The sequence below is a fragment of the Sminthopsis crassicaudata genome, chromosome 4, assembly GCF_048593235.1.
Source record: "Sminthopsis crassicaudata isolate SCR6 chromosome 4, ASM4859323v1, whole genome shotgun sequence".
NCBI lineage: Eukaryota > Metazoa > Chordata > Mammalia > Dasyuromorphia > Dasyuridae > Sminthopsis > Sminthopsis crassicaudata.
Window position 1 is genome coordinate 23,348,725 of NC_133620.1, and position 72,089 is coordinate 23,420,813.

Genomic DNA, 72,089 nt, shown 5'->3' on the forward strand with positions numbered 1-72,089 from the left:
CTGAGAAAGGAAAGAAAGACAGAAGGAGACAGTTTAAGGACATGATAGGGTCTAATGAGGGTTTTTCCAATGATGGAAGGTGCTTGGGCAGCAGGGAAGGAGCTGGCAGTTGAGGAAAGTAAAGGAACAAGTGTTTATTAAGATCTCCTACATGCTAAGTACTGTGGTAAATGCTTTACAAATATTATCTCATTTAATCCTTAGGAGAACTCTTCAAGGCAAGTACTATTCTTCTTCTTCTCTTTTTCTAGTTAAGGAAACTGAGGCAAGGCCAAAGTCACACAGCTAGTAAGTGTTTGGAGTTGGATTTGAAAAGCAGAACTTCTTGACTCCAAGACATTGATTCTATTCACTGTGCCTAATCAGCAAAGATTAGGGTTGGGATTAATGGGAAGCCAGTAAAATGTCACAGTGGGTGAATTGCCAAGACTGGAATCAGGAAAATTCATCTTCATGAGTTCAAATCTAGCCTCAACTATTTATTAGTGGTGTGACCATGGGCAAATCCCTTCACCTTGTTAGCCTCAGTTTCTGAATTTGTAAAATGAGCTGAAGAAGGACGTAACAAAGAACTCTGCCAAGAAAACCCCAAATGGGACCAGGAAGAGTTGAAAATGGTGAGAGAGAAGAGTGATCTGTGGGAGCATATGGGAGGGAGAGGGTCAAAGACCTGAGGGAAGAGTTGCCTGGTCAGCAGAGGTGGGAAAGAAGGAGGAGAGGATAGAGGATGATTGTAAGATAAAGAGAAAGGGAGAGGAGAAAAGACATAACAAATGGCTTCTATTTGTTCCACCCGGCAAGAGGTGAGGGCTTCAGCTGGGAGGGGGTGGTGTGGGGGAGGAGGTTTAAGTTGAGAAGAGAAGGTCAAAACAGCCACTCTATTGAATGGGGTAATCAATTAGGGAGAAATGAAAGGATGTTTTGTTTTACTGAGGACCCGGTGGAGATTAGATAACAAATTGGTGGTGGATGCACTCAGTTCAATTGAGGAGCTTTCTTTTCAGCAACATGTGAATTGAGGTGGAGATGGTGGATGATGGGAGTCATTCAGGGCTGGGGTTTAGCTGGGGATTAGTACATTAGCAAGGGATTCAAGAGCAGAGGAAAGCTGAGCCAGTTAACTAAAGGGTGAAGATTGAAAAGGGAGAAATGTGATGCTCCAGGAGGGATAATGAGCCCAGGACTTCCTCAGCTGTAAGATGAGGGCTTGTACCAACTGATCTCTGGGGCACTTTCAAGTTCTCCATACTAACAAAATGAATCTCATTCATTTGGGCAAGTCTCTTGCTGTAGTGGAAAGGGCCTTACAGGAGGAAGGGCTGAGTTCCCACTCTGAGGCTGTGTGAGCAGGGGCAGGTCACTTTTGGTCTCAGTTTCCCCCTTTATTAAGTGAGGAGGTTGGACTTTACAGCTCTCCATTGGCGAGGAGACAAACGTTTACCTGGCACCTTTGAGCCTCACCCAGCGGGTTACCTTTGCGCCCTGCTGAGGAGTCAGATGAGATGCTGTAAGTGACGTTCCTCTGCGAGCTCTCCATTTAGCCATCTGGGAACTATTGTGTAAGGACCATCCTATTCAGCCTCGGCAGATGCTGGCCGCTAACAGGAGATTTGCATTTCATTGTGAAACTGGAACATGATGTCCTTAGCTTCAGTCCCTGGCGGAGGGCCAGGTGAGGATGGAAGCCTAGCACAGGCCAGGCACTTGCAGCCACTGAGCAGATAGCAATAATAGAGATAATCCCTCACGTATGTACCGCTCTTTACAGGTTGGAAAAAGCTGAGCCACCAAAAGGCCATTTCTGAAAGGATTTTGACTAAAATAGAGCATCAACCCTAAAAAGGGCCCTTAGAATGCAAGATGGATAACATCAGAGCAGGGAGGGAACCTTGGGAGATAGAACAGCAGACCTAAAAGGACCCTTAGCATATGGGACATAAAATGGCAGAACTGAGAGGGTCCTCAGAACATTAAACACAGATTGTTAGATCTTGGAAAGACCCTAGGATGGAAAATGTCAATGCTAGGAAGAATTTCAGAGCCAGGATGGAGCTTAGAACATAGATATTTACAAAATATATTTTTAAACGTAGAAATAAAATAATATAACTTAAATATGATAAAATAAACTTTTTTATTACCTACATTTCTCACATAATTCTTCCTCTTATCCTATCTTAGAGAGCCTTCCTTTATAAGATTTAAAAAAAGAAGAAGAAAGAAAATATTTTCTTTCTTTTTTTTAATTTAAGCTTTTTTATTTTTCAAAATATATGCGTGGACAATTCAAGAAAATATTTTCTAAAAAATAAAAACAACTAAGCAATATATACAAGAAATCTAACTTCATATATAGTATTCCACACCATTTGTTTCTCTGTAAAGTATGAGGGGAGGTATCTTCTCCCATCTCTTGGAAACCAAGCTCAGCCATTATCATTTCGAGCATTCTTTTGGTCTTAAATTGTTTTTGTTCTTTCCATTTACCTTGTTGGAGTCATTGTGTATACTGTGTAATAGTACCAATAGTCTACAGTGTTTCCTCCTAGCAGGGCTTAGGCCCACCCCTCCTGTTTTCCCCCTATGACAGAGATCCTTTAAGTTTCCCCTAAAAGGAGATAAAATGGGCCAAACACCTGATTGGCCCTCGTTTCCCTGACACAATCTCTTGGTACCCAAAGGGCATCAAAAAATCCCAGCGGTCTGCGGGCAGAACCCCTCCACCTTGGTGGATTTCTGGAGAACACCATGTCCTGCAGCGTAGCCCTGCCCTGATGCCCACCTTCCCATGGGGAGATGAGAGAAGGTAGGTGCCCATGGGTCCTTGCTAGGTTAGGGCAAAGTGTATCTCCTTTTGTTAACTGTCCAGTGCCTTCCAAGTGTCTCATTTGGTCTCACTTTCAAGCCTGAACTAAGAGTGTTCTGGTGGTAGAGCTCTCTCCCCTTCTGTATTCATCATATTTGTCCTTTCTTCCAGCACTGTATAGTCCATTATATTCATGTACTACATTTGTCTAGTCATCCCCCAAACACTGAACTCTTACTTTGTTGTCGATTCTTTGCTAAAACAACTGCTGCTCTTCAATGTTTGTGTGACTGTGGGAACTTTTTGCCATCTGCATCCTTGGGGTTAGAATATTGGATGTTAAACTAGAAAAGATCCTAGAACCTAGAATGTCAGTGCTGGAGAGGATGTTAGAACCTAGAATGTCAGAGTTGAAAGGGACGATGGAACACAGAATGTCGGAGCTGGAAAACAGAGAATATCAGATCTGAGATGGGCTTTAGAACACTCAGAGATGGAACATCACTCAGGAAACAGCTCCCAGGCCAGTCTGACGAGAATGGAGAGTGTAGGAAGGTTGCAAAAGGAAATTCAGCTAGAGAGATGAGGGGGAAAGAGAGGGGCAGCTGAGCGTCCTGGGGGAAGAATTGTGAATGCCGGGTTTAGGAATGTGTTTCTTACTCTAGGGGAAAGAGGGGAAATGGGCAATTTTTGAGTCAGTAATGACGAATAGGATATGGGTTTAGGAATGTTACTTCGGAAGCTAGGAGGAGGCTATGTCTGAGAGGGGAGAACTCAAAGCGAGACCGTCAGGAGGCATTAGTGATGCCCCGGCAAGAAGCAAGGAGGTAGAGGCTGTGGGAGTGGACAGAGAGGGGCACGTCCAAGCCGTATTGTGCTGGTAAAAGCCACAAGATTTGGCAATTGTCGAATATATGGTGTGAGGGGGGAATGAGGAGTTAAAGATGATCCTGAAGTTGCAAAACAAGATGACTGGGTTTGGATACATGTCGACAGTGACCCTATGGCTTCCATCAATCTCCCCCTTCTCTGACACAGTTCAGCTTTCCTTTCTTTTCATCTATTACCTTTTTGCTGTGGCTCTTCTCCTCTCTTCTCTCCTTCTCTTCTCTCCCCTCCCCTTTCCTCTCCTCCTCTCTTCTTCTTTCATTTCCTCTTCCCTCCCCTCTTCTCTCCTGTCCTTTCTTACTTTCTCCTTCTTTCCCCCTTCTTCCCCCCTCTCTCTTTCTCTCTCTCCCTCCCTCCCTTCCTCTCTCTTTTTCTTTCCCCCTCTTTCTTTTTCCATCTCTCCTCTCTTCTCCTCTTCTCTCCTCTCCTCCTCCCTCCTTTTCTCCTCTCCTCTCCTCTCCTCTCCTCTCCTCTCCTCTTCCTTCCTCTTTTCCTCTCCTCTTCTCTCCTCTCCTCTCCTCCTCCCTCCTCTTCTCCTCTCCTCTCCTCCTCCTTCCTCTTCTCCTCTCCTCTCCTCCTCCTTCTTCTTTTCCTCTCCTCCCTCCTCTTCTCCTCTCCTCTCCTCTCCTCTCCTCCTCCCTCCTCTTCTCCTCTCCTCCTCCCTCCTCTCCTCCTCTCCTCTTCTCTCCTCTCCTTATCCCTCCTCTTCTCTTCTCTTTTCCCATTACCCTTATTCTGTGGCTTGTATTTCTGCTGCTCTTTAAGACATGTACCCTTCTTCTCAATATGCTCTCTCGCAAATTGTGTATGTCTTTTTCAAGACTCCTGGGTGCAATTCAATTTGCCTTCCTGCTCAAAGATCACCATAGTCTAAATTGCTCTCAGAGATGATAGAGAATGCTTGTCCTTCTGAACTTCAAATTTCCAAATGCTACTCAGTTCTCAAAATCCTTTTACAAGAGGATCATAGATTTAAATATATAAGTCAGCACAAAGATCATCTAGACCACCTCTCTCATCATATAGAGGAGGAAACTGAGACACATGGTGATAGATGATAGAGTTGGGATGAGAGGGAGACAGACAGACAGACAGAAAGAGATAGGCAGAGAGAAACAGGCAAAAAAGAGACAGGAAGACACACACAGACAAACAGAGACAGAAATAGAGACAGAGAACACAGACAGAGAGACATAGAGAGAAAAGACAAGAGAAGAGGGGAAGAGAGGGAAGGGGAGGAGAATGGAAGAGAAAGGGAAGAAAAGACACAATGGAGAAGGAGATGATGTTGATCTAGCACTAAAGACTGAAAAGGAATGGGCAGAGAAAAGGAAGAGCAAACTATTATAGAAGCAGGAGAAAAAGAGAATTTCTCAGAAGAGGGATTGACTAATAGTGTCCAAAGCTGCAGAAGTCAGGAAAATGAATATTGAGAAAAGGACACTGAATTTTGCAATTAAGAGATTATAGGTAACCTTACAGTACCCCAAGGATTGGGTTTGGGCCAAGTGGGATTGGCCAGAATTCATTTATCAGACCATAATCTTTTATCCTTCTGTCTTTCCCTGAATCTCATCCCTCCTAAGCCTTTGTCTCACCGTAGTCTCCTTCCTTCCATCCCTCAGTTCTGTCCACCCTAGATTCACTCTTTTCTCTTCCTCATTTTTACCCTTTGGTGAACCAATTCAACTCTATAATACCCTCTCTTCTCAAATCCCTTGCCCCCTTGCACTATCCCTTCTCATGCCTTGCCAACCCCAACTAGGGATTACATTCACATTTCCCTTCTTTGATACTATTCATTTGCTGCAGAATGGAGCTGGAGGGAATCGGGAAACCGTGCTGATGGAGTCCATTACAAATTTGTTATCTGATCTTCCCTGCATCCTCACAGTGGAAAGGCAGCTTTTCTACTCCTTCCAAATCAATTCCCTTTTCCCTCATCACCTCACACCTGGGCCGTTACAACAACAGACTGGTTTGCCTCCAGAGTCTCCTCGCTCCCGTTCATCTTCTTCTCAGCTGTCAAAGGGATCTTTCTAAAGCAGAGATCTGACCAGAATAAATTCCGATGACTGTCATCTACAGGATCAAAAGTAAAATCAACTCTGGCTTTGAAAGCCTTTCGTATCCTGGCCCCTTCCCACCTTTCTAGTCTTCCTCTACTTTTTCTTCCTCTGCATATTCTGCAATCCATCCAGCCTTGCAGTTCCTAGAATTTGATGGTTTTTCCCCGACTGTCCTCCCAAGCCAGATCATCTCCTAGAATGGTCCCCCTCCACCTCCTTCTTACAAGTTTCTTCAAGACTCAGTTGAAGTCCCAACAGCTGCTGAAGGACTTTCCCAGCCACCCCCAGGGCCTTCCTTCTGGGATTACTTCTTATCTACTCTCTATATTTTGTATGCACATATTTGTTTGCATATTGTCTCCTATTCAGCTGAAGCTCCTTGAGGCCATTTGGAGGGAGTTAAATTTAATTTTAGTTTTGCTAAAACTAAAGTCCAACCTTCTATCAGATGCCCTTTCTGATGATTCCCCCAACTCTCATGCCTTCCCTATTACTTAGCTCCGGTTTATCCTGTACATAACTTGTTTGTACATAGATGTTTCTGTGTTGTCTCCCCTATTTTAGACAGAGAGTTCCTGAAGAGCAGGAAATGTATTTGCAGTTCTTTATATCTCTAGTACTTAGCATAGAGCCTGGCACACAGTTGGCAATTAATAAATGTTTATTGGCTAACTAATTGAAGGCTTAGCCAGGGACATGGTGTCTCCTGGGGACAACCAGGTTCCTATCAGTACAAGAGGACAGAAAGGGTATGGAAGGAAACAGCTCAGCAAAATCCAGTTTCTCAGCAACAGAGCAGAACATGATGCAAAGGGAGGTCAGAGGAGGCCGTGACCGGGGTAAGGTAGGGCTGAGTTGGACAGGAACAGGAGAGCGGAGAGAAAGATGAGAAGGGTGGGTGGTTTTTACCTCAGCAGAGGTGATGTTGGCTTGGAAACATGCAGATGAGGACAGTGGGAGCTAAGGACTTCACTGTCACAAGATAATGACTAGCTGGTAGCATCTACATCCCCCCCTCCCTGGCCAATGTTCTTGTCACAATAGTGACCAGAGACCCCATGCTCAGATTCTCAGAGTTTCAGGAACTCTTACAAGCTGAGACCCCTGCAGCATGAGAAGAGTAAGATGGTGTCCAGGCCCAGCTCAGCTGGGTTACTTTCTGCTGATGAGGTATTCTACAATGGGGTAGCCAAGTGCTTAGACTGGATAAAAGACAAGAAATTCTGAGTTCAAATCCAGCCTCAAACACTTACCAGCCATGTAACCTTGGGCAAGTCACTTAAGAAGAAGAAGAAATCTCCAGCAAATGAATTCCATTCTGAGCCTCAGCCCCTATACTTGGTGGTTGTGTGACTTTGAACAAGTGCCTTTCTTTCTCAGAGTTTTGATTGCCTTATCTTTATGGGGATAATAATCCCTGCCTTCCTGACAGGGCCAAATGAAAAAGATTCTTTGAAAGCTATAAAGTCTAATGGAGATGCAAGTTTTGCTAAGGTTTACACAGTTCCTAAGGGCTCTTCTAGGTCATGTGGATCACACAGCTGGATGTGTGGAGGGATGGTGGAGGAGGGATGCTGGAACCCCAGTCTAAGAGCTAAGCACAGGTCACTGGACCCACAAGGTGCTTCATGGAGCATTTTTCTCCATCATCTCAATTGCACTTGAGGATCAACCCTTCCAGCAGGGATGGAGGCAAGCCTGGTAGCACTGGAGCTGAAGCTTGCATTCTGAACTGACTAGGGCTGGCGAGGCCATATCCAGTTTGTGCCTGACATGTGACCCTCTAGCTCTCCCTGGTAGACCCCAAGGAGAATCGACAAGCCAATCCATCCTCTGTGGGGGCAGCTCCAAGTACAAGAAGTTTTTCCTTTCATTTACCTAAAATCTGCCTCTTCCATTTCACCCCTATTGATACTGGTTCTTCTCTCTGGGGTAAAAAATTGAACTCCTTTCTCACAAACCAACCCTTCAGATCCTCAACAAAAACAACATTGTTCCCCTCCCAGACCCTAGAGTGCATCACCTCCCTTACCTGTCCTTATCTCTACACGACAATCTCTCTTCTATTCAGTCATCAAGGTGATTTTTCTGAAGTATAGATCTGACCGTGTCACCTCCTCATTCAATAAATTCTGGTGGCCCCATAATACCTTCAGGTCTTCTGTTTGATGTAAAGCTCTTCATGACATGGACCTTCCCCTCCACAAACTCTCCTTGCAGTTCTTCAGACAAGAAACTCTAACTCTCATGCTGTGCCTGTGTCCTGGCTGTTCCCCATGTTCCCTCCTCATTTCTATCCCTGAGTCTCCCAAGATTTTTTTCAAGGCTCAGCTCAAATCTCATCTTCTATAGGAAGCCTTTTCTTGTCCCTGCACCAGCCGATACCTTCCAGAAACTGTTTTTCCTTTATTCTGTCTACATGTATTTGGGGCTGGTGCTTGAAGTTACCTCTTCCCTATTAGACTGGAAGCTCCTTAGGGGTAGGGACAGTGCTTAACATAGTACACCTCATACATAGTAGATGCTTAAATACATGTTTGTTGATTGGTTGCTATGGAGGGTATTTGAAAAGCTGTCACATTGTGGTGTGTGTGTGTGTGTGTGTATGATTAAACTTGCTTTGCTTGACTCTAAAGGGTAAATGAGGATGAAGGGAGAATCACACACAAAAAAATAAATTTAAGCATTATGTCAGAAAGAATGTTGTAAATAATAAAAATGGTCTAAAAGTGGAATTGGCCATCTCTGGAATGGCTTCTCCCTCTCTGAAATTCTTCAGATAGAAGTTATTTCTTGGACATGTTAGAGTAGAGTTACCTTGGGGCTACATACATTGGTTAGTGACTTTCATTCTACACTTGTGTGAGCATGGACAAGTCAATCTACCTTTTAAGGTATTTAAAAAATTATTCAGTCAGGAGTCTCATGGAAGTCTTGACCCATAGTGTTCTGTGCCAGCATCCTACTGATCTGAGCAACATCCCTCTCTCTCCATCACCTCAACCCAATACATAACAAAACCTGAGAGGGGACCTCTAAAGCATTAGTGAATCATTTCCAGACTTGATGTGAGATTCATGCACCTCTTCCTGAGCCATATCAAGGGTCATTCCTCAAGGTGAAAATATTTCAGCTTGTCCCCAGGGTGAAGTGCTGTGAGAAATAATGGGACAGCACAGTCTTGTACCATACTAACGAAGTCTCCTTGCCTTGTTCACAAGGGCTTTGGCAGCAATCGGGGCTGTCCTCTGGCACAGTGGAACCTAGCCCTTCAGGGAAGGACTGGTAGGATTTCAATGGTTCTCACGCCACAAAAAGACTTGTTCCCCCACTCAGGCACCAATCAGACACCATAAAAATTAGGGAAGATTTCACAGAATGTCAGATCTAGATGGAACTTTAGAAATCATCTAGCTAATCCTCTTATTTAATCTCAGGCTACACAGGAAATTGGGAATAAAATCTCAAGATGCTTGGGAAAGAGACCACCAGAAAACCTTTAACTATGAAGAGAAGGGAATTTCAGGAGGGCATCTGGTGGGGAAAGCCAAGTAGGGGACGTGGGGGTGGCGGGAAGAAGGGCTATGGTTGGATAGCAGAAACCGAAAGGGGAGAGAGACAAAGGACAAACAGAAGGAAAATATGGGACTTTGCAGAAAGCATCACCTTGGCCAATTAGTTCCCAGGGTCATTCATTTACTGGAAGAGGAAGAAGAAAGACAGAAAAGAAGCATGATGTGGTAAAAAGAACATAACTTGAAGATCTATTCCCAAGTCTGCCAATAACATTCTACAGAAATCACATTACCTCGATATGCTTTGGTTTTCCCTGCTAGAATTGGACTCTATGTTCTAATATTTTGTTTTAAGTCTATTCTAAGGTCCCTCCCAGCTATCAAATTTTATATGCTAACATTCTGTGCTCAAGGTCCCTTCCAAGTCTAATATTTTAAAGTCATTTACAGCTCTAACAATTTATGGTATAATATCCATGTTTTAAAGTTCCGGTTCCTAAGCCTTATTACAGCTCTAAAATTCTGTGTTCTAACATTTTGTATATTATAAGGTTATTTCCAATCTTACCATCCTATGTTTTAATGTTACATGTTCTAATGATAATATTCTTTGTCAATATTCTAAGTTTACCTTCAGTTATAACATTTTATACTTATGTTCTAGTATTCTAGGTCCTGAAGTCATTTACAACACTAATGTTCTCTAACATTCTAGGTAATAAGGTTACCTCCAGTCCTAATTATTTTATGTTCTAACATTTTATATTTTAAGGTCATTTGCAACTGTAATATTCTATCTTCTAATACTACATACTTCCTCTAAAGTTACATTTTATGTTCAACATCCTATATTCTAATGCTCTAAGGTAATTCTCAATTCTCATATTCTGTGTTCTAACTTTTACATTCCCAATCCTAACATTTTGTGTCCTATTATTCTATGCTCTACAATCTAAGGTCATTCGAAGCACTGCCATTTGATGGGCTTATTTTTGGAAATCTCTAATAGTTCTGACACTTTTCACCTGGTGCCCTACCTCCCTTTGAAAGGCTGGGTTTGTGGTCAGTTTTTCTCCTTTGTATTTCCCAGAACTCAAGAGCTGTTGGCTGGTTTTGTTTTCCACAGGCCTTTATTATCAAAATGGATGTGTTTGCATACATGAGGTGAGTCATCATTGAGGGTAAAATCAGCACCAAGAAAGAGCTGGGCCCCACAGTCAGGAGGGGGGCCCTCTGCTCTGGACACAGTCAGTGTGACCATGGCTACGCACAGGTAGCATTTAGCTTATTGTTAAGGGATTAGGAAGGGCGGTGTGGGAGATTAGGAGTTGATAGACCTTTCTCTCCCTCCCTAACTCACTATGACCCGGCCCAAATCTCTTTTCACTCTCCCCCCCAGTTTCCTCCTGCTCTTTCTCCTCTAAAATGGCAACAAAGGAGATGCTAACATGCTAATGAATCAGCTTTGCTCCTCAGTAACTGAGCTGGTAAAAGGTGGTCAGGGTTAGGCCGGTGCCCAAACAGGAAGTCTGGGGGCTACTTCTGGCTCTATCTGATTTGCTGTGTGACTTTGGTCAAGGCATGAGAGGGGATTCATGTTCAGGTATAGTTTGGACCAGATCCAATGAGAGGGTGTAGGTAAAGTATATTTAAAAACCTACAGGAGCCCCTTTAGTGACTTTTATTCAGTTTCTGATGGTCTCTGAGGGTCCTTTGAATTCAGAAGGTCTGAGGAGATTCTGGGGGCTTGAACTACATGGTCTCCAGGGTCCCCCTTCCCTCCACTGTAACATGTTGTGACTAATAGGTGGAACATTGTGAATTGGATCCCAGTGGGGCAGACCAGCTCCTTACCCTACTTTCTAGACCCTGATATAAAGAGAGTTGTGATGAGCAAAGTCCTGGGGGGAAAGATTAGCTTCATAGTCACAATGGTCTCATAGCAGAGAATGGTAAGGAGAGACCATTAAGAACCCTTGGGATGTTAAGAGCAGAAGGAGCATCAGAGACCATCTAGTTCAACCAGGCCCCATGTACAAGTGGGGAAAATGAAATCCAGAGAAAGGAAGCAATTTATGCAAGATCAGAGAGGGAAGTTGTGTTGGTCCCATAATTGGGATTAGCACCAGGATTCCTTACTTCCACTTTGGTTTTCTAATAGTAAGAATCATCCTGGGGCTTCCATAGTTGTTATTTATCAGGGTCCTTCACCCCTCTTTTTCCCTCTCCTTTCTCCTCCCATAGGCACTAGGCTCTTTCATTATCTCTTCCCCACTTTCTCTGGCACTTACTCCCAGACCTGTTCATACAGACATTTTGAAGTTGATGGTAACTTCTTCTTGGCAGAGAATTCTGACTAGTTGGTTAGTTCCTTTTGATTGTGAATTTCTATTGACTACAATTTTTATTGGTTAGTGAGGTTTGATTGGTCAAAGAGTTCTTATTGGCTATATGTTCCTTTTGTTCATGAGTGAGTTATTATTGGCTACTGAGAGCTTATTATTTCTTGTTTCTGAGTCCTTATTGGCCTCCAGTTTTTATAGTTTACTGAGATTTCAATAGCTACAAGTTCTTATAGAATGATGAATCTTTATTGATCACTAATTTCTCAGAACTTAATAACTGCAAATTCTCATAGGCTAATGAGGAATTCTTATTGGCTCCAAGTAACTATTACCTCTTGTCTTCTGATTGACCAGATGTTTGTAAAGGCTTCTGAATCCTTATTAGTTACTAAGATCTCAGTAGCCACAACTTCTTATAGAGCGATAAAGAATTTTTATTGGTCACAAGTTCTTATTGGCTGCTGAAACCTTATTGGTTACAAGTTTCTTATAGGCTATTGAGCATTTATTGGTCCCACAGCATTACTTGGAAGAGATTCTGAGATATTAGTAGCCACAAATTCTTATAAGCTGCTGAGTTCTTATTGGTCTCAAGTTCTTATTGGCTCTGTCTAGATTAAAAGTAGAATATATCTCTAAAACCATGGGCTTAAAGAACAAGGAAGGAATAATCTATTCCTGAAAGGCACCTGTAAGAAAAAAAAAATCTGACATTCACATTTGGCATTCACATTTGACACTGTGAAGTCAAGAATGATTATAATTCTTCCTTCTTCCCCACGATGAGCTTCCCCACGAGCTCGTGGATCTTGGGTCGAATTTCTTCTACTGATACAGTTGAGTCCCAGGCTCCCACCACTTTTCCATTCGGGGCGACTAAGTACTTCCAGAAATTCCAAGTTGGCTCTTCCCCTGAGGATTCTGGGTAAAAAGGAAGATAAGAAAATACAAGAAATCAGGTAGATCTTCAGGTAGGGGAAGAGGGGACAGAAGGGTTTCCTATTTTCCATGGATAGGACCTTCTATCTCCTTACTTTGATTACTTCCTGTTTCCTCCACTCCTGAAATTTCCCCATTAGCATTCATCCCTCTAACTCTGAACCTGTGAAAAAGTATTCTATGTCCTGAGAAGAATAATACCATAAACCATTCTGTTTCCAGTCACTGACCCCTCAGTGTCTTTCTGATTCTTTCCTGAGAGCATTGCCTTAATAGTGAGAGTGGCCACATTCAAGGGATGCTTTAGAAAAGATTCCAAGTCAGATACCATTTGAATTATATGGCTTTTGAGGCTCCTTCCAAATATATGATTTGGGGTTTCCCCCTTTATTTTTAGCTGGTGAGAGTGGGGAGTAAGAGAGAGTGTTATGAGCTTCTATTTCTGAAATGTTCATGGTTTATAATGTGCTTTCCTCAATACAAGCCTTTGAGGTGGGCAGTTCAAGTGTTACCATTAAAGAAGTGACAGGATTGTCCATGATCACATAGTTGGGGATTTGAACTCAAGTCTCCTGATTCTAAGTCTGGTATTCTTTGTACTGGGACAGCAAGGTGGCACTGAGATTGTAGTCTGGAAGACTCTTCTTCATGAGTTCAAATCTGACCTTTTTTATTTACAGTATATTTACAGATAAACTCAATTTATTAATCCAACAAGCATTTATTAAGTACTTGTCTCCCTAGGTTGCCCAAAGCACTGAGGGGGACTTGCCAGAGTTATAGAGCCAGTATGTGGCAGAGGTTTTATAAACACTCTTGGGATTGCCTTGAATAAGAGGAACCAGAGAAATCTGAGACACCATTTGCTAGGATGGCTAGATGGGTCCTGAGCTCCTTAGGGACATAGCTTACCAATTAGATATTTGAAGGCAGCATTGGCCCCAGTACCACGGACAGCGATCTTGCTGAACATGGGGAAAGAAACTCCATAAGTCTTCCGTGCAAAGTTTTCAATCTCCTTGTTGGTGTCTGGCTCCTGCTGCCCAAACTGGTTGCAGGGAAAGGCAAGCACGTTGAAATGGTGTGGTCCCAGGTCCCGCTGCAGCTGCTGAAGGGCTCGGTAATGCTGGTCCGTGTAGCCACACTCACTGGCCACGTTAACAACCAGTGACACCTGAGGAAGGAGGACAAATTCTTGTTGATTGATTGACACACACCACAGAATTGAGTGACTAAGCAAACATGCAAAAAGAACTATAGTTTCACATGGAATCATAAGCACAGACACATGTATGAAAGCAATGACAAACAACATTTTCTAACTGGTCATCTTGTCACAGAGCCTTCTCCTGGGCATCAAGGGGGACACATAATTTAAGATTCAGGCCCTATTTTTATGGAATCTAGTAGATTAATAAGACACAGATACATCTAAGGCTGAGACAATATCAAATGATAATTTACTAATAAAAACATGTAGGTGTACACACAGATGTAGGTATGGTATTTATCCACACATATATACATGAACATATGTATAATAATTGTCACTTACATGAAGCTTTAAGTTTTATAAAATGCTTTATAAATGTGATCTCATTTTATGTATTATCTCATTAAATATATCACAGATCCAGTCATAAGTATATATTAATTAAGATTTAGGCCCTGTCTTTGTGGAACATTATAATCTAGGTGGTTAATAAGACAGATATATCTAAGAATGAGATATAATATCAAATGATAATTTACTAATAAAAATAGGTAGGTTGACCCGAAGATGTAGGTATGGTATTTATCCACACACATATACATGAAAATATGTATAATCATTGTTCCTTATATGGGGCTTTAAATTTTATAAAATGCTTTATAAATATGATCTCATTTTATGTATTATCTCATTATATTTATCACAGATCCAATCATAAGTATATATTAACTAAGATTCAAGCTCTACTTTTATAGAACATAATATCTAGGTGGCTAATAAGACACAAATGTATCTAAGTATGTGAAAATACAATATTAAATACAATATCAAAAGATAATTTACTAAAAAAACATGTAGGTGGACATAAATATGTAGGTATGGTATTTATCCATACACATGTACATGAAAATGATACATATTTTATACATTTATACCATTATGTCATAAATGCCATTATACATTGGCATTTATATAGAGTTTTAAATTTTATAAAGTGCTTTATAAATATCATCTCATTTTATATATTATCTCATTTTATATATATATTATAGATCCAGTTATAATTATATGTTAACTAAGATTTTAAAATGCTTTATAAATATGATCTCATTTTATGTTTTATCTCATTAAATATATCACAGATCCAGTCATAAGGATATATTAATTAAGATTCAGGCCCTGTCTTTATGGAACATTATATCTAAGTGATTAATAAGACAGATATATCTAAGAATGAGATACAATATCAAATAATAATTTACTAATAAAAACATATAGGTGGACACAAAGATGTAGGTATAGTATTAATCCACATACACACGCACACACACACACACACACACACACACACACATATATATATATATGAACATATGTATAATTGTTATTTATAGGAGGCTTTACGTTTTATAAAATGCTTTATACATATCTCATTTTATATATTATCTCATTATATGTATTATAGATCCAGTTATAAGTATATATTAACTAAGATTATAAAATGTTTTATAAATATGACCTCATTAAATATATATAAATATATTATATATAAATATTTCTCATTAAATATATCACAGATCCAGTCATAAGTATATATTAATTAAGATATATTAATTAAGATTCAGGCCCTATCTTTGTGGAACATCATATCTAGGTGGTTAATAAGACACAGATATATCTAAGACTGAGATATAATATCAATTGATAATTTACTAATAAAAACATGTAGGTGGACCTGCAGATGTAAGTATGGTATTTATCCATACACATGTACATGAAAATGATACATATTTTATACATTTATACCATTATGTCATAAATGCCATTATACATTGGCATTTATATAGGTTTTAAATTTTATAAAGTGCTTTATAAATATCATCTCATTTTATATATTATCTCATTATATATATATTATAGATCCAGTTATAAGTATATGTTAACGAAGATTATAAAATGCTTTATAAATATGATCTCATTTTATGTTTTATCTCATTAAATATATCACAGATCCAGTCATAAGTATATATTAATTAAGATTCAGGCCCTGTCTTTATGGAACATTATATCTAAGTGATTAATAAGACAGATATATCTAAGAATGAGATACAATATCAAATAATAATTTACTAATAAAAACATATAGGTGGACACAAAGATGTAGGTATGGTATTAATCCACACACAGATATATGAACATATGTATAATTGTTATTTATATGAGGCTTTAAGTTTTATAAAATGCTTTATACATATCTCATTTTATATATTATATCATTATATATATTATAGATCCAGTTATAAGTATATGTTAACTAAGATTATAAAATGCTTTATAAATATGATCTCATTTTATGTATTATCTCATATTTATCACAGATCAAGTCATAAGTATATATTAATTAAGATTCAGGCCCTCTATGGAACATTATATCTAAGTGGTTAATATAATATAGTATATAATATATATAATATAATAATATTATATAATATGTAATAATATTATATGTAATAGATAACATAATTATAAAATAATATATATGATATATATGATATAATACATCCAAGGATGAGATTCAATATGAAATGATAATTTACTAATTAAAAACATGTAGGTAGACACACAGATGTAGGTATGATATTTATCCATACACATGTACATGAAAATTATACATATTTTATACCATTTATCCCATTATATCATAAATGCCATTATACATTGGCATTTATATAGGGGTTTAAATTTTATAAAATGCTTTATAAATATCATCTCATTTTACGTATTATCTCATCACATATCACAGATCCAGTCATATGTGTGTATATCTATAAGGAATTTATCATCTCTATGCAAATAACCCTTAATCCTACTTTCTCTTCTGAACATTTATATCATTTCACAAGTTACCTAGTGGATATTTCCAATCAAATGTTTCATAGACACCTTAAATTCAATATGTCTAAAATAGGATTCACCTTTTACTCCAAATGCTCCCCTCATATCTGAATTTCCCATCACTATTAAGGATATTATGCTCCCAGTCTTTCAGACTCACAACCTGGGGTTATCCTTGACTCCTCATTTTCTCTCAAGCCCCCAATTATTACAAGTCCTGTTGATTCTAACTTTCTCAACATCTTTCCTACACCCCACCTTTGACATTGCCATCAACCTGGTGCAGTCCTTTATCATCTCATGCTTAGAATTTTTCAAAAGCCTTTTGACTGGCTTCCCTCCCTCCAGCTTCTTTCCATTCATCCCTATCCCTCTCACCCATCTGAGTGATCATCCTAAAGTACAGATCTTACTTGTAACTCCTTATTAAAATCCAGTGACTCATTGTCTCCAAGATCAAATCTTCTGATTGGGTTTCATAGACTTTTATAGCTCAGCCCTATCTTACCAGTTTTCTTATACCTTACTTTTTCTCTGTACTCTAAATTCCAGTGACATTGGTCCCTTTGCTGTTTCTCAAACAAGGTCCCATCTCTGTATTCTGAGTGTTTTTCCTGGCTGTCCCGAATGCCTGGAATACTCATTTCCACTTCCTGCCTTTCCTGACTTCCTTTAAGTTTCACCTAAAAAACAGAGTGGGGCAGCTAGGGGGCAAAGCGAATAGAGTTAGGAGGCTGAAAATTAGCCTCAGACACAAAGCTATGTGGTTTTGGATAAGTCACTTAACCCCAGATTGCCTTGAAAAAATCTTACTTTCTGCAAGAAGTCTTTCTTAATTCCTGGTTAAATGTGAGGGCCTTCCCTCTGAGATTATCTCCAATTTCTATATATGTTTCCTGTGTGGAAATAGTTTGCTTATCATCTCCCTGCATTAAATTGCATGTTCATTGAGGGCAGGAATTATTTTTACTTTCTTTGTATACCTATAGTTTAGCACAAAGTCTGATACATAATAAATGTTTGGTTACTATAAACAAAGCCTACATTTGAGAAATTGGAGATAATCTCCAAAGACAGCAATATCTAGGGAAATAAGAAAAGGCTTTCTGCAGGAGAGATTTTAGAAAAAAACTTGAGAAAGCTAGGAGTCAGTAAAGGGTAAAGAATTCAGACATGGTGGACAACCCATGAAAATGCAGAGTTGGGAAATGGAGCATCTTGTTTGAGAAGGCTATGAGCCTGGGCACCTGGAAGGGTGAGAGTGTCTTTGTCAGCAAGAGGGAAGTTAGAAAGAAGGGATGGTTTGGAGGTCTAGCAGAGGGACTGGAGCATAGTATGTGTTTGATAAATGCTTTTTGATTGACTGATATTGAACTAGATCTGTGCCAGTATACTGTCAGTTCAGTGGCACAATTGATGGGGTACAACTTCTAGGGAACTATCCCAATAATCCTGAGACCCCTGACCCTAGGACAAATATTAGTGATTGTCAGATAAATAATCTGTCAATAACCCTAAGGTCTCATAGCCTTGACAGTAATATATATATATTCCCCTAACTTTTAGGAAAGATGTAGTTATAATCTTGAGATCCTCTGACTTTACTATAGTCCTACAAACACTGCTGACTGTCAGATAAACACTCTATTAGCTCTCCAAGGAGAGCTCTGTCCACCATGTCACACTGCCACTCATGCCGTACACAGACACCTATAAACAGAGAACCATGTGTGGGAACATGACCACACCTACACAAGCACAGATGTCCACGTCCTTAGAACACACCTATTCAAGTACATAAACATGTTTCTGTGTATGGGACAAACATCTTGTGCAGAAGCACAAGTCTATCCACAAAATCTGCATGCTTTTGGACTTTCAGGCTATCTCCCGAATCAGCTTGGGAGGAACAAGTGAGAACCTCTAGTCCAGTCCAAGCCTCTAGACCAACCACGTTAGGATCTCTCTCTGTTTCTATGCTTCTTCCATTAAAAAAAATAAATTCTTCATTCTCAGGAACATCCTTCAGGGTTGGGAAGTCTTCTCCATGTGTTACTCTTCCAAGAAGGAAGAGAGAAAAAGGTCAGACCTCTGGGGCAGAGCCAAAATCTGACCTCCACCCAATCACAAAGATGGCTTGGGTGGTGCTTCCTTCTTTTTTTATGTTTGGCTTTGCTTTCCTTATCTGTCAGAAAGGAATAATAATAGCGCACATTCAGGCACAGTTGGTTTTAAATTGCTTCCCCTATCCTATGTCATGGGAACTTCTCGACTTTACCTTATAAGGAGAGAGCGTGTCCATAGAGCAGGACCTCGTGATTTTGTCCAACAGCTGCACATGGCGACCTGTCTATAACTTAGGAGGTAAGGCTTAGGGTATGTAAGTGGCCATTTGGATGCTAATATTATCCAACTACATGACCTTACATGGCTAAGCTGGTGAAGAGCCTTGAGTCCATTCCACGTGAGGGTCACCCCATATGAGGATCTGTGGAAAGACCTAGGCAAGTTTAGCTTGGAGAGCCAAGGGGATTGAGAGAACTCAGTTCAAAACCCAGAAGATCCATTGCCTGGTTTAATCGAGCTCCCAGGGCAGAATCAGGAATGGCTGGAAGGCGCCGAGATGCAAATTTAGACTAGGAGACGACAAAACCCTCCAAACCCTTTGAGAAATGGCTTGGGTGACCTCTGGAGGAAGGTCCTAGATTTCCCTTCCCGATCTTCAAGTATCACCTGGATGACCAGTTTTTAGAGGTTCAAATAGGTTGGACCAGACCAGGGATTCCTGTATGCCCTTGATGACTTGGCAAAGAAAGTGAACCATTTCACAGAATTGTGGGTTTGTTAAATAATAACATATATGCATATATAAATAAAAATATAGAGAAATATTCCTATCCAAGTCCATAGACCTCCCTGAAATTTCTCCATAAGTGTATACTAGATTAAAACCCCCTGTATTACATGAATGCTCTCCTTAGGTCTTTCCTAATTTTATTATTCTGGGATATTATAATAACATTATTGAAAAAAAGTATATTACTCTTCAGCCTTAATTAACCACCAATGAACAAACGTTTATTAAGGGTTTATATGATGGGGAACTACACTGGGAACTAAGGATATATGAGATGGTTCTCTCCTTTTATTCCCACCACTTTATTCCCGGAGGCTGGCAGCTTTCAGGTGTCCCATTTTGCAGAGGAAGAACCAGTGCCTCAGAGAGGAACCACCAGTAGCAGAAGAGGGGGCTTAGGGTGACTGGCCCTGCTGCACAAATCCCCAGGCTTGCACTGGGTCTGCAGTCAGATGGCCCAAGTTCCAGTTTTGCTTCTGCCTCTTGTTTTGAGGGGGCCGTAGCCTCCCTCTGGCCTGTGCTTCATCCCGTATAAAATGGACTGGCTTTTTATTTTTATTACATCCCCAGCTCCAGGGCTATGAGCACTAGGCCCTCCCTAGGCTCAGCCTCCCCCTTGCCTGAGACGGAGGCGGGAGGGGGGGGGGGGCTGAGCTGCCACTGCAGGGGTGACTGGTGGCTCTAGGCCTGCCCCGCTGCGGCTTTCTGCAGGCCTGCGTTCTTCCCATTTAGGGCCTGCCTGCTTGTCTAGCTCAGACAGCAGGTGTCAATGTAGCAAAGCTGCGTGCGCATCCGTCCTTGGCCTCGGCCTTGGCCGCAGAGTGACAGCAGCATCTGCACTGGGCCCGCCCCCCGCCCCCCGGAAGACAGCTTCCCCGGAAGTGGCCGCCGCCTACCCGCAGCAGCCGCCACCGTGGCAGCAGCTGCCACGCTGGCCCTGCCCAGGGCGCATGCGCAGGAGCCCTGGCCCGCTGGCCTTGGCGCCCGCCCCAGTCACATGGCTGGAGGGAGGCTCAAATGAAAGAATGCTGGCAAAAATAACGCTTGGGGCCGGGAAGCGCCAGGGGGTGGGGGAGGGCTGTTATTAATTATTAATAAAAGAGAGCCCCTGGGCTGCTGGGTCCCGCACTGACGTCAGGACGCCTGGAGCGCACCACCTGCGGTTGGCCGCAGCTGCCAATCAGGGCGTTGTGACGGAGCGGACCAGCTGGGCCCGCCCCAGGGGTCTTGGGGGTCTGCAGGCCCCAGTGGGGGGGAGACTAGGGTGACGAGCTAATTTGATAAACTCATTGCCGATACTTGGGCCAAGAAGGCTTTGCAGAGGGACTGGGCGGACCCCACCTGTGCGGCGGCGGTGAACCGCGGCTGAAGTGGTGGCGGACCCTAGCCCACGAACCCCGCCGCCTGCCCCCTAGCCCTGCGGACCCCATCGCCCACACCCTCCCCCCACCCCCAGCCCTTAGCCCGGCTGCTCAGGGGACCCCGAGGCAGCTGTTGCAGACCCGAGCCCGGCTGTTCTAGTCTCTGGCCCGGGAGGGGGATGATGCGTTTGGGCGTGGCGGACCCTGCCGGCAGCCGAGTAGCAACAGCAGCTGCAGTTGCCGCAGTGCCCCCCCCCCCCCCTCGGCCGTGCCCATGCCGCAGTGCCGCGGTGCCTTATGGGAGCGGCTGAGTCTGGCTCCCCGCCCAGCCATCTCAGGCGAGGGGCCGGGGTTTGGGGGCGGGGGCGGGGGCGGCGGCGGCCTTGGCGCTGGGCCTCTGCAAACGTCTGGCTGGGCCGGGCTGGCCGGGAGGGCCCCAGCCAGCGCCTCCCCGCCGGGGCCTCCCCAGCCTACGCGCTTGGGGAGCCTGGCAGGCTGCCCAGCCGCCCTCCCTCCCATCCCCGGGTGGAGACTGTCTTCCCGCCAGGGCGGGGCAGCCAGGCCGGGAGGCCCCAACAGCTGCGGCTTTCAGCTCTGAAGCCCTTTTCTGTGCTAGGGTCCGCGGCGGGCCCCATTCCCAGCCCTCGCTGGTGGCCTCCCCAGCCTTTATGGGCCTGGCACCCTCCGATGGCGGCAGGGGCCCAGCCTGGGAGCTGGAAGGGTCTCCTGGTTCCCGGGGTTTAGCGGGAAAGAGGGAGGGAGGGAGGGAGCTGCCCGCCGGGGGCCCTGGTCACTGTGGCGGGCAGGGTGGGTAGGGGCCTCCGCTTTCAAGCAGGGGGCTGACTTAGCCTAGCCCAGAGGGGGATGGATTTCCAGGGAAAGAATGTCAGGCACCACATCATAGGATGGGAGGCTGGAGGCCTGGCAGGGGCTGAAGAACAAAGGGCATTAGAACCAAGAAGATGGACTAGCACAGCTGGGAGGGAGCTCAAGCACGCAGGGTTGGGGTTGGGAGGGGCTTCTGCACCCAGAACCATTAGGGCCCCTGGGGTCTCCGGAGCCTTCAGACTGCAGAAGACCTCCGAAGCCCAGACTTTGGAGATGGTGGGGACTTTAGAACCCAGAAAGCCAGGACTGCAGGGACTATCACCAAGTGGCAATTGGGGACCGTTCGAATGGGAAAGGAGATGAATGCATGAATCATCAGAACTGGGAGGGACCTCAGAAAATATATTGTCAGAGTTGGAAAGGATCTTAGAACATAGATGTCAAGGTACAAGGAAGAGAGTGTTCAAGCCAAAAGGAGCTTTAGAACAGCAAGCTGGGAAGAATAAAGAATATTTGAACAGAATTTCAGAACTGGGAGGGCCCTTTTAGGCAAGAAACATTTATTAAGCATTGTGATAAGCACAGAAGCACCCAGGATACACTTGAGCACAAGAACCATCAGAGTTAGGTGAAATCTGAGCATATCTTATATCAAAGAAGGGGAGGACTTTAGAGTTCAATTCATTTTACATATTGGGGAAAATAAAGCTCATCGAGGGGCAAGAACTACCCTGTCTTACTTGGGGGAGTCCAGGTCCTCTGACTCCAAACCCCATGCTGCTCCTACATCATATTGTCTTTGTACATGGTGGTCCTGAGATAGATGGGTATTAAATTAAAAGCCAGACCCATAGGAGATAATTTTTTTTCACTCATTCAACCCTTACAAACTTTATTATGAACTCGATCTGGTGCTAGGTACTGGGAAAGAAGCAGAATCAAATAAAATCCTGTCCCTGTTTTCAAGGAGGTTCAAGATGACTCAGAAGACATGACATGTATATAAATGACCATAACTCAAAAGGAAAAATGAAAACTACATAGTGAGGGCATGAAGTGGTATAATCAGAAGAGAATCTTTCCAACTGGGGGAACCAGGAAAGATTTTTTTGGAGGAGGGAGACAGGGAACCAGCATTTATAATGAACCCAGAGGAAAGGGTGAAGAAGTATTTGACATTTGCAATGATCTTTCTTTGAAGTCTTTTCCCAAGGTTTCTTCAAGGCTAGAGCTCTCAAAGGCTCGATCAGTGGAGTTGGAGGGGTTAATGATGGGCTGCACTGACTCCCAGGAACCATGTAGCTAAGGCAGAAGGACTCAGCCTATGGCTGATTTCAGTCTCAGACATAGTAGTTCCTGAAGCACAGTAAGTCACACAGAGGGGCTACAATCTGGGCCACTGCAGGTTAGGATTGCTCTCTGACTAAATCACAGACTCTCAAAGCATGAAGTAGTTGTGCTTGACATTCTACGTGTAGCAATAGAACACAAATACTAATAGTCAATGGTTTACTTTACTTTTGCCTGCATGACTGGCCCCTTTTCTCTGATGACATCCTTTATGCCATTTCTTCTGTGCAAGTCTTCATTGTGAACATGTTTTATTATGCTGATGTCCCCCACAGTCCTCTCCATTGCGTCTTAGGTGACCCGCAATTTTAATTCTTTAGAGACTGTGGTATTCTATGATTCATGGCCATTTAGCATCATAGAAGAATATTAATGTAAAAAAGGTGGGCTTTTGTTTCATGAGAAAGCTTGAGGATATTAAAAGTATTGCACAATTTTCCAAAGTCAACCCAGCCCACTCTTCCTTTTATACATTTCTGGTCCCAGTTTATTGTCCATCTGAAATCTGTCCAAGATTTATGTATTGATGCACTATCTAGGTTGAATGGTTGATTGTCCATGTGATCTTATATCTTCTTTTAGACCAGTGGTCCTCATACTTTTTAAGTAGGGGGCCAGTTCCCTGTCCCTCAGACTGTGGGAGTGCTGGACTATAGTAAAAACAAAAGCTCACACTCTGTCTCTGCCCTTCAGCCCATTTGCCATAACCTGGTGGGCCGCATAAATGTCCTCAGCAGGCCGCATCTGGCTCACAGGCCATAGTTTGAGAACCCCTGTTTTAAACGATAGATATCCTACACCTCTTTTACTCCTTTGTGAATAGTTAGGCTAAGGTACTTTGTGCTATTATGAATATCTGCAAAAAAGCTCAGCAGTGTCCCAGAACTAGATGCAATCAGCATAATATCATTTGCAAACAAAGACATCTGGAGGAGCTCAGCATCCATCTTCTTCGGTGTCATATTTGCTCTGGATCAGCTCATTAAAATCTTCCCATGTTTTTCTGAATTCTTTGTACTCATAATTTTAAAAATACAATATTGCCTATGTTTATGTACCATAATCTATCATTCCCCAGTTGATGGGCATACAGTTTGTCTCCTTAAATTTGTTTTTCTCTCCTTACTATTTTATTAGGCAATAATACTCTATTTCTTCCATCATCTTCTTCTGTAGAATTGTACAAATATGTTTTAAGTCTTTGTTGTCCTTGACTATCAAACCTTTACCCTTAACAAGAAGATCAGGTATTTGCTGATGGAGATATGTTTCTAGGATCTTCTGGTATCCTCAATGTAATATTTAGTTTATATTCTAAGCATCCTTAAGAAATGGTAATAATCTGTATTAATGCCATTTCTTTTATCCATGTCTCATTTGGGGGTGGCTTATTTACACAGATTAGGTTGGTTTTTGCCTCAATATTTTCTTCCCCTTTTCTTCTATTTGTTGTTAATTTTTATTTTGGTGTGTTAATTTTACTATGATAAATCTATGGATTGAGCTACACATGCAGCTGATTTGGAAAAGGCTCTCACCTTGGTAACCAGTCATTTCCTGTCTATAAGCATTTAACACTTTCATTTTCCATGAGAAGCAGTGTAGTATGCTGAATAAATAATAATGAGAATAGCTTCCATTGATGCAGCACCTACTATGTACCAAGTACTGTGTTAAATGCTTTACAAATATAATTTCATTTGAGCCTCACAACAACACTGAGAGGTGAGTGCTATTTTTATCTTTGTCTTACAGATGAAAAAATAACTGAAGTAAACAGGAATTAAGCAACTTGCTAAGATTATATAGTTAATTACTCTATATAATTCAGGGTTCAGGTCTTTCCAGCTGGGGAAATCATGAAAGATTTTCTGAGACAAAGGAGACAAGGAACCAGCATTTAAAATGGATCCAGAAGAAAGAATAAAGGAAGATTTCTACTTTGCACAATTACTAGCTATATGACCTTGAGCAAGTCACTTAATATTTATTTCTCATTTTCAGGTTCCTCATATGTTAAATGAGACTCATGGCTTCTCAGGTCTCTTTTGGCTCAAAATCTGTGATTCCATATCCACCATATCCTACACCTTTCAATTCTCTTCTTGAGAAAATATTAATAATCAGTGATTGGCCCTTCTCATTTCTTGCTCCTGAACTTTGTCCTCCAACACTTTTTTTTGTACTGTCCCTTCTACTGTGACATTGAAATCTTCAAATATTAGAGCATATGTTCATTTAATTAGGAGGGTCCTACTGCATTCTTTGTAGAATTTATCTACCTCCTTATTCTCTGCAACAGATGTTGGAATGGAAACTATAAATACCTTCAAAGTGGTCTCATTGCAAACATCCATCATGAGCACTACAATATCTCATGAAATGATGGTTTTTGTTCTCTTTGGATATGGAATAGAACCAACCCTGCTAACTCTTTTCTTTGTCTCTTTGTGAAAAGCCTGTCTCCTTCCCTTAAGCTAGTTTTAGTTGCCTGTGTTTTCCTATTTGCAGAAAAAGGATCAAGGAGCATGTAATTTGGTTCCTTCCAATAGTATAATATGCAGGTCATTAGACATCATGTGTAGGGAATATTTAAGTCCTTATTTAGGGAATATCTAAGTTATTCATTATTGATGGTTTAAAAATTGTGGGATTCATATATCCTATGTCCCCTTTTCTACGTCTCTGACACCATTACTACAGAAATAGAAGAACCTACGCCATTTTGTATTTTTCTTTGGTCACAACTTGCTGGTTCCAGCTTACTGGACAAAAAGCTTTCTGTACTTAGCTGGACTGGTCCTTAGAAAGTAGATGCAGTCTATTGCTAGGATCATACTTGGGGCCTTTCCAACATGGTAGAACCTGACAGAGCTTGCACCTTGCTGGCATAACCTGTGAGAATTCTTAGTCACTTCCCATCCTTAATGAGGACTTGGTGAAGAAATGAAAGCCCAAGTAAAAAATAATAATGGTAATGATAATATACAATTAACATTTATGTAGCACCTACTGTGTGCCAGGCACTGTGCTAAGCACTTTACATATACATTATTTCATACTCACAATGACCCTGAGAGGTGCATGCAATTAGTATCCTCATTTTATGGGAAATTAAGTCATTTAAAATTGTAATTGTAATTAAGTAATTCCTAATTAAGAGATTAAGTAATTTATCCAGTTTACATGAAAAGGAAGCACCTCAGCCTGAATTTGGATTCCTCTTTCTGACTGCAGGCCCAGCACTCTGACATCTAACTTCCCCAAGTGTAGCCCAACTTTTTCACGAATATCTGAATAATGATGAAAACCTAAGAGAAGGCCTCCAGAACATTGGATGGATTCTGTATAGAGCATTTAATGGAAGACATTGAGACAAGAGTCCCAAAGCTTAGCATAGTACTTAAAACACAGCAATCACCTAGTAAATACCATTTGACAAGATCTGGATGGATTATAATATAGGAGGTTGAAAAGAGATACACTGATGAGATCACGGCTCCATGGAAGCATTATAAGAGGAGAACTATCCTTAGTATACCTCACCAGCCTCAAATCCTTCTGAGGAGCTGGAGAGATTGGAATATTCTTATAGGAGTGTCATGTACCTGCCTTCTGTTCTTACTTTCTTCTCCTGTATTCCCCCTTTATACATCCAAGTTGGTTAGTGAGCAGCCTGTGCATCCACATCAATCTCTTAGGTTCAACAACCCTCCAACTTTCCCATCATTTTCCTTCCTTCCCTCCCCAGCAATCAGTTTCTCCTTGTTGCTCACAATAAAATCCAAAACAGCAATTCCTCTAAGCATTTTCTCTACCTTTTGAAGGATGGATGATATTAGCATGAAGGCAAAGTAAATGTTCTTAGTTGTTCTGCCTTTGTGTGATAAAGAGAGACAACTGATAGACAAATAATCACAAGCCCCATCACTGCAATAGCATTCACATCAGGTGTATTCTTCTATACTCTCTTCTCTTTCCACCTTCTTTCTTTTTGGTCTGCAAAAAATGTAAATGATAGTATTCCCTCTGTTTATCCCTCCATTGATCTTGGCCCTAATGAACTTCACTATTCTCTACTTTGGATCCTGGAGAACCAAAATGAGCTTATCTTGTTAATAAACAATATTACTCCTCTCCCCTTTTATCTATTTCACTCCTTTTGGATAATTTATATCCTTCCAGAATGACATTCTAACTCAGGATGCTATCCCACCAAGTCTCAGTGAGACCTATGAAGTTGAATTTGCCTCTGGAGGTTAGTATCTTTTTTCCTTTTTAAAGTATTGAGATTCTTATTATAATCACTATTACTTTTCAATGACCTGAATTACATACACAATAATGCACTTGTTTGTGGAAGACAGATAGAATGAGCATTTATTAAATATATATTATATGTTAAGCATTGGGACAAACATTGGGATACAAATACAAATAAGCAGAATACTTCCTTCCTTCAGAGAGCTTACATTGTAGTGGAAGATAGTAGATAAATGGGGGCTGGAAGGAAGAGGAATCTGCAGAGTGGGATGATTTAGAGCTGGTGATAGTACAATCAAATAAACTAAATCAATTCATTTACCATGTCAGAAAATGTGTGCTTCATTTTGTACACATTCCTCATCATCTCTTTACTGGGAGGTAGGAAGGATATATCAAGACTGAGGGAAATCTGTTTATGGTTATAGTGGCAGGGAAGAAGACAATATAATGAGAGATGAGAGACTGAAGAGGGGAGAAGAGTATGATATGATTACTAGGACATACTCCTGGAGGATATAGTAGGGCATGAGATTGAGGACCCAAGTAAAATCCATCAAGTTTTCTCAAACCCACTCACAGTAGAGTCTTTTTTTTATTTTGTTGATTACTGATATTTTATTTATTTGTGTACAAAAATGTAAAGCCATTTAATGTGATTCAACCGGCCTTTTGGGGGGCATTACTGCATCTACCACAAATCTGTTGCTCCATGGCAATCTTGTTTTTCCTTTCTACCCATGTTCCCTTTCCTACAGTTATTCCAATACTTTTCTTGCAGATTCACTACATCACTCCCAAATCCTTCTCAAAGTATTTGACCTCATCTACTTTGCTGAGAAAATCAAAGGACCATCTGTTATGAGCCCCCTCATCTCCCCTTACTCTACACCTCAAAACTTTTCTACATGGACAATCTCCAATTACCACCTTTTTCATCAAGGTCAACCACTTTCCTTGGGCACTCAATCCCATCCTTTTTTGGTATTTTCCAGGACTTTGTTCCAAATAAATAACAAAATAATAACAAAATTAATAACAAAAACAATAGGTTTGTAAAGTGCTTTGCAAATATTATCTCAGTTGATCCTCACAAGAACTCTGAGGAGAGTTATTTTCTTAATTTTGCATTTGAGAAAACTGAAGCAGATAGTAATTAAGTAATTTGCCCAGGGTCACAAACTAGAAAAGCCAGATTTGAACTGGGTCTCTCTGATTCCAGGCCCAGTGCTCTAACCACTTCACCCAACCATTCTCTCCTTTTCCTTCTTCAGTCTCTCATTCTACAGACTTCTCTAAGCTTAGCAAAGTGCCTGGCCACAGACTAAGCACTTAATAAATACTTGTGATTGATTTCTCCTTCCCTGCTATGTACAAACATACCCAGACCTCTCCTTGACTCTTGAGGGAGATCACCTCAAACTGTTTTCTTCTGTAGTTTGTCCCCTCCTCAACAGAAGGCCCTAGTTGAAGGCATGGACTTAACTATTTTTGTTTGCATTTGTAACTTCACTGCTCAGCCCAGTGCCTCCCCTATAGTAAGTGCCTAATAAATGCTGGTTGCCTTATCTTGTCTTCATCAAGTTCCTCAAGTTCTTTCCTTTGCATCTGCTGCTTTCCTTTTTCCAACTCCACAGAGCAAGGTGCCTCTACCAGGATAAACTCATCACTTCTGATTTCACCATGCTGCTAACTCAAGCCTTGATGGATACTACTTCCCTCAGCCTCCTCTTCCCTCTTTCCGGAGGGCTGGCGCATATGGTAAGCACTTAATAATCACTTCATGGTAATTTTCCCCCATCATTTACAGTTCCTCTACATATCCCCTATAAACTTCCTTTCCCATCATCAAATCTTGCTACATTACAAAAGAAATACATTTAAATAAAAATAATCGACAAAGGCACAGCATCTGCCAGTAGATGCAACATTCCATACCTGTGTTACCCCACTTCCCTACCAAGAGGAAGAAAGTATTTTATCTTCTTTTCTCAAGGACCAATTCACCTGCTTTTTAGAATTGTGGTATTGTTGCATTTACTTTACTGGAGTCACTGGGTATATAATGTCCCCTTGAGCTACTTTCTTTGCTCTGTGCCACATCATACAAGTCTTCTCATCTTTCTAAGAATCCCCCAGATTCATCATTTCTTGTGGTATCATATTATTGCATTATCTTCAGTCATGAATTGAGAACCACTTATGATGTGCTTGCTATGCTCTATGTATGCTAAATGTAATGCCGCATCTCCAATAATGGACACCCACCTTGTTCCCAATTATTTGCTACCACAAAGAGTGCTGATATACGTACATATACATAGATAGATATAGATATAGATAGCCAGATAGATAGATATCTCACTTCCTAACCACCTAAGATCAGGCTTCCAACTTCTACTTTACTGAAACTAGACTGATAGGATCTCAGAATTAGAAGGGATCTGAGAGATCATCGATCTCCTCCAACTATGCTTCTGTGAGGTCTTCACCAGTGATCTCTCCCATGCCAAATTTAATGATTTTTTTTCTCAGTCTTCATCTTCCTTTTTGTGGTTCAGTTTTTTCCAAGCATTTCTGACTTTTCATGATTCCATTTAGGGTTTTCTGGGCAGAGGTGCTGGAATGGTTGGCCATTTCCTTCTCCATCTCATCTTACAGATGAGGAAACTGAGGCAAACAAAGTAAAATGACTTGTTCATAGTCACCCAGCTAGGAAGTGTTTAGATTTAAACTCACAGAGATGAATCTTCCTGACTCTACCCACTGTGCCACTTAGCCCATCCACCCTTACCTCTCTGCAACTTTTGCCACTATTTACTATCACCTGCTCTTGGATTCTGGGCCACTGCTTTCTACTCTTACCAATTTGGCTGATTCTTCAGTCTCCTTCCGTGCATCATCATCCCTTTGTCATTCTGATTGTGTGGATGTCCTTTCTACACCTTTGCTCATGTCATCTTTCATTCCTGGAGCACCCTCTTAGCCCATTCATTGATTCATATCCTAATTGATTCAGTTACCCACTCACTAATTTACCCAAAATTACACTTCTTTGCATCTGCTGTTTTCCCAATTCCAACTCCACAGAGCAAGGTGCCTTTACCAGGATAAACTCATCACTTCTGATTTTGCCATGCTGCTAACTCAAGCCTGGATGGATTCTACTTCCCTCAGTCTCCTCTTCCCTCTTTTTGGAGGTATGGTATATAATAAACTCCTCCCAATGCCTTCTTTTAAAGAGAGCATTAAATGGACTTTCAGCTCACTCCACTTTGCATCTGCTACTCAGCCTTGCTTCAGCTACACTGAAGATGTCCTGGTGTTGAGTACCTCCTGATGTCCCATCTCTCCCCCTACCTGCTTTTATGCCTTCTTTTATATGTTGTCCCCCCTTTAGATTGTAAGGTCCTTCAAGACAGGAACTGTATTTTTATTAAACATATCTCCCATGCTTAACTAGGTACTTAATAAATGTTTATTGGATTTATTGGATCGGATTGATTGAATGATTATGTGTTTAGTCCTGGGAGAGGTTCCTACCATCCTGGAGCTTACTGTCTAGTAGAGGAATGAGACATTTCCAGTCTTGGTTCACGTTCCATCCTCCTGTGTACTCTGGAGTGATTTCCTGCATCTCAATGGAGTTCTCTGATCCTTCCCAGTTAGACTAGCAGTTGAGGGCAGACAAACTGGATGGTCATGACCTCCAAGGGCCATGGTCTGTCTCACAGCCTTAGATCTGGATGGAGCTTTGGAAGTCAGCCTTTTTGTTTTCTAGGTGTGGACAATCTCTCCTTCCCAACCTGATTTCCCCGGCTCCCCTGTAATTAATCCTTCTTCTTAGTTTTTGTTCCAAACAAGTCTGTCTCTCCTTGCCTAGACCTTTCCTTACTTTATACATTTGCATGAATGGTTCTCTTCTCCCATCACTTTACTGTGAATTGAACGCTTGACCAACTTAACTGCTCTGAGGACTCACGGAGAGGAAGGACCACATCTTACCTAGATTTCCCTCATAGTATCCAGCATAGGGCTTACACACATAAAAGACTTGTTGAAAGAATGACCAAACCTGGTAGGGAATACAGAGATCTGAACTCTGTGCACTCTGCCACCCTGTACAAGCCATTTAACTTCCATGGGCTTCAGTTTCTTGCTCTTTAAAATGAGGCAGGCAAGGGGCTCACAGATCATCAAGGTCCTCCCACGGTTTCAGTGCTTTTCTAGCCACAACTTCGCGTTCCATGTCTTGTGTCCTAACAACATTCTATGCTTCGTGTTCATTTTTAGCTGTGATAGGATCTGCTCTGAAGTTTCTTTCGGCCCTGACCCCCTAGGTCCCGAGGGCCCTCCTGGCCCCAACATTCTATGTTCTATAGTCTAAGGTCCCATCCAGCTCTGGCGTGCTCTGATTTTTCCATCTCCTGTCTCACCCATAGCAACTCGCACAGAGCTGGGCTTGCGGCCAGGGCTCCATAAAGAATCGTTGACTTCTTATTGAGGAAATGGATGGAAATGATGCTTGGTCACCTCATTCCTGCTTCACCCGGCTCGCTTCTCTGTGAACGGGGTCATCCTGGGAGAAAGAAAACAGCCCTCCCCCTTTTGCAGACCCTCACAATTTGGGGGGACTGTGCAAACCCATAAATAGAAGGATGGTTCTTAGGAAGTTGGGTTTAGCAATCAGATTCACTTGGGGCCAAACTGGCGGGAACCCAACACGGAACCGACAACTCTGGAGTTGCTGGCTGAGATAGCCTGCCTTCGCTCATCCCCCTCCAGCAAGCCACCCAGGAGACAAAGGAGGATCAGGAGGCAGCGGGGACAGGCTATCCCCCAGTTTGGAGCAAGCAGGGTATGCTTTGCATGGGTTTTTAAATAAGTTGCACATATTTTTCATGGAAGCTCTGATATTCTAGAATTCTGCAAGTGTTCAAATACAAGACAAAAAAAAAAAAAAACCACAACAAAAAAACATTTGTTAAGTGCCAACTGTGTACAGAGAGTTCCACAGAGGTCACTAGGTCTATTATATGAGATTGACCTCTGCTGAACCATGAGAGGGAATCAGCTTTGGATCAGCAGGATCCAAGGATTGGAGTCTCGAACAGTATAATGCAATGGGGAGAGCATCACATTTGGAATCTGAGGGCCTGCCACTACCTTGTGAATTTGCATTGTTTGGAACTCAGTTTCTTCATCTGTCAAACTAGATGACTTCTAGAGTATGGCTCTTGGGATGCTCTGACCTGAAAGGGCTTTGCATCCTCACTGGCTGGATTCGTAATCAGAAGACTGGTCTGAATCCAGCACCTTAAGTTTTTTCATCTGTATGCAGCAGAGGTTTGGATCCTGTGACCTCTGAGGTCCCTCCCAGCTCCAGATCTGTGACTCTATGAATTCTTCTGTACTGATATTCCAACTATGGTTGCATATCAAATCCATTGTAGACTTAAGAGCTGGTTTTTGAAAGTAACTGTGGTTGAAAGATTTCTCTGCCTGAGGCCAGTCGGGTAATTAGGCTCTCAGCACTTAGCCGGACTGGTACTCAGCGCCAGAAGCAGGCACTCTGTCATTAGGGCTATATTTGAACCCACAAGAGCTGGTGCTCCAATGACTGAGCCTCCCAGTACCCAGGGCCACATTCATGCCATTATAAAAGGGATTTAGATAGAACAGAATACAATAAATATTTTTCCATGCAAAAAGAAACATCCTCCTTGGCCTCCTGACCCACCTGTCCCCTTCATTTGCCTAGGCTGTTTGGTCCTCATCCATGGCATTCCCACCTCATGTATTTGCCCAGGCTGTTTCCCATGCTCTGAATACCTTCCTGCCTCACCTCTACCTCTAAAAAACTAATCACTTCCTTCAAAGCTCAGCTCAAGTGCCAACTTCATCAAATAGCTTCTCTTTCTGATTTATTGTGGCTCCCTAGTATTCAGTTACTTTATATTTCTTTGCATATCTTTTATATCCATTTATCTGTGAGAACATCCTATCCATCCAGGGGGCTGTAAGCATCTGGAGGGCAAAGACAGCCTCATTTTTGTCTTTGAATTTCCAGTGCCTAGTATGGTGTCTTGTACTTAGTAAACACATATTTGTCAAAAATGAATCGAATCAGACTGAGGCATTCACTGTGTTCCATTAGTGTGAAGACGGAGGCGCAGATGAGGCTCCCTGGTAGGAACAGGGAGCAAAAAAGCGTAATGACCATGTAACCAATGAACACGTTCCAACAGATGGGATCCACTCTGACCTCTGCACCTTTGCTCACACTAATATCCAACCTTGTCCCTGTGGGAACCTTTAGTTCTGTGCTTTCTCCTCTCCTGGCTGGAGAGGAAGCAAGGATGGAACGAAGATGCCAGGAGCTGCCTAAGGCTGATTTGTTGCGAGATGATTTTTCTGCTCTTGATCTGCACTCAGCCCATACTTCCTTGTCCCACTGTCATAGATTTCTAGGTTAACTTAAAGAAGGGCTAATGACCCATTTTCTTGCTCTCTGAATTCAGCAGGTCATTCTGCTTGCACAGTTTTTTATTTTTAATAATCTTTTATTTTCATAATACATGCAAAGATAGTTTTCAACATTCATCTTTGCAAAATTTGAGTTCTAAATTTTTCTCCCTCTCTCACACCCCATCCCTTAGGCAACAAGTAATCCAAAATAGATTAAACATGTGCAATTCTTCTAAACATATTTCCACACTGATCATGCTACACAAGAAAAATCAGATCCAAAAGGAAAGAAAATGAGAAAAAAGAGCAAGCAAACACAACAAAAAGGTGAAAATATTATGTTGGGATCCACATTGAGTCCTCTCTCTGAGTATAGATGGCTCTCTCCATCACAAGTCTATTGGAATCACCTCATTGTTGAAAAGAACCAAGTCCACCAGATTTTACACTTAACTTTCAAAACTGTCCTGCTGGTCTGTGCTTCCTTCCATTCTCTTTTGTGCACTTTTAAAATGAAACAATGATCTTTGGAGGGGGGAGAATGTCACTAATGCTTTCTTCTCATGCTCTGTCTTTAATTTCTCCCTAATAACCAGGAAATTTGTATTATGTTTTTCTACCTTACTCTCAGTCAGAACGACCATTTTCATAACTGTTAAGCTGATCTGCTCTCCCTTCCTTCTCTCACAAATTCCTGACACACTTTGGCAGCTTCAGTCTAGATTGAGTGGGACAAGAAAATCTTGTCTTATGCCCTAATTATAAACAAACTTACCCCTTATCTCGGACAATGGCAGAACTGTTTGTAGCCCTTGCAAGTTGTCCTTGCCCCTTCAATTTAATACTATAAAGTTACAATTCTATCCCCATTAGTACCCTGAACACCATATATGAAACTGAAGACCAGAGCTGTAACTTGGGAGTGATTGCAGTGTTTTCCTAGGGTATCAAAATTGATAGGGCACTGACCACATTTATACTTCTCCAAGATCTGTAGATTATTGACTAGAGTACATAGTCAGCAAAAATCTCACGTTACACTAGGAAGTGACCATGACTCAGCTGAAGAGCCTGAGATGAGATCTACCCATCCTTGTCACCACTAGGATTGCCTCACATGCTCCCAGATCTGTATTCAGAGTCCTGGGGGCTTTGTCTCCCTACCCCAGTTTAAATTTTTAAGTTATTCTGTTTTTCATGCTCTTTGTGCTTGGTTTCTTTTGGAAAGCTTGCCTCTGTCACACAAAAAACCACTAGTTGTGGATCTAGTGCTGACTCCCCCTCCACCTTCATTGTGATTGGCTAAAACAACTGTATTAGTCTGGGGGAGAGATGGCTCAGAGGGAACATAGTAGTCATCTTCAAGTACTGCAAGTGCTGTTGTGTAGGAAGAGGATCGGCCTTGTTGTTTGGCCCCAAGGGGCAGAAGCAGACGCAATGGAGGGAATGGATCAGTGGGCTCAATGTCGAGAGGAACTCCCCAACCTCAGCTCATCTTAAGCCTTAAGTGCCATGGGCTGCCTTGGGGGAAATGACTCTTGGGATCTGATGGCCCAAGGGGGGAATAGTTTCCTCTCCCTTCTCAAATGATTCTAGAAACCCTTGTGCAATCTCCCTTTTCCTCATCACAATGTGTCCTGTGCCATATTTGTGTTTTTTTCCCTCTCCCCCCCCAAAAAAATACAAGTTTCTTGAAGACAAGGGCCAGGAAGTTCTTCATCTTCCTTTTTTATTTAACAGATAGCAGACACATAATAAAACTTTGTTACAGTTAAATCTACTCCCAGGACCCCATCTAGCTCAACAAATTGGTCTGGGCCATCCCCCGGCACAGCTGCCGGTGCTGATAGGATGCCAATGTGGAGATGTGCCGGATGGAGAAAAGGAAAATGGAACTCCTTGGGGAGGATGAGCAGACCCACAGGGGTAGAGGTCACGACTCCCACATGAATGCCAGCTCCGTGGGCATCATGGCTTTTCAGAGTATTGCCATTACTTCACCCCTAAACTCCCAACTCTGACAGTTTGTGGTCCACCAGTGAAATGTCCTAAGGCAATCTGTGGGACACCAAAAGGGAGGGGACTGTCTATGCACTTATAGTCTGAAGGAGTGGGAAAAGACCTGAGAGGTCGCTGAGTCCAGCCCCCTCATTTAAAGGTGAGGAAATGAAGCCCCTGAGAAGTCTCCATGTCCCAAAGCTCACCAAGGCTAGATCTGAAGCCAGGTCTTTGTGTCTCCAGCAGAACTTCCTCCTGTTTCATCTTGGCCTCTGTCCTGATCTACCCAACCCTAATGAGCACTCATAGTACACAGTGAAGCTCCAGGTCACTACCTCTGCACACCTATCGCCTCCTCCCTTAAGTCCCACACAAATTGATCTTTGGGGAGAAAAACTAGACTCTGTGAGACAAGGAGCTACTCATGGGCAAGGCACCGTTACGGCAAGCAGACAATGAAGATTCAGCACTCCGACGTCATCTGCGTTTACCACTCATCCGCAAGCATTTATTAAGTGCCTACTGTTTGCCAGGTTTTGTGTTAGGTGGGGAGTATAAAGACAAAACTAAAACACTCCTGTCCTCAAGGAGCTTATACTCTGTCGAGAGGGACAATACTGCACATCTGAAGACAGATAGAATAAAGAATAGATATGGAGTGATGGAGGCAGGACCCCAATGGCCCATCCTGCCCACCAGCAGCAGATTGCTCCAGCTGCTCTTTCTGAGCAGAGACACTTTGAATGCCTTCAACCTTCTGGAACATCACCACCCTGGGGCACACGGGCTGTCAAGGACAGCGAGCCCTGAGGAACCTCCGGTAGCTTCCCCCTCCACCAAGCAGCCCCTCAGCTCCAGGCGGACCCACCAGATCTGCTCCTAGAGCAGCGGGCCAAGGATGCCTCCACCCAAGCCCAGTTGTCGCGGCTCCAAGCTGGCACTGCTCCTGTATCTGAAGGAGGGTCAACCTCCAATCAGCTCCCGAGCCTTTCCTGGCAATGTTGTGCATCCCTCCCCCTGAGAGGCCGGCCTGGCAGTGCTCTGCCTCAGCCACAATAACCTGGCTGTTTCTAGGAAGATTTATTGGTACATACGGTTCGGGAAAGCAGCCAGACCCGATCCCCAACACCTAAGGCTGATGGGGTGAGATGGCAGTTGGCCTCCAGTTTGTATAAACCTTAGACTGGCCGCAAGGCACGCTGGAAACTGCAGTCCGATTTGCCCAGGGACTGCAGTGTGTCAGGGGAGAACAGGGAAAAACTGGGGATGGAAATCATGGTTGGCGGAGAGGGCGTCCTAGGGGGACTGAATGGGTTGTGTTATTAGACTCCGGGATCGGCTAGAAATTCACAGAGGCAGAGTCTTCAAGGACATGGAGTCCAACGCCATCACCCCCTTCCCCATGATTCCTTCCCCAACCCGATGCACACAACCCATGATCAACTGGCCTGGGACCACGGATCTCGGCGAGGGGTGCTTCCCTCATCCAGAGGCCTTCTACCCCGCTCTGGAACAGCTCTCCTTGTCAATTAGTCTCTCCTTCTATTAAACCTGAATTAGCTTCTTTGCCACTCTCCCCTCCCTCCTGCACATTACGTCTGGTTTTGTTCCCTGGGGCCAAGCAGAGCAAGGCTAATTCTGTTTTAATATGACAGACAGTCCTTCAAATACTTGTGTCATCGATAATGTGTTGTTCTCCCCTCCCCCACCTCCAGCTTCTTCTTCTCTGGGCTAAACATCCCCTTGTTCCTTCACAAGCTCCTGACTGGCAAAACCTCAGGGACTCCTCACCATCATGTCGCTCTGTTCTGAACAGTTAGCAGCTCGTTGATGGCTTTCCTAAACTCTGGTGCCCAGAACGGATCCAAATTGGGTTTAATGGAGAGACTACAGCAAGGGGAGAAAAAAGAGGAGGAGGAAGAGGAGGAAGTGGGGTCCCAGGCTTGTGATGTTACTGACATGGAGAACTCCTGGTGAGAAATCGCTTTCCACCAGAGCAGATCAAGTTAGAATCTTAGTCAGCAACCCAGACAGTAGGACTTTCTCCTCCTTATTCCTGGAAACCCTGCCTCTCTTAATGCAGTCCAAGGTCACACTAGCTTTTTTGGCTTCCAAAATCCAGTGGTTTGGAAGCTGAATTTCGACGGTTAGAAATATCAGCATAGAATCCTAGATCTAGAGCAGGAAGGGACCTCAGAGATCTTCTAGACAAAGACTCTCATTTTACACCTGAGGAAACGGGCCCAGGGAGGAGGTGAAAGGATTTGAGTGGTAGAATTTGACCCCAGGTTCTCTACTACAGAACCAATTTTTTCCCACTGCCCCATACAGCCTCTGATGACCAAGGGAAGAGACATTTAGGAGAATCTCAGGGACTGCCGAGAGTGGGAGGCAGGTTGAGCCTTGGACTTGAGTAGTGCTTGAGCCTGGGTGGCAGGAGTTGGGCTGTCTCCTCTATGGAGCACATGGAATTCTCAGAAGGTGAGCCAGGGGAACACTGGCGGAATCCTCATAGCTTGGCCATGACCAAAGACAGGATAGGATGCGGTCACATTGCCAGCTGAGCATGGGTTTGTGGCTACCTGCCCTGGGATCATACAGTGTCGATGGGCAGGGCCAAGCCTTTCAAAAACCCATCTTCCAGGGAATGAGTATCCCAGGACAAGTCCTGATTGAGGGTCCAGAAGGAGCTGGAAGAGCCTACATTGTGTGAGCCAGAAAATCTGGTAGTTGCCAATTTTGGATAGATGGGAGGGGTCAAGAATTGCCTTGGGTTCCTAGGGGAGCCTCGGCACATGGGCCAATCAGGGACTTTTTCCCATGAGCTTGGGGTTGGCCCACTGGGCAGCCTGCTTTGCCAGCTGGGATATAAGAAAGGCCACCTTGGCCCCAGCTGTGGGGCGTCCCCAGGGATGGAGATCTATAAACAGCTTGAATTGGGCCAGAAAAACTGGGAGGTCCTTTGCTCACCCGGTAAAAAGATCTGGGGGACTCATTGTGCATCTGGGAGGCAGGGCAGCTGTCTCCACCCGCTTCCGGAACCACTCTCTGCTTCCTACAAGGCTACAAAAATCTCCCCCGGAGCCTCGCCAGTTCTTTGGAGGCCTGCGCCAACTAGCGCTGAAAGATCCATTTCCCTGGAACCCCTAGATAATAAGCTGGCAAAGGGCAAGTGGTTCTGGCCCCCCCAAACTAAGGGCTGAAGGGAACTTGTTTTAGTTTGGGTAACTAGTCAAATATGGGTGATTAGAGACTAATTAGCCAGAACCCAAAGAATGAATCCTCAAGGCAGGAGAGCCCCATCCAAGTTGTGAGCCAAGAGAGAATGAAAGTTGTAGAGAGGCAGAATTAGGATCAATATAAGGAAAAAATTCCTTCCACAATGGCCATCCAAAAACAGGACAGGCTGCCTTGGGAAACAGAGAGCTCCATCTGAGTCTACGAAATGCCAAATTCCCAAATCCTGAGCTTTCAAACAATTTCTTTTTTCTTCCAGGTGATCCACATCAGAAATCATGGGGTAATCCATTCCCAGGGCAAGACAAGAGGTGTAAATAATGGTCCAGAGCCAGAGAGTCAGTAAAGACAAAGAAACAGGTAGGTATCATCATGATGCGGCTTTCTCTTTCCATCACTTGTCCAGAAATATTGTTTTCTCATGGAAGGCAATAGGAAAGCCACAATCGCTCCCAATTGTCTCAGTCCCAGAGGCCTTGGGGTGTTGGATGTCACCTAGGACAATGAGGGGACACATTGATGAGGGAGCCAATAGACATTGCACCCCTCGGGAGATCTTGTGAGTAGCTACCTGAAATCTGCATATTGACGGACCCTTCACAAAACTCATGGACTAGGATGACCTAGATCCTCCGCAGCCAATGGCTAATGACCTCATGGCCAAGTAACCAGGATTAGCTTGCCTGCTTTCCCACTTTGCAGCAGACTTTGCTGTGAAAGGTTCTTCTCTATCCTGACATGCATCCATCAAGTTCTTGGCAGCGTGCCATGGATGGGCAAGAATTTGTTATCTTGGATTCATGGAAACAATGGATGGAACTCTTACCTGGCAGGCCCCAAGGAAGAAACAAGAACTTATATCCTGACACTGATTAAAACAATAACAACAAAACCTTATGCCAATAAAACTCCAATATGCTTAGAGCTTGGGGAGGAATACACAACTCAAAAGTTATCATTTGGGTGCAGAGGGAAGCATGGGAATCATGCTGTCAACATGGATGATGCTAATGCTGATTCTTTACCAGTGACAATTCTCCGGTCACAACTATCTGTGCCTTACCCTTTGTAAATGTCCCATCACTCTCTAGCTTGAGATCGGATGCTTCTGGACTCTGGTCATCTTCTCCTGTCTAACCCAAAACATCCATTAATTTAGTGGATTTCTGGAACAATTGAATAATCTTTCTTTTGCTCTTAAGAGTGGGGAGAGATCATGTGTCCATACCCTTTCTCTTCCCTCTACTTGGTGGGCTGATTCTTACTCAACCTGTTAATTTCTCCAAGCCGTAGTTGGAGATCCACAACTGCTTTCTCCTCTCTATCCATCCAAATCCTACATATCTGTCAAGGAATGATTCATAAAGCACCTCCTACATGAAGCCTTCCTAGATCCCCTTCCCTCTGCCTTTACTGATCTCTCCTTCTTCTGAACTCATAGACTCATTGTATCATTTATCTTGAACTGGAAAAGATTATCATTTTACAGATGAGGAAAATGAGGCTGAGGGTAAAGTGACTTGCCCAGGGTTATATACTAAGTGTCCAAAGTCTTCTTGATTCCAGACCCAGCACTCTCTAATCATTGTGCTACCCTGACTATCTGAAACATCTTTATTTTTCAGGGGAGAAAATTTTGATATCTAAGTTCCCATTTCTCTGAAAATATTCTGTGCTTTTCTAAGTCTTATTGGATGACCACTCTGTATCCAGCTTGTCCTTGAGACTGTGGAAAATAAGGAAAAAGGAGAAAATACAGTTCCTGCCCTCAAGAAGTTTATAGTCTAATCATGAAACTATGATGTAGTGGAAAGTGTGCAGGACAAGGCTAACATAACTACTACTGTTATAACCTTCCCTTTTGGGGGCTTAGTCATCTGTAAAATGAAATTGGACAAGATGGTAGCGAAGATCTCTTCCAGTCCTGGATCTTATGAAACTGAACAATGAAACTTAATTTATGCTCAAGGACTTCAAAGTGAGTAGAAGTTGTAGAAAGGTCTATAGACAGAGTGGTAAAGAAAGAGAGCAATTGATGGGGACTTAGTGCAGAAAATCTTAGTCTTTGAGCTTGGCGGGACCTCTATTGTCATCTAGTCATACTGCATTTGACAGAACAGGAAACTGAGGCCTAGAGAGAGAAAGTAGATTTCCCGAAGTCACACCCCTAAGAAGTAGCATGTCCTGCCATTTGAATCCAGGTTCTGGGACACCAAACTTGGTGCTTTCTCTCAATGTCATAATGGAGAAAGAAAGAAAGAAACATGTATTTCAAAGATTTCACTACTCAATTCAGATGCTGCTTTTTTCATGGAGTCTTTGATTCTCTCTTCACCCAATCCTTATTCTACCATGCTCAACCCTCTTCATGCTTGCCTCTTACTCTCCCCTAACACAATGATGTCTTTTTCTGCTATTGGATTGTAAACCCCTTGGGGACAGGTCCGTGACCTCCCTGTTTGTGAGCCGCAGTGCTTAGCCCAGTATAGAGGATAAATGTGTCCAAAGGGAGGCAACTTTGAGGCACAGCTGGCATTTTAATACTCAGAGTGGATGGATACTGAACAGATGGATGGGAAAAGAATGGGACTCTGTCCCTTCACAGGAAAACAGCCTCTCAGATGCTGCCTTCATTCATAATTTATGGAGTGAGCGCCTCTTCTATACATATAGTTGGGTGAAGAAGGAGACAGATAAATAGAAATGACATGCCTCCTGACTCAAAAGGGCCTCCAATCTGGTCAGAGACAAGGCCTTCACACAGGAGAGGTTAAATAACAATATCACTGTACAAGAGAAGACATGAGGCAATATAAGATTAAATGCCAAATTAAACTCCACACCACATTTAGAAGTAGAGCAGCCTAGTGGAGGGGGCAGCTAGATGAATAGAATGCTAGTCCTCGGGTCAGGAGGACCTTCCTTCAAATCTGCTTCAGAAACTCACTGTGTGACCTTGTGCATCACTTACCTCTGCCTCAGTTTCCTCAACTAAAAAATGTGGATTATGATAGTATCTTACTTCCAAGGGGTATTGTGAGGAGCAAATGGGATGATATTGTAAAGCACCGAGCACAATATCTGGCACAAAGTCAGTGCTAAATAAATCTTTGTTCCCTTCTTTTCTAAAGTGTCTTCCAGCTCTGATTTTTTTTTATAACATGTAGTCCATCTATCTCTGCCCTCTTTTTCAGAAGAGGATTATAGAACTTGAGCTAGAAGGAGATTTAATGACTAATCAAACTCCATAATTTTACAGATAAAGAAACTGAGGTTCAGAATGACTGACTTGCTCATGCTTGGTCACATATAAGTTAATAAGTGTCAAAAGCAGCATTTGAAGCAAGGTCTTCTTAATCTCAGGTCTGGTGCTCTATGGTGCTCTATCCATTATACCATACTACCTCTGCTGAGGGTCAGTACTCACTCCTGGACTTGCTTTCTCTAGACTTCTCCTTCTCTTCTTCACCTCCCTCAGACACCCCAGCAAAAACATGGCCCTTGGAGCCTCTCCTGCCTTATTGATGGTTCTCTTCAAGAATAACCATGTTAGGAAGAACTTCAGCCAAGTTCATATCACTTGCTCTGGACTCTCTCTAGATTCCTTCTTCAACTGCCATAGATATTTTTCCTTCCTCTCCTTATTTTCCAGCTCTCCTTTTTGTTGATTTTTTTTCCTCACTAAAATGTAAGCTTGTTGAGGACAAAGATTGTCTTGCTTGCTTGTATTTGTAGCCCCAGACTTAGCACATGGTAATCACTTATTAAATGCTCTATTGATTCATTGATCTTCATCTACCCGTCCATCTCTCTGCTTATGTCTGTGTCTAGCCATCTTTCTGTTTCTCTGTGTTTCTATGTATCTATCTTTGTCTCTATCTTTCTATTTATCTGCTTCAAATGCTGCTTTTGACACTTATTAACTTAGATGTGATCAACCATGAGCAAGTCAGTCATTCTGAACCTCAGTTTCTTTACCTGTAAAATTATGGAGTTTTATTAATCATTAAATCTCCTTCTAGCTCAAGTTCTGTAATTCTCTTCTGAAAAATAGATCTATCTTTGTGTCGTCTATTTACTTGACTGTGTATCTATCTGCGATAGTGTCTTTCTATTTATCTATCTATCTATGTATCTATCTGTCTGTGTCATCTTTCTATTTATCTGTTTGTGTCTATCTACCATTGTGTCTGTCTTTCTATCTATCGATCTATCATTGTGTCTTTCTGCTTGTCTGTGTCTATGTATCCATGTATCTACCTATCTTTGTGTTTTTCTATCATCATTGTCTTTGTGTCTTTCTATTTATCTGTGTCCATGTGTCTATCTTTGTATCTATGTATCTGTATGTCTCTATATCTATGTATCTATCTGTCTTTGTATCTTTCTACTTATCTGTGTCTGTCTCTATATCTATGTATCTATCTTTGTGTCTGTCTTTCTATTTATTTGTGTCCATGTACCTATCTTTGTATCTTTCTATTTATCTGTCTGTCAGTCGGTCTATCTATCTATGTACCCATCTGTCTTTGTGTCTGTCTTTCTATTTACCCACCCACCCACCCCGGCTATCTTTCTGCCCCGGATGCTGAGCGCTGCAGGTGATTTGCCCTCGTCCCCAGGCCGGGCCGAGGCAGCGTGGGAGCAGGACCCAGGCCTCCGGGCTCCCAGTGCTGGTCCTTTCTGCTCCATCTGCAGCTAAGAAACGGTGCTCTGCCTGGGACTAACCTCTCAAGGTCCATTTGCATTCCTGTTCTCTCCTCAGGGATGTCTGTAACTATTCCCAACTTAGCAACATCTGCAGATTTCATTAACATGCTGTTTATTTTCCTGTTCCAACAAGGAATAGAGATGTTAGGCAGAGCACGGCTTCGCTGGCTCTTCTCGGAGTCCTGCTAACGCCCTCCCCCTCCTTTTGGGGGGTTGGGAGGTGTCTGGGTGCGCCCGCACGGGACCGGCGAGGGAGCAGCTGCTGGGGGCTCTCCCTCCCCTCCGGGGACCCCGTTCCAAGTGGAAAATTCTGGCACCTGGAGCGCACTCCGAGGAGCTGGGGGGGGGGCAGTGGGGGCGGGGAGGCTGTCTAAGGTGAGAGTGATCTTGGGCAGACAGAGGCCAAGGGAGCTGAAGAGGCTGAGAAACACAGGAAGACCAAGATGCTCAGAGTAAGGGGGGCTGGGAAAGAGTGGGAGCCCAGCGCGGAGCTGAATGGGGAGAAAGAAGCCTCTCTCCGAGGGAAAGCCATTCACAGAATCTGCAAGTTGGAAAGGCTCTTCATGGCCATGAAATCCAGCCCACAGCCCAAAGCGGGCTCCCGGAGCCAACGAGAAGGCTGCTCGAAGACCTCCGCGGAGGGGGAGGGGCCGGGTCCTCGGCTCCTCACTGGGAAGGCTTGTCCTCCCCGGGAGCTAAACCTGCTTCTTCTTCCCTCCCCTCCCCCATTGCTACTGGTTCTGCTCTCCAAGAACACAGCACACGTGGCTGTATTTCCCCAGAACAGCAGAGATCCTTTAGCAGAGGCTTTGCTACAGGCTGCAGTCCCAGCGTTCCCTCCTTCGCCAGGGGAAGAAGCCTGGCAAAAGCACCAGGGCAGGGGGCTGGCGGGCCCTGTTCTGGCTGGAGCCCTGCCGGCTCTCTGGGACCTCGCGCTCTCCTTCCCTCCCCTCCCCCCATGTTTGGTCCCCAAATGTTCCAGGAACTGGGCTCCTTCAGCAGCAAAAGAGGGCACACCGAATCTTGGGCCGGACCCCCAGCCTTGACCCTAGTGACCGGGCCCTCTCCAGACTCCATGCACCCATTTTCTTTACCTGCTCCATATCTGGGAGCTCCCAAAGGCCTCCTCCACTCAGGCCTGCCGCTCTCTTGTGGGCACTTTCTACCTTCTCAATGTCCAGCCTGAGACCTGATGCTCAGAACCCAACGCAATGTTGCAAGACAAGATGGGGCAGGAAATAGAAGAACCATTGCTTCCTTACTCAATGCTGCCGGGAATAACATACACACGTATATGTACAAAGATACACACATGTATATACACATATACACATGCATACATACACACATACATATACTCCATGTTGCTGATTCATTTTGAGCTTGTAGTCCACCAAAACCCAGATCTTTTTAAAAAAGCCAACTATTGTCGAACAATACCTCTCTCATCTTGTATGTGTAAAATAGATTTTTTAAACCCAAGCATAAGACTTTACATTTATCCCCCTTTGATTTCACCGTCTTTAAATTTAGCCTTGGGCTTCAGTTAGTCAGGATCTCAGCTAAAGATTAAAATTCATAAAACTGGGGCCTTTTCTTGAGAATTCCCCCTTTTCCCCTGCTCCTCATCTCACATCACCTAGATACCTCAGGCCATTTACTCTTTCTTACTCTTCTCTCCAAGGAGGCGGCCCTTCTCTTGGCCAAGGCAAATTCCTCTCCATGCAATTGATGCTATTCCATTCCATCTTCTCCAGAAGATTGTCCTTTTCCTCACCCTCACTCTCTTCCTTATCTTCTCTTTCTCCTTGTTCAATACGTCCATGTATCTCCTTCACCTTAGCCTTAAAAAACTCTAACATAGTCCAACCATCCCCACAAGTTATCATCCCCTATTTCTCCTCGCTTTCTCAGGTGTGCTACTTATGAAAACTGTCTCCATCAGGGCTGGCTCTCCTACCTGACAGACTGCTCATTCTTCCGCTTCCCTTCTGGATCTCTGGGCGGGTCTTGCCCACTAACCATGGGTTAATCCGTGGATTTGTCGTGGGCCATTTTCTCTTCTCCCACCATATTATCTCTCTGGGTGATCATCAATACTATAGGCTCAATTATCATCTCTGTGCAAATACCAGCTTTTAAAAATTTAATTTATTTTTTATTTAAGTTAATATTTAATCCTGGTCTGTCTCCTATGCTATAACCCACATCAACAATTGTGTTTCTTTTCCAAAATCTTCAACTGGATACATTTCTGGACATCACAAATTCAACACATCTAGAAGACAATTCATTCTCTTTCCCCAAATACCCTTCCCCCTTCTCAATTTCTCCATTACTGTCTATGGCACCATCATTGATCTAGTCACCCAGTCACCCTCAGTGTTACCCTTAACTCCCCATACTCAATTCACACAGTCAACCTGTTTCCGGGTCTTATCATTTCTACTTTCACATTCTTCATAGACATTCTCTTCTCTCAACACACACAGCCACCAAATTTAGGTCAGGTCTTCATCACCTCATGGCCAGACTATTACAATAGCCTTTCCTGCCTCAAATTTGTACCCTTCCCTCTTCAACTCAACTTAGAGTCATTTTTCTAAACTGTAGGTGTGACCATGTCAATCCTCTCTCCTTACTCAATAAACTCCAATGGCTCCCAAGCCAACTTGTCTATTTGGCATTTAAAGCTCTGCACATCTTCTCCCACTTTCCAATTTTCTTAATATTCTACTTCACTCCAGTCATACTGATCTAACTGACATTACTCCCCCAAGACCCAACATCTCCTGCCTCTGTGTCTTTATACCGTCTGTCTCTCAGCAATGCTCACTCTCCTTAATTCTGTCTTTTAGCTTTCCTGACTTCCTCTAAGGCTCAGCCTAAAGCCCACTTTGGGTAGGAAATCTTTGGTAATCCCCCCATCCATTGCTAGTGTCTTCTCTGAGATTCCCTTTCATTGACACTGTATCGGTCTACATATATATGTAGACCGATACAGTGTCTATATACATACATACATGTAGGTATATATATTCACAAATGTATGTGTTGTATAAACATAGTTACTTCAAGTTGTTTCCCCATTAGAAAATAAGCTCTATGAGGGCAGGAACCATGCTTTTTGTCTTTGTTCCCAGCACTTAGCAGGGAATCTGGCAGATCACAGGTGTTTAATCAAAGCTTCTCCACAGGTCCATTAATGAATTTCTTGTCAGTGGAAGTAACTTTCTAGTTGAAAGGTAAACAGAGAAACCGAAGGTGCTGGGGAAGTTAAGAATTATCGTGCACAGCGTTTTGGTACTGGCTGTCTAAGGGAGGTCCTTTCCAACTCTGAGAGGGCAGAGTGAATATAAAATCTTATCCTTGAATTAAAGAAAGCAACTGCCTGGGTAGAGAGAAGACATGGCTAGAAAGCAATTCATGCGAATAAGACCCAAAGGTTTCCTGGATTGCAAGCTCCAGATGAGTCATCGATGAGACACAGCAGCCAAGGCAGCTGAGGGGATTTTCGGCTACAATCATTGAAGTACAGTATCTAGAGTGAGGGAGTTGATAGGCCTTCAATTCCCTGACCTGGTCAGACCACACTTGGCATATTGTGTACAATTCTGAGAGCTGCAATTTCGAAGGGATCATTAATAAGCTGGAATGTCTAGAAGAGGACAACCAGCATGGTTTGGGGACTAGAAACTCTGCCATGTCCGAATAAGATGAAAGTACGGGGGGGGGGGGGGGATGTTCAGCTTGAAGAAGTCTTAAGGCTGGACAGGGTGGGGGTGGGGGAAGGGCATGGTCATTGCTTGCAAGTATCTGGAAGACTGTCACGTGGAAAAGGGATTTGACTTATTCTGCTTGGCCCCAGAGAACAGAACTATGAGCAAGGGGGAGGGGAGGGGAATTAGAGAAAAGCAGATTCTTAGCTCAATGTGAAGAAGAGCTTCCCACTTCTGGCTTTAGTGGGAGAAGATTCTATAGGAGAGAGGACAAAAGAAAGATTTGATCTGAAGGAAAGAAAAGAGAGAAGGAGACTTGGAGGGAAGAGAGACTGGATGAGTGGATGGATGGCGGGATGAAGATTCATAAAGTGATTATTATGAGCTCTGTGCTACATGCTGGGAAGGCAGAGACAAAATCAAGGCAGTCCCTGCCCTCATTAAGCATCTATTAGTGGGGGAAAATACCTCCAAAGGAGTGAATAGCTAGAAAGAAGCTGTGGTCTGGGGGACCACTGGATGATCAGGAGAGTCTAGAAAACTCTCTGTTCTGCCCCTTCCCTAAGCACTTTGGATACTGATTTGATTCCTGTGGCCAGGATCAGATCATGGATCTCAGACTTAAAGGGGTCTTCAAAACCATCCTCTAATCACCTCATTTAACAGATGGGAAAACTGAGATCCAGAAAGGTGATGCTCTTTGCCCAACATCAAACAAGTCATGAACAAGGCAGAATTCTACCTTCATTCTCGGATTGCAAGTGCTCTTTTCTACTGTGCCAATGTATCTTCTGAGGAAGACATAGACATCCAGAAAAACAGGGTTACGTTTAGTCCAGTTGCTGGGCAGATGACAGCAAGATTCTCAGGCAGGTCTTGGTTTCCTGTGGCCAGATGGAATATGAAGCCCAGTTTGAGCTGGATAGAGTTTGGTGAGTTTGCACTCAGTCAGTCATTCAACAATTGGAATAGCTCAGCCTTGGGACAGAGTCCCAATTCAGAGTTAGAGCCTGGTCTCAGGAGTTCATGGCCCAAAGGTTTCTTCCTAGGTTTTCATTCCTAAGGGGATGAAGAGGGTCAGTGGCAGGACAGATGGCAAGATGTCCAGGTAGTCTCTCTTGTGGCTGAGTGAGAATTGTGAAAAGGGGAAAGGCAAATTTGGGAGGACATGATAAGTCAAAGGAGAATAAGAAGAAGGTACGACTCAAGCTGAGATGGTGATGCTTGAGTTGAAGAAGGATAAGAGCTAGAAGGGAAGAGCTGAAGGAAATGAACTTGACCTTAAACTGGAAAGAACCTGACTTTGAGTTGAAGGAAAAAAAAGTTTCAAGCAACAAGATCTGAGAAGGAACAGAATAAATGGAATTTAAAGGAGAAGGACCAGAGAGTAGACTGCTTACAGAGCACCGTGTTCAGTTCTAGACACCATATTTGACAAATTATAGTATGTTTCAAATAGGGCCCACAGAGTGGGCAGAAAAAAATCAAGAATATGCTTTCAAGGAATGTCTGAAAGAGCTGAGAATGTTTAGATTGGAGAAGAGGAGTTTCAAAAGGAATGTGGTAGAGGAGGACTTCAACTACCTGAAGGATTTCTATGGAAGCAGGATCAGATGTGTTCTGCCTGGCAGCAGAGGGCAAATTCAGGAATGACAGTGTACACTGTAGAGATATAGCTAGGCTGGATGTCAGGAAAACATCAATGAGAGCAGATGGTGAAGTGGGCTGCCTCAGGAGACTGTGCATTTCTTCTCATAGAAGGTATGAGCAAATGGCCTTTGAGATCCTTTTTGACACTGAGATTCTGTGAATCTGAGAACTCAAGCTGAAGATGAAATTGAAAGAGAAGAGAAGAGCTAAGACACAAGGAGTACCTTTCAGAGACAAGGAAGACAAGTTAGTTAAATGAGGCAAGTAAGTTAAGAGGAGGCTCAAGATGTAACAAGGCAGAGACATGCTATGGAGGTAAAAAAGGTCTGAGTACACTCAGTCAACTAGCATTTCTTGTTTATGATATGCAAAGCCATGGGCCGAGAGCTACAGATACCAAAAAAAGACAGAAACAGTCCCCGCCCTCAAGGAAGTTACATTCTAATGGGAGAGATGGCATGTAAATAACAAGGTACATAGGAACTATAAACAGAGTAGATGAAAGCTAATACAAAAGATTCCCCCAAAGATTTTTGTTTTTGCAAAAAAAAAAATTTTTTTTAAATCCTTCAGGGACTCTAACAAGAAAAACAAAGATCTGGGGAGTTTACTTTCAGCAAGCATGGAGAACAAGTTGTAATTTGCAGTAGTTCCATTTCTACCATGGCCAAGTGACTGTTATCTCTTTGGAGAGGTAGATAAACATCCTGATCTATGCCAGGAGGTTGAAAGAATAATAACCATTGGACAATGGCGTTCAATAACAGGTATGATGCACTTCCTGAAGAGAAAAAAAAGCTGCAGCTTCTGAACTGGAGACCACCATTCAAATAATAGCCCAGCTACCACCAGTCAGAGGAGAAATGGGGGACTAGTAGTGACTTCCTATTGAGGGGTACAAAGGCAAAACTCAATCACAAAAATAGAGAGGTCTGCTCCCTTTCTTTTGTATGATGTGACAGAGGATTTTAGAAGGCTTGTCAAAGCAGAGGACTATCCTCCGTGTCTGGTGATTCTTGTTGGTACAAATGATACTTTCAGAAGTAGCCTTGAAAGCATTGCAAAAGGCAAGAAACAAGATTTTAGGAGGACAGGTGGTATCTTCATCACTCTTGGTCTGATAGAAGGCAAGGCCTTCATATTCAAAACATAAAAAGTGGTTCAAAATCTGGTCTCTGAGAAAGGGATTTAGAATTCCGGACCACAGCTTAAAATACAAAAGTGGCAGGCTCCTGGCCAGGGATGAAGTAGACCTACCAAGAACTGATAAAAATCTGTTTGCCTGGAGACTTAGAATTCTACTTAAACTGAACAGAGGGAGGAGAGCACATCCACAAAACTGATATCAGTGCAGAGTAGCTAAAGGAATAGCAGTAGAGACACCAGCCGCAAGTGCTACAATTTTTTTTTTTTAAGTGCCAGCAAGAGCCTCAGATGTCTATATGCAAAAGTGCCACAAAGCGGCATAAATGATGAGTATCACTAGTATCATATGATCAGGAACACTAGTATCATTGAGAGTTGGCTAAATGGAACCCATCACTAGATTATGGGTATATCTTACTAAAAAGCAACAGAATAGATAAGAAGAAGCCTTTTCTACTTATATATTAAGAAGATGCAATATCATATAGTAATATATCATGTATGTATATATATATATATATATATATATATATATATATATATATATATATATATATTAAGAAGAGGTACTTATCTCTAGGAATAGAAAAGAAAAACATGGTGGGTTGAGAATATTTGGGAAAGATCCAACAAAGAGAAAAAGAGAGATTCTATGATCAGTTGAATATATTATAGATCACCAGCAGAAAAAAAATAGCTGAGGTCTTTGGAAAACAGTTTATAAAGCTGGAATAAAGGCATGATATGGCTGTACATATATATATATACATATATATACACATATGTATATACATATATGCATATGTACATATATATAATGTAATAATATATAATGCATAATGTTTATATGTTGTACAACTTCATTTATCCAGACTTTTTTTTTAAATAAAAGCAGACCAGTTAATAATTTCTTGACTTCAATAATTTCATCCTTCAAAAGGCACAGAAATCAGTAAAGGAAAATTCTATGCAAGCTCTGATTTTCACCAAAAAGAGGGAACTGGTTGTAGGGGTAGAAATGATTACGTGGGAGATGGTGGGAAGTGTCTATTCCATCTCAGAATTTGCGCTACAATTGAAGGGGAAAGCTGGGTAGAGTTGACATGCACATGGATTTTATCATAGGAGAGCGGATTTCAAAGAGTTCAGAGAAAGGATAGGATCCTATAGCCATTTTGGGATGACTTGAAGGAATTGGGACTTTAGCACGGGGAAGGCTCAGGGGGAATACAATAGCTCTCTTCAAATATTTGAAGGACTGGTGTATGAAGGGAGAATAGATGAGATTTAGTCTTCATGGTCTCAAAAGCACAACAGGAACAGAGGGTGGAAATTGCAAAGAATCAAATTTAAATTTAATAACAGGAAAACCTTTCAAAAGTGTAACGGGCCCTGTGAGGTGAGATCCTCCTTACTGGAGGTCTTCAAGCAGAAGCCGGATGACCACTTGGGGATGTTACAGATGTTTTAGATATGAGTTGGATTTAGTGAGTCCTGAGGTCCATTTCCAATTATAAAGGCTTGTGAAGTTTCACAGGCTCTACATTTCCGGTCCCAATGGGTTGTGATGTCTAATTTATGCATCCCCTTGATTGGGACTGGAATTTGAAAGCTACCTATTCTCAAGAAAACAAAAATATGACCAGAGAATCATCTTTAATCACCGAGTATCTGGAAGGAAGAGAACTTAAGTTGACTTTTTAAAAACCTGGGGTCATTGGAGAAGCACTGGGAAGCTCTGTTAATCTTCCAAATTATCTCCGTGATCCAGATACTGTTACGTCTTAAAGTTTACTTTTAGATATTTGTTCCTTTCTCTATCCCCCAGGATCCCCTTGTCAAATTCAAACACTGAAATGATCAGGTGAAACCTAGGAGAATACATAAGGGAGATGAAGGAGGCTGGGCAGGAAGTAGAGGAACAGAAGAATAAAGTAAGGCTCCAAACATAGAACAGACCACCTCAAGAGGGCTGGGGTCCTTCTCATGGAGCATGTGGCTGGCCGCATTTCAAGCTTCCACTCTCACATCTTTAGCTACCATGTTAATTCAGATCCCCAGAACCTCTCCCCTGGATTTTTGCCACAGCTTCGTCTGCCTCAGGTCTCTCTCCTTCAGGACATCCTATGGACTGCTGACAAAGAAATTCTCTCCAATGCAGATCTGACCATAGTACTCTCATCAGGTAGTCTAGTGACTAGGGAATAAACTGTAAGTAAGTTTCTCTGTTTAGTTTGGAAGCCCTGCACAGACTGGCCCCAGCCTATTTTATCATCAACCTGACTTGGAGGCGAAACTCTTAGAGAAAGGGGTCTATACTTGATTCCTCCACTTCATCTCTCAATCTCCTCTCTCTCTTGTAAGCTGAAAATGTCCTCTCCAAGGTTACCAATGCTCCCTTAATTGCCAGATTCCATGGCCTTTTCTCAGTTCTTACCACTCTAGGCTTCTCTACAGCCTTTGATGCTGACAACCGCCTTCTCTTCACTAAGATTTTGGGACCACGTTCACCCAAGGTTTTCCTCAAATTGGATGTTCTGTAGACATCTCAGATTTCAACATGTTCAAAATACAAGTCACCATCTTTCTCTCCCAGCTTTTTCATTACTATTGAAGATACCACCATCTTCCCAGGACCCAGGCTCGCATCTTCACCATCATCATCACCTCCTTATTTGCAGTCAGTCTTTTGGACTGTTTTCCTTTCTATATTCACAGCATCTCTCATCTACATCTTGTCTCCACTCCCACAACCACCTCCCTAGCTCAGATCCTTATCTCCTCTTCCCTGAATTATTATTATTAATAGCCCCATTTCCTGTTTCCAAGTCTCTCCCTCCTAAAATCCATCCTCCAAGAAGTTGCCAAAATAACTCCTCCATACTCAATAAACTCTCATGGCTCCCTATTACCTCTCTGATCAAATGTAAAGCTCTCTGTTTGTCATTTAAAATTTCACTTACCCTAACATGTCCCCTCTACTGTATTCTGCCATCCAATTACACTGACTTCTTTGTTATTCCTCACCCAGGACACTCCATTACCAGCCTTACCTTTTTACTGGCTGCCTTCTCTGCCTTTAGTGCTCTTCCCCACCACTTTCCCCATTTAGCTTCCTTCAAAACTCAACTCAAAGTGGTTATCTTCTGTGATTAAGTTCCATTTACACTGGCTGTATCTTCTCTGTACCTGGCTAGTTACCTACTTTCTTTTCTATTAGGTGAACTTGCAGGGGCTATGTTATTGTTTTTCTCTACCTCCCCAGCACTTAGCTAAATGTTTGTTGATGGACTGTTAGTGCTTTCCTTCCCAAATGATGTTGCACTTAATTGCTTTCTAACTCTGTATTCTCTCTACATTTATTCTGCATCTAGCTATAAATGTCCTTGTCTAGCCCATTAAATGGAACTCTGAGAATAGGGATTGTTTCGTTCTGGCTGTTTCTATCACCAGTGCTAGCACACTGCCTGGCACTCATAGAATTGGTTTAATTATTAATTAATTAATAAATGCTTGTTGGTTGACTGGAAAGTCATGGAGAGGATTTTTACGAAGCGGACTAGGTTCCTAGTTCTGGAGCTGGAGGGAAGCCCAGAAGCCATCTATTCCAGTCCTCTCATTTACAGATGAAAAAACTGAGGTCCAAAGAAGGAAGGGATTTAGCCAAAGTTCCATAGGAAGTATAATGGCAGAGTCAGGATTTGAACCAGGTCCCCTGAATCCCAAACCAGCATCCTTTCTTCCCTACTTCTCCTGCTTCTCTCAATGATCACTAGGGTCTCTTCTAACCTTGAGATGCTCTGAGCCTCTGAATAACAGGGGAGAGAGCAAAGGAGAACAATACAGGGTGAGGGACTAGCCCAACTCTGCCCCTTCAGCTTCTGCCCTGGACTAGGGCAGTGTCCACAGGGCCCTCCTAAATGGGCAGGAGTGGATTACAGCATCCAGGTGGGAACTGCTGGGCAAGATGGCGGCTGCTCTGCTCACCCTCCTCCTGGCCTTCCCAGCACACAGTAGGCACTGGAAAGAATGAATGTGATAAAAAGCATTGTCTAAGCACCTACTCTGTATCAGGTACCGTGCCGGGCCCTTGGAATCTAAAGCTCAAAGCCAAACAGTGTCTGGCTTCCAGAAGCTTACAGCCTCGGCCCAGCTGAGGAGGGAATGGAGTCAAGGCGTGGGGAAAACACCCTTGCAGAGACACAGGGGAGGAAGATGGGATGCCTGATGCAAGATGACCCCATCTGGTAGCAAAGGTAGTAGTGATCTGGTCAGAATGTTGAAACCAATTTAATTAGGTTGCCTTAAATTGACCTATCACAGCATTTGGAAGGACCGCTGGCCTCCAAGCCAGATTCTGGTTGGCCCAGGTTCAAGTCTACCATCAATTTGCTGTATGGCCTGAGCTAAGGCCATTGCCTTCTGGACCCCGGCTTCTAACTCTGTCAGACTGAGAAGGCTGAGAGAGGCGGTATCCAGGGTCCGCTGGGGCGTCAATACTCTTTCTTAGAGTCACAAAAGTTGAGAATTAGATGGGACTTTGGTGGCCATTTAGAATTACGAGGGGAGATATTATGGCGGCAGAGAAATCCCCCACAGGATGTTTCCCAGCACTGACTATCCAACCTCAGCCTCTGTTGAGCAGAGGGGAGCACATGCCATTTGGGGCAGTTCTGTTCAGAAGTTCTACCTGCCTCAGGCTTTCTGCTTTCAGGTTCTGCTTTCTGGAGCTATTTAGAACATATCGAACTCTTCCTCCATACAACCTCCCTTGGGACCCTTGAAAAAGCCATCAGGGCTTCCCAATATTTTTCTTTTCCCTAAGCTAAGCCCATCATGTTCTTTTACTTTACCTTCATATGATGGACTTAGGATACTTCTCCACTTCCTAAGCTTATCAATATCTAAAACGCTACAGTTTTTAATAGTTAACTGAACACAATACTCCCAACGTGGTGTGTGAATAAGGGGGAAAATCACCTCCTTATTCCTGGAAGTTGGGCCCTTCTTTAAAAAGGCCCCACACAACCCCTCCATTTGGCAAGTGGAGACCCAGGGAGGTACTTGCTTTGCCAGAGTCCCATAGAACTGTTAGAGAAGGGATTTGAATCCAGATTCTTAGACTTGAATCTTTTCACCCTGTGTCTCATGCAAGGCTCCTCCTGATCTCATCTGCTACTCCCCACTGATATGTACTTTGTTCATATTTCATATTTATTTGCGCATGCACGCTCCTGGAAGGCAGGTAGTAGGTGGTTTTGCCAAGCTCCTAGTCCGGTGACTGACCGGCCCCTCTCCAAGCCCTGCTTGCTCTGGCTCCATGTTCTATCCCACATCCCACACACTGAGCAGAATGTAAGCTTCATGAAGGCAGGGAACGTTTACTTTTGTCTTTCTACATTCAGCATGGAGCTGAGCGCCTGCTTACATTGCTTGTCAGATTAGATTGATTTAAACCAGATGAGGTTAGAAGGTCACACAGCCAGCCTATGAAGCATCCAAGCCAGGATTCTCAGGCCAAGTTCTTTCGGACTCCAAGCCCGGCCTTCCTTTCCCATATCTGGGGAATCAGACTTGTTCCTCTGGGCCACGAAGGGAGCTAGAGGGATGGGCTGTCAGGACAGACTTCCTTCCACTGTGAGCTGTCCCTCTGTGGCCCAGGCTGCCTGGCCCCTCAAGCTTCCAGGGCCTTCCCCTTCACAGGAGGCCCTCAAGCACAGCTGGAAGACTAGTCGTTCTCCAGGGTGTGGGAGGACTCTAGCAGGGCTGACCAGATGGGCTCGGAGTGTGGGGAACACCGTGAGAGCGAGAGAAGGCCCTCTCGAGTCTCCCCACGGCTCCCCGGGGGAGCCCATCTGCCCCCAGGACTGCCCAGTGAGCTTTTTCCTATTGTCCGAATGAGGACTTTAAGCTGGGAGACAGGGGAAGCGACGGGACCGGTTAAGCCGCTGGGTGAAGCCGGGCTCCTGGGTTTCAGCCCAGTGGTCTGCCCACTGCCAGGACGCTGCCGCCTCGGGTCCCCCTCCGCACTGTCCCAGGAGAGGGGTCGGCCGCAGCACCCCTGCTTGAGGGGGGAGAGGGGGCGGCATGTAGCCCCGTGTGGGGGCCGAGGATGCGAGCGAGCAGAGGCTTGTGGGCCCTTTCCCTCCTCTGTCTCTGGCCCCCTCGGAAACTCCGGAGGTGGGAACGGGGCCGAGTCCCTTCCCGGGGCGGGGGCGTGCCACGTCGACTCAGGCTGCGGGCCGGCCAAGGGAGGCCGGTGGGAGAGGGCCGGGCAGTTAGTGGAGAGGAGTTCAGGAGGCCAGGGCTCTGAGCAGCTCCACGGCTCTGGGGGGAAATCCGAGCCGGATTCCAGCGGCTCCAGAGGCGCGCCCCTCCCCCTCCTCCGCCACCTCCAAACAGCACCCCCGCCCTCCTCCAGCCCCCTCCAGCCTGCCTGGATCCCGGGCCTGCCCGAGTCCTACGGAGTCATGCCCCTGCCGCCGAGCTGGCCCCGGCCCCTCGGAGTTGGGGCCTGGAGCCGGGGCCGGGGCCGGGGAGGGAGGGTGGGGGCGGGGGCGCTCGGGGGACGCTCCGGTGCCCCGAGCACTTACCGAGCCGCGGTACTTCTCCAGGGACACCCACTTGCCCCTAATATTGACCACCTTGAAGTTGTAGAAGTCGCTCTCCTTGGGCCCCGGAGTGGCGGGGGAGGCCAAGAAGAGCACGACGACGACGAGGGGGGCGAGGGGGAGGGGGCGGCAAGGAGGCCGGCGGCCGAGCATGGCTCAGTTCGGGGCGCTGTAGCAGGGAGGGCTGGCGGGCCGGGCCGGGCCGGGGAAGAGGAGGAGCGCAGGAGGCGGCGGCTCGGGCTGGGCTGCGTGGCGCTGCCCCCCTCCCCCTTCAGCCCCCGAGCGCTCGGGGCAACGGGCCGCCCGCGGGGCCCCAGCACCAAGTTCGGGTCCCGGGGCAGCGGGGCCTGCTGGGGGACGGGGCGAGAGTCCCGGGCTGGCCGCAGACTTGGAGGTGCTGCCGAGCCCCGTTGTACAAATGAGGAAACTGAGGCTCACCCGGGAGAGCTAACTTGACCCAGTTTACACAGAGAGGAAATGTCAAAGCTCTGATCCCGTAAACGTGCATTTTCCCCAGGCATCCGTCCCGCTGCCGGGAAGCCCGAGTCCTGCCTCTGACCAGTGGCTGGTGGCGAGCCACGTTCCTCCGGGTCCCTTTCCGAGGATTTCCTCACCAGCAGCCATTCCAGCTGTGGAGCCTCCCCACGGAGCCCAGGCCGGCCCCCGCCCCCGCCCCTGCCCATCCACGAGGCGGCTTAGGGGCTTCGGTCCTCGTCTACTCCAAAGGAGTCTGGTGGTGGAACAACCGGCCTCGGTCCCAACAGACGGCTCTCACGCTGATCCCTGTGGGGTCCGGGGTAGGGCACTCTCCCTTTCTGGTTTTCCGTTCCCTCCACTGGCAAATGAAAGTCTGGGACAGGAGGACCCCTGGGTCCCTTTTGAAAGTCTGGGACAAGAGGACCCCGGGTCCCTTTCAGACTTCCATCGTGGGAATATTCGGAGGAGTTGGAGTTCTAATGGCGAGAGCTGGGAGAACCCAAAGCAGCCTCCCAGCGAGAGTGAAGTTGTCTTCTGAAGCCTCCCTAGGAGCCCCGGGCCGGATTTAACTGGCCGAGGGTCTTGTGGCTAGGAAGCCGCCGAACGGGAGAATCAATCAATTCGCTCAGATATTTTGACTGCAAAGTAGTGGCTGCTCCTACAGTCTCTTCGCAGTTCCCACAAGGTTGTGTGCAAATTTCTTACAGAGCAAGTTTACAATAGCGAGTCTTTTCTATTCCACGCGAAGATCAGAGTTTGAAAGGACCTTAGAAAGGAACTCCAGGGCTAAGTTTCCTCATTTTCCAAACATCTCCAGGACTTTATGGAACATGAGAACTGGCAGATACTTTAGAACATGAACTGCTAGAACATAGAATATGGAACATTAAAGTTGGCAGATAATTCAGAACATGAAGTGCTAGAACAGAATAAGGAACATCAGATCTGGCAGATATTTTAGAACATGAAGTGCTAGAACAAAATAAGGAACATCAGATCTGGCAGATATTTTAGAACATGAAGTGCTAGAACAGAATAAGGAACATCAGATCTGGCAGATATTTTAGAACATGAAATGCTAGAACATAGAATATGGAACATTAGAACTGACAGAGCATGGAATATAGAATATTGGGACTAATAGGTATCTTAAAGATGGTCCAATCTGATGTCTTCATTCTACAAAGGAGAAAACTGGCGTTAACTAGCCTATGGTCTTGTGCCTAGGAAGTGGCAGGTCCAGGGTTAAGTCAATCAATTTCAGAAATCTCCTACCAGTCTTCCAGGGTTTTTAGTTCCCACAAGGTTGTGTGCAAAAATTGGGTTTTTCACAGAGCAATTTTACAACATGAAGATCAGAATTTGAAAGGACCTTAGAAAAGAAGTCCAGGGCTAAGTTTCCTCAATTTCTAAACACCTCCGGGACTTTAGAATATGGAACATCAGAGCTGGTAGATACATCAGAACATGCAGTGCTAGAACATAGCATAAGGAACATCAGAGTTGGCAGATATTTTAGAACATGAGATGCTAGAACATAGAATATGGAACATCAAAGCTGGCAAATACTTCAGAATATGAAATGCTAGAACATAGAATATGGAACATTAGAACTGACAGATCATAGAACATAGAATATTGGGACGAACAGGTATCTTAAAGATGGTCCAGTTTGATGTCTTCATCCTACAAGGGAGAAAGCTGGGCCACAGAGAGAGGAAATTGAATTTAAGCCCCAGAGATTATTTGCTCAAGGCCACAAAAGATTAGAGCTAGTGGTCCAGGATCAGAAATCAGACCTCTCTCTAGTCTCCCAGTTTTCCTTTGTCTCCTTTTTTTTTTTTTTTTTTTTTTTTAACTGATGTTGCCATAATAACTGTGTGTTTTGGCCAAATTGTATTCATCCATTCATTGCACAAACCTGCCCAAGTTAATTCCCTTTCCAGCTCCTTCAGGCAAATGGCAAGGCCTTTCACTAACCCAGTGGCCCTTTGACCAACCTAGTCGCCTTTCTCCTGACATGCTCCATTTTATCATTCTCCTTTCCAGGCTTCTGTTTACTCATTTGTAAAAAAAAAAAAAAAAAAAAAAAAAAGTTGGATTAGCTTCATTCAGTGACCACTGGGTTATAAGCTCCAGGATCTATGTGTTATATAAGCTCTCTTTCTTTCTCAGTGCCTAATAAATATATGTGAATGATAAATGTTTGCTGAGTGGATGACCATAATCTACTCACTTCTGGCGGACACTGTGTGAATGCTTCCTGAAAGTATGGATTGTTCTAGGTGGCTACTGAGGTCCCTTCAGACTTACATTCTGTGATCTAGAACTCATCCGAAAGGATTAGAAGTCTTTGCATGAGAACCTGAAGACCTGGTGTTTTCATGACCAAAGCTGATGCAAAGCAAAGGCCTCAAAAGGGAAGTTTTCAGAAAGAGACTTTCAGTTGGTTAAAAGGATGGTGTCTTGTCAAGGATTTGGGGTTCTGAAGCGCAGCTGGATCGCAGTCTACCTGGAAAACAATCCAGGAGTTTTAGTGGACAGCAAGCTCAAAAGTGTGATATGGTGACAAGGCAGCTCATTAAATCCTAGCCTGTACTGTCCAGCATTGGAGAAGCTGTGATTTTCTTGTACTCTACTCTAGTCAGACTCTGGTTGGAGTGCTGGATGCTGGTATTTCTGCAAGGATGGTGATAAAATGGAGCATGTCGGGAGAAAGGTGACTAGGTTGGTCAAAGGGCCACTGGGTTAGTGAAGGGCCTTGCCATTTGCCTGAAGGAGCTGGGAAAGTTTAGTCTGGGGATGGGAAGACTGGGGGTTGGGGAAAAGAGGTAGGCAGGACATGCTCCCTTTAAGTATCTGAAGGCTGGTCATGTGGAAGGGGAATCAGCCTCCTGCTTGGCCCCAGAGGGCCGACTGGGAACAATGAGGGGAAGTTACAGAGAAGCTGAGTTTTGGCTCAATGTAAGGAAAAAACTTCCCACAACAATGAGAGTTGTCTCAAAATGGAATGCCTCCAGAGGTGCTGGGATCCCCATCACTGGGGTCTTTCAGGGCTGCAGTTGGAGAAACTGAGGCACTGATGGGGACAGTACTAGCTGACCTATGAGGGCCCTGGAACTCCGAGGTTCTTATTTCCCCAACTCATATCAGAACCCCTGGAGATCTTATTCACTTATCACTGCCTGATTTGTCTTTGCCTCCCCTGAGACACTGAACCTGATTCAAATCCCACAGGAAATATTGCATTAAGAAGCAGTTCTTGATTAACATCACTCAGTCTCAAAGGCTTTTTCCTTTCAGAGTTTTCACCTAAGTCAAAGCATTAATGGAAAGAGACTCCCTCTGGAGAGTCAGGAGAATTAACTTGCTGTGTGACCCTGGACAAGCCATTTCCCCCGTTCCTCTGTTCCACTTCCCTCATCTGTATAATCGAGGAGCTCTGTGATCCCTTCGAAGTTGACCTTTTTTGAATTCCAATTGATCCCTGGACTGCCATGGATCCTATATTCTGTATGACTTGCCTGTGTACATGCTGCTTCTCTCCCTCCCCAATAGAAGGTAAGTTCCCTGAGGGCAGGAGCTGAAGTATCTTTGTCCTGCGGTCCCCAAAGCCAAACTCAGCTCCAGGCAGTTTAGCTGCATCCTCTTCTGTAATATTCAGTATTTATTCTGCTTTGCTTTGCACTCTCTTTTCAAAGAAGTTTCTTGCCAATTTTTGGTGTGTTTCTGAGCTCAGCAAGGCCCTGGGGTCTCTGGGACTCTGCTTAATTAGGCCAAAATTGGCAGATCCGTGGCTTCCTCTGTCTCTGGGAAGAGTGAAGAGGACATTTCCCGACCTTCCTCTGCCTTTTCCCAAGGTGGGGAAACAGGGCAAAGGGTGGCTTAGCTGCGACCCTTCTTGGAACCCATCCAGCCCAAGAAGTGTTCATTGAGCCTCCTACTAGGAGAGCCAGAATATTTGAATCCATCCAATCAATCGACAAACATATATTAAGAACTTACCACGTCCCAGGCTTTGTTAGGGCCCACAAACGCACCTACAGAGACTAAGACAGGCCCCAACTCTTGAAAAGTTTAGAACTTGGTTCCCATTTATCTGACCCACTCCCGTTCTATTCACCTAAGGGACTGCCACCAGGGAGGGGGAGATCCCTCTGGCCAGAAGCCTCCCCCTGCCCGTTTTCCGGCTGGTATCTTGCAGTTCATTGAAGCTGCCAGCCTCTGACTCCTTCGTACCCCCCTTCCCTGAGCTGGCAAATCCTGACCTTCTAATCTCTGCCATTCAGAAAAGCACCTGTCTAGGCACAAGTCCCTTTCCTGTTAAACTCTCCCTAAAGCTAAGTGACTCAGCCTGTCTTTTTCTTCCTTTGGCCACAGGGACACCTGATGTTTAACGGTTAGTGTGAGGGGGGCTCATCATCAGGATCTCTGCCCTGTTTAGACATGGTCAGACATGGCTTCCCACTGGGTCAGGGAGATGCCCGGACTGTGTCCATTCTCTCCTTCATCCCTCCCACCATTCTTCACATCCCAGCCCCGGCAGACGCCTGGTTTTCTCTCCCAGAGACTGCACATCTCCTGCTCCCCTCTGCTACCCTGCGACTCCTTGCCTACTATCCCACATTTATCAGGGGGTGAGGAAGTAGGAAGAGAAGGGCCGACAGATTCTTTCTTCTTTACAGCCATTTTTAACCTTGAAGTTAATTGCCTCCGCTCGTGTTGCCCTGTGGAAATGCTTGTTGCTAGTATTACTGACCTCCAGGTCCCTCTCCCACGCTGCTCATTGCCTTCCACATCTGGCAGTGAAGTGATCTCCACCCCGTCAGCTTGATGACTTCAGTGTTCATACTGGGAATAGAATCCTAAACCTGGAGTCAGGAAGACCTGGATTCAATTGCTCCTCAGTCATTTATGAGCACGTGACCCTATGCAAAACACTTAACTTCTTTATATTAAGAGGGTGCCTAACATTCCTTCCAGCTCCCAATCTGGGGCCTTATTGTAAGAGTAGGGTCAAAACTGCTGGTTCTGGTTTTAGTGCCTTGACCAGTTGTAAACACTTTTTAAAAAACTGGAATCAAATAATCAGGAGAGTGTCAACTGGCTTGTGCGCCTTTTCCATCAATCAAAGCCAGTGTGTGAATGGCAAGGTCCTACCCCAAAGCCTTCGTATTAAAGGGAAAAGCTGTTTCAGAATCAGGGAAGAAGAGATTCTGAGCATCTCATGGAGCAAAGGAAAGAGCGAGTCAGAGAGGGATTCTATGGAGACTTCTTGGCTCTACAGGGATTCCAGAGAGGAGAATCTACATTGAAGCAGGTCCCGAGAAAAGCTCGGCTCTTTCCCCAATGTTCCATCCCGATGCCTGTTATCCACAGACAAATCTGCTGTTTTGTTATCCAGATGTTTCCATAGTTTTGCCCCAGCCACAAACCACTCAGGAGTCAGAGAGAGAGAGAAAAATAAGGGTGAGCCGAGAGTCTAACCTTTGTCTAGGTGTTAGAAAATTTCCAAACCAGGGGCTTGGGGTGATTGTAGCGGAACTCAGAATTTTTCTTCTAAAATAGACTCCGGAAAGACAAAGAGAAGGAAATCAGGCAGATTTTAGGGGTCATTTTATTGCTCAATAGGCTTCAAAGAGCTAATCATTGTAACAGCGCCTTCTCACATGGATCATAAATCTGATTCATTTTCTAGATGAGAAACCGGACTCAGAGAGAGATGAAATGGGTCTAGGGTCAAACAGATTTTCAACTCAGGTCCTCTGATCCCAAAGCAATGCCATTTCTGCTGGTCCCTGCTGCCTTCCACCCTGAACACAGGCCCTCAGATCCTCAGCCTCTTTAAACCCTAGAACCTCTAGAAGTTCCTCTAGGGAGGAGAGGTGCCAGTGGGGAAAGATCGTGGGATGTGTAAGAAAGAAAAGACACCACTTCAACCCTGACTAAAACGGAAAGTCATGTCCGTATATCCGGGTCCCCTGAGACCTCAGGCTCTCTGACCTGGCAGCTGCCCCGTCATCCTTCACTTCTTGGACGCCTGGACCCACTCCTGGGCAGCTGTTCCAAGCTCTCTCCCCCAGCCCGTAACTCTGGCCCTCCTCCCTCTGTTCCACACACGCTGAATTTGAATTCGACTAGAAGTTCTCTGAGGGGAAGGGGACTCTTTCCCCCCCTCTCCCTTATAGCTCCGAGAATACTCATTGGATCTGCTCCAAGCAGGACTTGACTGATCCACACTTTGCTCAGTTTCCCCACTCTGGGGAGGAGTCAGAGTAAGGGCCTCCCAAAGGCCTCTGCGGGCCCAAGAACATTCTTACCCTAACCAGCCCCTCCCCCAAACTTCCTCGTTTCAACTTTGTTTCTCCCAGGTTCTGGGATGCCCGGTCCTGGCTCAGTTACAGATGGGACAGGCCCATCCGACTACATCCCCCACAATGCCCAGGGCCCAGAGGAGAATCTCATTGGGAGAGGTTCCTGGGACTCCATTTCCCAGGGGGCCGCATTCTGGGTGCAGGTGGTTTCACAATGACTCCTATACTCTGATTGGAGGAAAGTCTGTGGGGGAAATGGGAGGGGGACCAGCCAACCGCAGGAGTGCCCAGGGAGTCCCGGCCAACTTTGGGCGCTGGAACCACGTGGAGCAGGACTGCCATGGTGTTCCCAGTCCCAGCACGGTCTGGAGAGCTCCAGAACGAGGCGGGACGGGCTTGGCCCTTGCCAGTTTCCAAAGAGGAGCCAAGTTCAAGGGATCCGAAATCCAAGCTCCTTCCCATTGGGCACCCTCTTAGAAGGATTGTTTCTTTCCTCCAGGGGCTATTAGACTCTAAGAGATTAAAGGAAGATTGAACTGGAATATTTGGAGGGCCTAAAAGCAGGGACCCTCATTTAGTTACTGAAAGTGGTAACGTTTCTATGACTTGATTTTTTTCCCCAATAGCTGGAGCTTCTTCTCTAGGGTTACCCGCCTTCTCCCTGTATTTTGGACACATATAATAACAATCACAGTAATCCGTAAAATTTGTAATTCTGCGGAGTTCTGTTCCTGTTTAACACTTTGACACCTGATTAAAGTTGTTGTTCAGGAATGTTGGGAAAGAAACAGCGAATAGAAGCAAGAACTAAACATTCGTTTCCACGGTGAACCAAAGGGATCTTTGGCTGCAGGACTGAGTAGGAGACTCCTCATCTCTGGGAGCTCATCCTGTAAAGTCATGCTATTTATGAATATTCAACACATTGTACTGGATAGGGATATACTAGATCTACTGAAAGCGAGAGGAAAGGGAATGAGAGTTTGGCTACTAAATTTAAATTGTAAATTGTTGATACTAGTAGCAATCTTTTTTTTTTCCTTAAATTTTTTTTTTTTAATTAATGACTTCTATTTTTACACCAATTCTTTCCTGATATATCCCCTTTGAATTCTCCCTTGTAATCATCAATAAGGCAGGCAACCTGTTTCCCTATTTGTCTCTGGACCAAATCAAAAGAGTTTAGCTACTTTTTAGTACTATTTATTCTTCTAGTTCCGCTTATCTCAGATGACATCAGTTTGTGCATATCTTCCCATGTTTCTCTGAATTCCTCATAATTGTCATTTCTTATGGAATGGAATGATATGACAAGACATTAAAATGCCACTGTTTACTCAGCCATTCATCAGTCGATAAACACCCACTTTCTTTTCTTTTCTTTTCTTTTTTTTTCTACTGCAAAAAACAAGTAGCAGTAAATTATATTGCTTATGTTCCTTATACTGACTGGTAGCATTGAGAATTTTTTCCCCTCAGACTCTCCAGTCATTTGGCAGCAGCAGTTTTTTCCAGTGTAAATCATACTGGCAATCCAGGCCCTTTGATTCAGGAAAGCAGTCTAGGCTTGTATTAAAGTGACCCTGCATATTTTGTTGAAGTCCCCGTGCTGATTTTGTGCAGGGGTCACAGTGTATTTGTGGAAGGTCCGCAGTACATTACATGCTAGGGAGTCAGTGTGAACAACCACTTTGCCTGCTCTGCTCTGTAGAACTGGGGTGCAGGAAGATGACTTGGATCCTCATAAGGACTGTTGATTGGGGGTAGAGAGGGATCACTCACTGGTACTTTGGTGAGGAGGATACCATAGGAATTCTGTTACCATAACTCCAATTACTGGAGCTTCTTCGCTAGGGTTATCTGTCTTCTCTCTGCATTGTGGGCATATATAATAACAATAACAGTAATACCTAACATTTATTAAAAAACTTTAAGATTTCTCATATGTGAAAATATTACTCTGCCTTCAGATTGAGACCAGCTAGATCTTCCCTTCAAGGTCCTATGGGTACTGCCTGGAGGGTGGGAGATATTTTTCTCTAATGTTATTGACTTGAGGACTCATTCCAGAGTATATTTTCTCCGCTCCCCAGCCAATTTTTGGGTACCAGTCATTGATTCCCCAATTCCATGAAGCCAATTAACATCAATTATCTTTTACAACAAGAGGTTTACTTTGAAGATATAACAAAAACAGAATAGCTATTTTTCCTCCCCAGATGAGTAAGAGGTCACACTCTGCTCTATATCATCCATGGTATGTAGCTTTTCCTTTAAAAAAGTTATTTTTAAAATTTCCTAAAACACTAAGTCAATTTGGATTATAGATTCCAAGTAGAAAACCCAAATCCCCAGTGATTTCAGGATGATGCAAAGGGAGAACTGTAGTTTGGGAAGTTACTGCTTCAGCATGAAGAATCACAGCCCCTTGATCCTGACCTAAAGCAGGAATAACCATAGCTGGTGTTTTTTTTTTTTTTTTTTTTTTTTTTTCTGCATAAACTCTGATTAAAGAGGCTTCATCCTCATGAGAATGGAATTTGGAATCATTCAGTACATGCTGGGCGTATTCCATATCTTTGTTGTAGAGAAACTTACCCACCCCCTATGCCATCCTTCTGCACAACATCTGCATGACACACCCCACCAGCTTCTCCTGTGTGATCTTTCAATCCTGTCAGCTGCCTGATGATGTGAGTTGATTGATGGATGGATTCGCCTTCCAGCTCTGTTTCTGACTTTCTGAATCTTGCCACCCCAGTGCTTCAGCTGCTCTCTCACCCTGGAACGTCCCTCCACCCTAACAACCCCCTTCTCCTACAGGTTTCTTCCTTGGGCCTCCATTTGGACCAACCTTCATTCCCCTCCTGGTTCTGATTCTGAACTTTGACACCACTCCCTGGCATGGGAAACACCCTCCCCTCCTTCTTTTTAAGCTCCCTTTGATGTGCAATCTTACCTCATTAGAACAGAAGCTCCTAGGGGGCTTATATCTATATCTATTTTGCTTATCTTCCGTTCTTAGCATAGTGCCTGTCACATAATAAATGCTTGCTTCTAGCTTTGTTCTGCCTACCATCCTCAGTGGGCAACATCCTTGGAATCTGAGGGGAATGGTTTTTGCGTGGCATTGGTCCTTCCAAAGGCATGAACCAATATGGCATCCATCGCCATTGGCTGAATCCATGTGTCAGCTATCAATAGACTGGATTCCCGTGGGCATTCCTCATTTTAGTACCCTACGCTAGACTGGCAGCAAAACCCATCGTGTCCCTGAACCTTAGGCAGGGAGGTCTCTCTACTCCTAACCTCTAGAAGCTCAGCAAGTCATAGTCATCTTTAACATACTTCACCTAAAATGGAAAGAATAAACACCAAGACAAAGAAGTGAGGTCCTTAATCATGGGCTACCTGCCATTCTGAAGCCTTTCCCCTCACCAGTTATGAAGGAGTCAGCCAAAGAAGGAACAGTTTCAATGGACTAGTGCCTTCTCAATTCACCCCTTCCTCCCAGTTGCAGCTATGTGGCCAATCACAAAGGCTCCTCTTCATATGGCTAGCACACTGAAACCAGTTATAGGAGGTCTGTGCATATTCCAAAGTACATGTGAGGATTACATCAACCAAGTACTCTGCACATGTTCAAACAGACTGGGTATAGCTGGCCAGTTCCCTGCATCTTGTATATATTTGTGACATTTTGAGGTCAGGATACAAAGAAAAAGCAAAAAGCGTCATCACTATCTTTAAGAAATCCATGATCTAATGGAGAAGACAACATACCAACTATGAACTAACAAGATATGGACCAGATAAATTGGACATAATCAACAGAGGGAAGGAGGAATAGGGAGACCAAGAAAAGTTTCAGAGGAAAAATAGATAGAATCCCACATTTTCAAATTCTACAGGTGATGTTAGTCAAGAAGAATGAAAGATGCTTAAAGTTGAAATTCTGAAGTCACCAATGGAAATAATCCCAATAAGGAGGAAAATGAGATTTGTTTAAAGATATAGGTGTGAATGCACTGAAAACTCACCAATCACCCTAGATTTTAAAAGAAATGTAAGGAAAAATTTCCATAGAAAAGCATGGAAGAATTCTGTAATAGTTTAAGGAATTAAAAGTTCAGAATCATCTAAGAATGCTGACAGAAGCAAAGGTTTTTCTAAAAATGATCTTTCTTTTAATTCTATTGGAAGAAATAGGAGAATTAAAGAAGAGATAAGACCTTTGTTTAATGAGGATGACCTTTGTGCCAAAAACAACAGAACAAAAATAACCAAAATAAATAGAAGAGCCTTGTTGCCATTGATGACCCAGATGAATGACATCCTTGCATCCTGAAGGAACTTCCATATGTTACTGCTAAGCCATTCTCAGTAATATTTGAAAGATCAGGGACAATGGGAGAGAGAACACAAAGATGGAGAAGGAGATTTTTGAGGAAGAAAGAGAAAGATGAGTCTGAAAACTTTAAGTCAATGATCTTGACTTTGATTTCTGGGAAAACTTTTAAAAGACACCATTAAAGAGATAGTTGGTCTATCTCATCTAGAAAGAGAAAGAGTGATTACAAAGTACCCATGTGATTTCATCAAGAACTTTATCAACTTCATTTCTTAGTAAATGAAGGGTATCTTGTGTACATAGTTTACCTAGATTTGAGCAAAACTTTTGATGAAATCTCATGCTATTCTTGAGGAGAATATGGAGACATATAGATTAGGCAATAAGGCAATCCAATGGATTCAGAGATGATTGGATGGCTGGATTCAAAGAGCCGTTGTTAACTGCTCTGTGTCCATTGGATAGGAGGTCTGTAGGGAAACCAGTTCCCCTAGGGAAGTATCTCAGAGACCTTTGCATAGTCATGAACTACATACTATTTTTATTAGGGAATGGTCAAAGGTTATGAATAGATAATTTTCAGATAAATATTTCTAGTCATATGAGAAGGTGTTCTAAATCACTATTGATCAAAGAAATGCAAATTAAGACAACTCTGAGATACCACTACACACCTCTTAGGTTGGCTAAGATGACAGGAACAAATAATGATGAATATTGGAGGGGATGTGGGAATACTCGGACATTATTACATTGTTGGTGGAGTTGTGAATTCATCCAACCATTCTGGAGACCAATTTGGAACTATGCCCAAAGGGCTATCACATTGTGCATACTCTTTGATCCAGCAGTGTCTCTATTGGGTCTGAATCCCAAAGAGATCATAAAGAAGGGAAAAGAACCCACATGTGCAAAAATGTTTGTAGTGGCTAGAAACTGGAAACTGAGTGGATGCCCATCAATTGGAGAATGGCTGAATAAATTGTGGTATATGCATGTTATGGAATATTATTCTGTAAGAAACGATCAGGAGGATGATTCAGAGAGGCCTGGAGAGACTTATATGAACTGATGCTGAGTGAAGTGAATAGAAGCAGAAAGTCATTATACACGGCAACAGCAAGATTATACGATGATCAATTCTGATGGCTATGGCTCTTATTAGCCGAGGCTCCCACTAGCTTCTCCAGGAAACAATGAGATGATTCAGACCAGTTCCAATGATCTTGTGATGAAGAGAGCCATCTACACCCAGAGAGAGGACTATGGGAACTGAAAGTGGTTCACAACATAGCATTCTCACTCTTTTTGTTGTTGTTTGTTTGCATTTTATTTTTTTTTCATTTTTTTTCTTTTACATTTGATTTTTCTTGTGCAGCAAGAGAATTGTATCAATATTTATGCATATATTGGACTTAATATATATATTTTTACCATCTTTAACATATATTGGATTACTTGCCATCTAGGGAGAGGGATGGAGAGAAAGAGGGAGGGAAATTGGAACACAAAGTTTTGTAAGAGTCAATGTTGAAAAATTATCCATGCATATGTTTTAAAATTTTAAAACCTCTAATAAAATAAATAAATAGATATTTCAGTAAAATATATGTATATATTTTAATCAGGGACATGATACATAAGGACATAGATGGAATTATCACCAAATCTAAAGACAGCACCAAGCTGGGATGGAGAACTAATCTACTGAATGACAGAACCAAGATCCCAAAGGATCTTGATGGGCTAAAATATTGGGCTGAATCTAATAGGATGTAATTCAGTAGGAATAAATGTAAAGTCTTTTACTTAGATAAGAAAAATTAACTCCCCAAAGACAAGATGGGGGAGGTATAGTTAGATATCGGATGCTCTGACATAGATCCTTGGCTTTTTGTGGCCTGCAAGCTCTAGATGAGTCAGAAGTGTGATGTGGCAACTAAAAAAATGCTAATAAGATCTGGGGCTGCATTAAGAGGGGTACAGTCTCCAGGAATAAGTCATTTCTTAGATTGCATATGGAATCTGTGTCCGGTTCTGGGTACAAAGCTTAGATCATCTGGAGAATATCCAGGAGAACCTGGGAAGGATCAGGAGTCTATGCCATATGAAGACCAATTGAAAACCAGGAGGATCTGTTATGAACAAGGAGATTCAGGAGAACCAGGGGATATCTTCAAGTATCCTAAGATCTGTCCTAGGGAAAGGAATTAAATGGAGGCTAGGACCAGGATGAATGAAGGGAAGCAACCAAGAAGCCAATTCAGGCTTACCGTTGGGAAGAACTTCCTATCAATGAGCACTGTCCCAAAGGGGCCATTTGTGATTCTATGAAATCGACTACTTCCTTCTGTCCTACCACGTGGACCAGTTGACCAAGAGCCTGTGAAAGAGCTTGATTCTTTCATGGAGAGAACAGACTAGATCAAAGATGATACCAATGATTTTGGACAAAGAAATCATTCTCCACAGCCAAGGACTAAGGGCTTCTGCCAAAAAACTTTTCCCATTCCCCCTTAGTCCTGGGGCCTTCCCTCTGTTGATCATCTCCAATTTATCCTTGTTATATTTCATTTGTATCTAATGGTCTCCCCTATTAGACTGGGAGCTCCTTGAGAATAAGGACTGTTTTTTGTCCTTCTTTGTATCCTTAGTCTTAGCACAGTACTTGGCGCATTGTAGGTGCTTAATAAAGACAGGCTTATTAAAGCAAAAGGTGGCAGAGCTTAGTTCCAGAAGAGAGGGACAGACCGTCAGATGACCAGTCCAGTGACAAGAGTCTTAGTACGGCATTTTTTCAGAGAGATGATCCCTGAGTTTGTCAGGAGAGGAACTTTTGGGTCCTAGCTGGACTACAGCAAAGAGAGGGTAGGAATAACAGTGATCTGATGGCAGAGAAATACAAAAAGCCAATGGAGACCACGGCCGTGGTTTCTAGAAGTGTTTGCAGAGGCCGGACACCCACTGTGGTGGCCCTGACAATTTAGAAAGCAATTTTGTGGCATAAAATTCAAACCCTTCTACTGGCTCCAGCCTCTCCTTTTAGACCAATTCCAATTACATATTGGGGATACTCTGACAAGTAAGCCCAAGCACCCTGATCTGCACATTGTCCATATCATTTTGTGTCCAGCTTTTATATAGCCTGGAATACCCTCCCTCCTCCTTGAAGAATCCATTGCTGCCTTCTGAACTCACCAGCAACTCCAGGAAGCCTTGTTCTGATCTCCCAGGCCTTAGCATTCTCCCTTCTCCTGAAAGTACCTGGTGCTCGATGCTCTTCTCTCCATCCTTATGCTTCTCAGGCTCTCCTCTGCTTTACCTGTTTCCATGTTTTGCACGATGTTTGCTCTCTGTAGTTCTCTACCCTTTCTCCTTGTATGTCTGAGGATTTGGCTTGGCTTCTTAGAATCTGGTCACAATAAATGCTCTTCCTCTTCACTTTGAGGAATACAAATGAATCAATAATGTGAGCACACATTTATATACAGCTATATTAAAAAAGTAAGGCCTTCATTCCTGTTTGTATAGTGGAAGATCATTTCCCACTCCTACCCCACAGAAGCCACTTAATCATTCCTATGAAGAAGCCAAAGTGGGGGAAATATTGGCATCTCTAGGAGGCCTTTGATTCTTCATTTGAAAGAACAACCAAAAGCTGATCTCCTGACTGTTGCCAATTAGTTGACATGTATCTTAAATATCCCTTGCTTCTTCTTTTTTTTTAATTTCACCCTAAAACTGGCTGAGAAAGTCTCTCCTTCTTTTCCCAATAATAACCCATGGATAAAATATCACTTGAGCTCAGAAAACCCTTTTGCACAAGTCTAAGACCCTCCCCGACCCCCTTATTAGCTCACCATGAGAACATTGGGGAACATTACAGACCCAAACTCTCATTCCCTTTGACCATTTACTGAGCTCAACGATTTCAAAATCTCCATCTGGAAACAAAGTTAGTTAGATAATGTCTTGTTCCCTACCAGACACCCTCCTGGAACTCCTGAAAAAGAAGGAGCATCTCTAACACATCAGAGATGGGCCTTTCTGAAGAGAGAGCAAAAACTGGGAAGGCATCT

The 72,089-nt window shown here is 43.7% G+C and overlaps 1 protein-coding gene across 1 annotated transcript; it reads right to left on the minus strand.

Moving 5' to 3' along the window:
- Positions 1-11,847: 11,847 nt before the first annotated feature.
- On the minus strand, positions 11,848-57,088 carry GPX7 (glutathione peroxidase 7). Its single transcript, XM_074265918.1, has 3 exons — positions 56,851-57,088; positions 13,475-13,736; positions 11,848-12,544 (listed from the first exon to the last, which is right to left on the minus strand). Exons 1-3 carry the CDS (start codon positions 57,019-57,021, stop codon positions 12,381-12,383), a joined length of 597 nt encoding a protein of 198 aa, XP_074122019.1. The 5' UTR covers positions 57,022-57,088; the 3' UTR covers positions 11,848-12,380.
- Positions 57,089-72,089: the final 15,001 nt, after the last annotated feature.

Coding starts and splice junctions, on each gene's coding strand:
- GPX7 (XM_074265918.1), bottom strand. CDS start 57,021: ATGCTCGGCCGCCGGCCTCCTTGCCGCCCCCTCCCCCTCGCCCCCCTC. Junction 13,737..56,850: donor TGGAGAAGTACCGCGGCTCG/GTAAGTGCTCGG, acceptor CTCCTTCCTCAG/GTGTCACTGGTTGTTAACGT. Junction 12,545..13,474: donor TGCCTTCAAATATCTAATTG/GTAAGCTATGTC, acceptor CTTTTTACCCAG/AATCCTCAGGGGAAGAGCCA.